At 36.8% G+C, this 72,089-nt stretch overlaps 1 protein-coding gene and 2 long non-coding RNA genes across 6 annotated transcripts; all 3 read left to right on the forward strand.

Moving 5' to 3' along the window:
- The first annotated feature begins 24,076 nt into the window (after nt 1-24,076).
- Nucleotides 24,077-37,871, forward strand: LOC132291379 (uncharacterized). Of its 4 annotated transcripts, none has more exons than XR_009476228.1 (3): nt 24,077-24,912; nt 25,157-25,220; nt 37,628-37,871. It is a non-coding gene; the product is annotated as an uncharacterized LOC132291379 (long non-coding RNA). The 4 variants fall into 4 exon arrangements; XR_009476330.1 differs by having other exon boundaries at nt 25,168-25,220; XR_009476279.1 differs by lacking the exon at nt 37,628-37,871 and adding an exon at nt 29,371-29,609.
- A 10,882-nt stretch (nt 37,872-48,753) lies between these two features.
- LOC132304880 (uncharacterized) lies at nt 48,754-49,406 on the forward strand. Its single transcript, XR_009481615.1, has 3 exons — nt 48,754-48,902; nt 48,979-49,182; nt 49,311-49,406. It is a non-coding gene; the product is annotated as an uncharacterized LOC132304880 (long non-coding RNA).
- Nucleotides 49,407-50,442: 1,036 nt separating this feature from the next.
- LOC132269383 (uncharacterized) lies at nt 50,443-52,283 on the forward strand. The gene is made up of 4 exons (XM_059770566.1): nt 50,443-50,494; nt 51,438-51,799; nt 51,885-51,959; nt 52,039-52,283. Exons 1-4 carry the CDS (start codon nt 50,443-50,445, stop codon nt 52,072-52,074), a joined length of 525 nt encoding a protein of 174 aa, XP_059626549.1. The 3' UTR covers nt 52,075-52,283.
- The last annotated feature ends 19,806 nt before the right edge of the window (nt 52,284-72,089 follow it).

Below are 72,089 nucleotides of genomic sequence, written 5' to 3' on the forward strand. Positions count from 1 at the left end.
CAAATAGCATACATTGTTGCATTTAAGTTTGTTTAAAATTTATTTAAACTCGTCCTTAGTCCTTATTTAATGTTTAGGACCCTTCAAAATTAATTAAGATTAATTTAAACACTTTTACATAAATTCTCCAGGTAAGGCTCAAGCTTTTGGTCCTAATTGTTTGAGCTTTCTGTCCAAGGCTCGAGCTTCCTATTCATTGCTCGAGCTTTACATCCAAGGCTCGAGCTTTTCACCTATGGCTCAAGTTTTTCATTTCAGGCTCGAGCTTTACATCCATGGCTCAAGCTTTGCCTCCAAGGCTCGAGCATTGTAACAGCGGATCGAGCACTGTAACAACGGATCGAGCACTATTATGTGAATCTGCCCAGAATTTCTATGGTGATCCCAATCTTTATTGTTTAAGGATTTCTAGGCATGTTTCTAAGTTCCATCAATCCACAGATATGAAAATACATCATTTAAACATGTAAAAAATTCATAAAGAAAACCTAATTAAATCCATGAATTTAACAATTCCTACAACAAGAACAAATATGAACCAAATTCATAAAACCTATGTTCTACTCCAATTAAACATGAATAATTATTTAATTTTTAATGTTTAAGCATTCTGGAATTTCCTAGGCATGTATAGAAACATGAATCAAAGGGAAAAAGATAGAAGAAAAACTTGCCTTAAACTTTTGGATCGAAAGTTAAACTTCTTCTTCTTTGATCTTCTTCTCTAAAGGGGTTTCTCCTTCTTCCTTCCTCTTCCTCCTTCTCTCTCTAACTCTCTCTTTAGAATATATTACGTGATATATTTTAACCCCATTTTACCACCTATAGTTATATATTTATAGGCTAAATACTAACCCTATTCCTTTTCCCAATCCAAGTCAACTTAATAAAGAAAAAAAAATAAAAATATTGAAAAGGTAACTTAAAATATGTTACGTTTATAATCTATGTATATTCTTACTAAATAAATAAAATATATACATCAGATTATTTATTAACAGATTTGTTGACACTACGGATTTCTCCTAAGGGCAATTCGGTACTTTTGATGATAACAAACCATTAATGATGTTCAATGGACTAATGTTTTCATTAAAGTTCAATTCCAGATCAAAAAGAACATTATAAGGACAGGAAGGAAGTATCCAACTCACTGAAGCTAAAATCACACTGGAACATTCATCAAGATACAACCGGCTCAAGGAAGTGTATGTAACTTCAAAGATCATAAAAGCCTATCTATGGGGTAGACAAGTTGATGAGTGACTTATGAACTAAATGTAAAGAATCTATGAGATCATTTGAAGCTCCTTGTAAGATCATTCATCTCTCACACACTTCAGATCATCACACTCATGCATATCAAAGTTCCAATTATTAACACTAAGTATCTAAACCTTGAGGCATCACACAACAACAATTAAATAGGTTAGAATTGAACTCAGCCGACTCAGTCAGCAATTCAGCCGACTGGATTAAGCCGAGACTCAACAAATTCAGGAAGGTAACTCAGTTGGCTCAATTAACAAATCAGCCGGCTCAGTTCACAACTGAGTCGCCTCAGTTTGAAAATTCAGTCGACTTAGTTAGGCCGAGGCTATGCATTTTGAAAATCTTGAATCTATCCAACTTAGCCGACTTGGTTATTGACCAAGTCGACTTGTTCTTGAACCTAGCCGACTCAATTCACAATTGAGTCGACTTAGTTGATGGTCAACCAGATCTGCATTGAAATCCTCCATATTTTAACCCGTACTTCTCTTTATGCTTTTACAGTCTGACTCACATGGGTTCATTGACATATTATGTGTCTTCTAGCTCTTGTCTTGATGTCATACACATGATTTCAAATCTTATCTGCCCTATACACTGAACACTTCTGTCAAACAAGGAATCTCTATCATGGGAAGCTTTTCTACCAAATGTGCCATGACAAGTCTTAATCAAGAAAAGGACTTTCAATGGCTAAGTCAAGGGCTTACAATGGTTATTGTCTATGAAAGAGCTCTATAAATGTTATGAGAAGCAAGCTGCAAAAGATAAGTCTTTGAGCCTCATTTTCAACAAGTGATTCATATCATCTTACTGAGAAAGAAAGTTTGGCTACCCTCCACTCTTTAATCCTCAAAGCTAAACTTCAGATTCTTCTTTCACACATACTTCATTTAGAGAGAGTGAGCTTCATTTGTATCATTGGATTCTCTAGAAAGAGTGAATTGTAAACTGTGAGAGAAAGATTATTGTAACACACTTATTCATTTCATTGTAAGATTAGGAGAAGAAATTCTCTTAGTCCAATTACTATAAGGGCTGGTTTGGCCCCTAAGACTTTGAGAGAGAGTCTCTCAGCAGGAAAAAACTGTTTCTTTCAAGGTTTGCTCTCCCCCGTAAGGAGGATCCATATTGGATTGGGAAGTCTTAAGAGGGGTCTTAAGCTGAGGAGTAGGAGCTTCTGAACCTCACTAAAATCGTTGTGTCTATGTTTGCAATATCTCTATCTCTCCCCTTTACATTACTGCTTACATTTATATGCTAATTTATCTGACTTGATTCTATTATCTCACTATTGCATATCAGCTTAAGTAGTTATTCTAAGAATACTTTTTCAAATCTTTAAACTTGCTTTAGTTGGACAAGGACTCTATTCACCCCCCCTCTAAAGTCCATTCTTGGGCAACAAGATTATTTAATAATACTTAAGTTATCATAATATTAAAAGGTTACTAAAAACATGATACGTATAAAATCTATGTATATCCTTATTATATAAATATAAAATACATACAACAGATTAAATAATAATACTCAAGTTACCATAAAAGTAATTAGTAAATTACTTTCCCTTTTATATGTATATACTTATATATCTCTAAATACACATATACAACTATCCATGGGTAATTATCCATACCCATCAAAGCTCCTATCCAAGTAGTCCATGGGACCTAATTGGTTGGCCCATTACAACTAACCATGACCATAAAATAAAATAAAATAAAACAAAACAAAATATTTAATCATTTAATCTACAATTAATTACAATTAATCAAACACATCATTTAAGCACACCATCAAATAAACAAAAAATACAAATAACCCCTAGACAAAAAGTCAATTAATCAAGGAACACTTAATTCAATTAAACACATAAACAATTAGTCAAATAATCAATTAAACAATTAAAAAAGTAATTAAAACAAATAAATAAATACCGAGTGTAACGACCCTAGATTTTTCAACCTAGTGTGTCATGTGAAGAACCGAAAGTTAACCTGGTAACGGATCCGAAATGCAAAAATGAAACCAAAAACAAGGTCTATAGGGACATCAATCATCCCTAAGACACCCAAGTGACTTTCCATGAAGTCATGAAACTCAAAGAGGACGAAAGCGGAAGCAAAGGTCAAAACGGGCAAATCCCATTAACCAAGGGCAAAATGGTCAATTTACAAATGAGAAGAGAGATTTGACTCCAAGCAAGCCAAATGAGGTCTATAATCTAAAATAATCATTTCTCAACATTCCAAGAGGTTCTAAGAACTTTAGACAAGAATCCCACAAAACTCTCATTCTCGGTTCAAGCGAAATCTGACACTGTCTCACTAAAATATGAATAACTCCCACTCTAATTTGAATCTTAGAATGGCATAGCTGCCATTGGAAATCTGACTCAAAATTCTTGAATTTAGGCTCAAGAATCACCCCATTTAGATTAGAAATTAAGGAGTTATGACCGTTTGAAGTTGGAATAACAGTCCTGAAGCAAGACTAAAGACGCAGCTGAGTGTGAACAATTTAGGCCGACCGAAATGAGCCATCGGTCGACCGAAATGAACCCAAAATGGCCCAAAAACTAATTTTTGAGGGAAGGTCACTTCGGTAGGTTGAAATAAAGTATTGGTTGACCGAAATAAACCTGAACAGTGAAAATGACTACTGTGAGATTTTAATGTTCAAATGAATTCCAGGGGCCATCGGTCGATGGAAATGACCTTTCAGTCGGCCAAAATGACTCAAAATGATGCCGAAGGACCTGTTATGAACAAGAAATGTTGAGGCTTCACCCAGGCCTCAAACCCCAACATGAATATGGTCCAAAAAAAAAGATTTTAAGCTATACAAGCATGCCAACAAATGTACTTTACATATTGAAGTGTGTTACAATGGCCTATGGCCTCATTACATTTCATTTACAAGATTTTACATGCCAAACCTCCAAAGTTGATAAAAATACATTTTTAAACAAAATATGGCACCCAAGGAATACAAGTGCAAATATAAACATGCTTGACCCTTGGCCTTATGTCATACACATAAAATGGAAGTCAAAAGGTGTGTTTAGGCACACATTACATATTTAAAATCAAATACACAAGTTTTGACATAAGGCTACAAAATGACATTTCATGCTAACATTCGCATGAAATGGAAACTTAAAAGCTACAAGTCATCCAAGGAATGATGAGCACCACGAACCAAGTCTTCATAACTTTGGAGTGAGTAACATAAAGCTACTCGTAGGAGATGAGCATGCATAGACCAAACATTTTACAAATTTATTACCTTAAGGTGAAACATGTTAAAGGGGCTCATGCCATCTAACGTTTATGTCAAAGTGAGATTCAGGAAACATCCTAAGCTACCAAAGAGTATTTATAGCATAAACCACCTCATTCATGCAATTTAAACGACATAGGAGCACATTATGTAACGCAACAAGACATAGGTTTCCAAAGTTATCAACTTTTAACCTAGAATGCAATAACTACTGAAACGGTTCATGCCACCTAGTATCTAAGTTAAGATGCTTATATAGGATCTTTCCTAAGTCATATCAACATGAAGCAACATGAATCATGATGTCTATGAAATTGAACAAGGTTGGGATAATTCAAAGAACACGACAAGTTATAATTTAGCATTAATCGCATTATCAATGAAATTGAACAAGGTTTTGAATAATCCATACAACACGACAAGAAGGGTACTTGAATACAAGGATCACATTATCAATGCAATTAACATGATTGGAACATTCTAATTAACTCGACAAAAATAATACATAAAATCAAGGATAAGGTATATTATCTATGCAATTAACAAGATTGGAGCATTTCACATAACACGACAAGTTTTAAATCTTCAAGGAATAACAACTTAAAATTTAAAAAGTGAATCAATCAATGTGGATACTCGGATATTGCCCGGATTAAAACCGTACTATTGGGATCACTTTAGGGCTACTAACCCATGGGTACCTTCCCCTAGTTCGCACTATAGTATAGCGGGCTTTCTATCTCCCGTACTAGAACCAAGTCCTAGCCATGTCTATTCTTGATTGATATTCTAAGTTCCAAAATCAACAAGCTGTGCAAATCAAGATACAAGTAATGCATTAACCACGTTTCATGCACAACCAAGATTTTGGAAACACACAAGTCATGTCCTAAATTCTCAACTATGATGGCATGTGAACTGTCAAGAGATCATGGTATACATCTACATAGACTACAAACTAGGATTTAAACCATAAGGAATCCATTGATGTAAATATACCACAAGTATAAGATAATGATTTAATTATTTACTAAGCAACACATGGATAATTAAATCATTCCAAGACAATTGTGCTAGCTCATTAAACACACTAATGAAGTCAAGTTAGAAGAAGTCTAGATACATGATAAAAAGCTAAAAGCCCTAGGAAATACAAGTTACAACTATGTGAATTAAGTTCCATAGAAAGAAAATAATTAAAAAATAAGTTTCAAAACTTATCCGATTATTTTTAATTTGATACACGTGAAGGAACTTGTCAAGGAAATCATGAATACCAAGTTAGAAACTTAATCAAGCTCATGGAACCATTGAATAAGTTTTAATTAATTCTTTTAATTAAAATCTTTAGATTTTTAAACTCATCCAAATGCTCTCAAATTAAAGTATGTTATATAACATGCCAATACTTGATTTAATAGCCTAATATAAGTGATTTCCATGTAAGCTACAACCATAATAATTAAACCTTCATACAAAAAAAATAATAAATGAAAGGTTTGAAAACCTAATCAAATATTTCCGATTTAATATATGTGAAAGTATATGGAATGCACATCAATAATATCAAATCGGAAATTCAATGGAGTGAATGGTACACTTAGAATAAATTAATTAATCAAATAAATTAATTATCTCTAGATTTTAAAACACTTCTGATTACTCTCAAATTCACATATGTTGAAGAGTATGCTAGGGCCTAATATAATATGATATCACATATTGATTTCAAGTTAGATAAGGCCACATGAATTAAATTTTCATTCAAGAAAAAAAATTAAATAAAACCTTCAATACTTGTCCAAATGCTCTCAATTTAATATATGTCAATGACCATATCAAAATGTAATATAATATCATGCCACATGTTTAAACCAAGCTATAACTAACCGGGAAAATCAAATCTCACACAAGAAAAATAAATAAATAAATAAAGTTTCTAGATTTAATACATAAACATGTAAATGAGTTGTATAAGTAACAATAGTATGCAATACATAAAGAATATAAACTATAACACCCCATACCTCCATTTGAGATGAAATTTCAAATCCCCACCGAAAGAAAAGTGCTCTGAATCCGACGATACTCTTAGGTTATGTCGGGGACAACGAGAGGAACATCTTTAACCTTTGAGGTACCATAAAAATCCAAAGCCAAACTTGAAACCTGAACTCAAAAGTGGTCGGAAATGGATTCTAATAAGGGGGAAAGGTAGAGCACGACTAGACCTACGATAAACGTTAAGGCGAAAGACTTTTTACAAAGGAAATCAAGTGGAGGAGAAGAAGAAAAGGTGGCATCCCAATGGGTTGCCATGGCTACCGGCCAAAGAGGGAGGAAGATGATGGAAAAAGTGATTTTTCAGTTTAAGACATTCAATTTATAGTAAAACCCTAAAAGTGCCCTTAACAGGCCCCGCCGAGTTCTGAAAAGTGGAATTTGAGCAAATGCACTCAAACAGCAAAACTCCGTGAACAAAAAAGAATCAAAATGATAAAATATAAACAAAGGAGGAAACAGAGTCAAAAACCTAGTCCCAAGCAGAGAGATATGCCCTAAACAAGTTCGGCCGTAACCGGGGTCAGAAACCCTGAAATTGGGAAAAAATGACTATAAGGAAATTCTAAGAGTTCACGAGTCGACGAAAAGTGAAAATGAATCCCGTATGAGGATCCAGGCTCAAAATGAGGTATTTTTGTAATAATTTTCGTTAATTGCACAATGGCCCCTACAAAAATGGTTAACTACACTAATGACCCAGAATGAAAATATCTTTCAAAAATATTCTCTTAAAAACTCCTAAAATAAAATATCTTCAAATGATATTTATGAAAAACACCCCAAGAAAAGAAAATGTTTCTGAAGAACTATGCATCCATGCCCCTATGAACACCGGGAGCAACCAGAGTACTTTTCTACAAAAGTAAAGATACGTATTTCGTGGAAACCACTTAGGATGAAGGTACGTGAAGTTGGAAACCAACTCTGAGCAAGGAAAGTGAGGTTGTACCAAAAAGTGACAAACGGGGAAAAGACAAAATATGAAAAAGGACGAAAAGTGAATAGTGTCGAGAAAAATACAAATATGGAAATGACTCGGTCCTTAAAAAAAGTTATCAATCCAAACGAAAGAGTCTTGAAAACCAATTCCAAGCACTTGAGATGACACTAAGTGACAAGAAACAGAACTCGAAAAAAAAAAAAATTAATCGGAAAAAATTTATCCGTAAAATTTGAAAAAGGAAAGTGAGGAAAATGACTGGGTCATTACAACCTACCCACCTTATAGGAATTTCATCCCCGAAATTAGGAACATATCGTAAAAGAACAGAGCAAGGATTGAACAAAAGGTCAAACCAAAGGATAGCTCATAAAGCACTGAAGGACAACTCCAGATGTCTCAAGATCAACTGAAGGAACGCGAAACCACGAACCAAGGCAACACCTCATACGAATCGGCCTGTCAACTCAACGTCGACTACCGAGAGAATCCCAAGACAGCAAAACGTTGAAACAAGACGATATGCTGTATATAATCATGTCAGTGTATGCAGGAGAAGAACGTAAAATAAGACGATATGCTGTATATAATCATGTCAAGACAAATAAGCGTATACAATATACTCAGGCAGACAAACATATACCACATGCTAAAATAATAAGCAGGTACCATGTGCTAAGGTAAACGAGCATATATCATATGCTATAACAGTCAAGATAAGCTTCTAAACAAGTTGTCACATAAGCAAACAAACATGTTATCAAATTAAAACATGCTATCAAGAAGCACGTGAGTACATGGTACGACAATACTCGTGAATGAAAAGTGTAAGGTATGCCAACATACGTCACATACGGTCATGCTAATATAAGCACGCAGACATGATATCATACCAAAACATGATAGCAACCCAGACCATGTTATCAGGAAGCATATATACACATAAAGCATGCTTAACAAATAATAAATGTCTCAAAATACCTGAGTATGTGAACATGTTATCATATAAGACATGTTATCAAACAAGACATGTTATCAAGATACAAATGACATATCAAAGCAAAACAACGTGAGCATGATATGCACCCAAAACCCGTCGTCCAAGGTATTCGAACCCGGACGCTCTAATACCACTTGTAACGACCCTGGATTTTTTAACCCAGTGTGTCCTGAGATGAACCAAAAGTTGACCCGGTAACGGGTCCAAAATGCGGAAACAAAACTAGGAACAAGGTCTATAGGGTTATCAATCATCCCCAAGACACCCAAGTGACTTTCCATGAAGTCAGGAAACTCAAAGAGGACGAAAGCGAAAACAAAGGTCAAAACGAGCAAATTCTATTAACGAGGGGTAAAATGGTCAATTTACAAATGAGAAGGGAGATCTGACCCTAAGAAAGTCAAATGAGTTCTATACAACCTAAAATAATCATTTCACAACACTCCAAGTGGTTCTAAGAACTTTAGGCAAGAATCCCACAAAACTCCCATTCCCGGTTCAAGCGAAATCTGACACTGTCTCACTAAAATATGAATAAATCCCACTAAGATTTGAATCTGAGAATGGCATAGCTACCATTGAAAAGTTGACTCAAAATTCTTGAATTAGGCTTAAGAATCACCCCATTTGGATTAGAAATGAAGGAGTTATGGCCGTTTGAAGTTGGGACAACAGTGCTGAAACAAGACTGAAGAGGCAGGTGAGTGTGAACTGTTCAGATCGACAGAAATGAGCCATCGGTCAACTAAAATGAACCCAAAATAGCCCAAAAACTGATTTTTGAAGGAAGGTCACTTTGGTAGGCCGAAATAAAGCATCGGTCGACCGAAATGAACTTGAACAGTGAAAATGGCTACTGGAAAGGGAGATTTTAATGTTCAAATGAATTCCAAGGGCCATCGGTTGACCGAAATGACCTTTCGGTAGGCCGAAATGACTCAAAATGATGGCGAAGGACCTGTTATGAACAAGAAATGTCGAGGCTTCACCCAAGCCTCAAACCCCAACACGAATGTGGTCAAAAAATAAGATTTTAAGCTATACAAGCATGCCAACAAATGTACTTTACATATTAAAGTGTGTTACAATGGCCTATGGCCTCATTACATTTCATTTACAAGATTTTATATGCTAAACCTCCAAAGTTGATAAAAATACATTTTTAAACAAAATATAGCACCCAAGGAGTACAAGTACAAATATAAACATGCTTGGCCCTTGGCCTTATGCCATACATGTAAAATGGAAGTCAAAACGTGTGCTTTGGCACACATTACATATTTAAAATCAAATATACAAGTTTTGACATAAGGTTACAAAATGACATTTCATGCTAACATTTGCATGAAATGGAAACTTAAAAATTACAAGTCATCCAAGGAATGATGAGCACCACCAACCAAGTCTTCGTACCTCAAAAATGACCCCGGTAACTTTGGGGTGAGTAACATAAAGCTACTCGTAGGAGATGAGCATATATAGACCTAGAATTTTACAAATTTATCACCTTAAGGTGAAACACGTTAAAGGGGCTCATGCTACCTAACGTCTATGTCAAAGTGAGATCAGGGAGCATCCTAAGCTACCTTAGAGTATTTATAGCATAAACCACCTCATTCATGCAATTTAAACGACATAGGAGCACTTTGCGTAACGCAACAAGACATAGGTATCCAAAGTTATCAACTTTTAACCTAGAATGTGATAACTACTGAAACGGTTCATGCCACCTAGTATCTAAGTCAAGATGCTTATATAGGATCATTTCTAAGTCATATCAACATGAAGCAACATGAATCACAATGTCTATAAAATTGAACAAGGTTGGGATAATCCAAAGAACACGACAAGTTATAATTTAGCATGAATTGCATTATCAATGAAATTAAACAAGGTTAGGAATAGTCTATACAACACGACAAGAAGGGTACTTGAATACAAGGATCACATTATCAATGCAATTAACATGATTGAAACATTCCAATTAACACGACAAGAATAATACATGAAATCATGGATAAGACATATTATCTATGCAATTAACAAGATTGGAGCATTTCACATAACACGATAAGTTTTAAATCTTCAAGGAATAACAAATTGAAATTTAAAGAGTGAAATCAACCAATGTGGGATCACTTTAGGGTTACTAACCCATGTGTAACTTCCCCTAGTGCGCACTATAGTATAGAGTTCTCTATCTCCCATACTAGAACTAAGTCCTAGCCATTTCAATTCTTGATTGATATCCCAAGTTCCAAAATCAACAAGTTGTGCAAATCAAGATAGTATCAAGATACAAGTAATGCATTAACCACATTTCATGCACAACCAAGATTTTGGAAACACACAAGTCATGTCCTAAATTCTCAACTATGATGGCATGTGAACCGTCAAGAAATTATGGTATGCATCTGCATAGACTACAAACTAGGATTTAAACCACAAGGAATCCATTGATGTAAATATGCCACAAGTATAAGATTAATGATTTAATTATTTACTAAGCAACTCATTGATAATTAAATCATTCCAAGATAATTGTGCTAGTTCATTAAACACACTAATGAAGTCAAGTTAGAAGAAGTCTAGATACATGATAAAAAGCTAAAAGCCCCAGGAAATAAAAGTTACAACCATGTGAATTAAGTTCCATACAAATAAAATAATTAAATATAAGTTTCAAAACTTATCCGATTAATCTCAATTTGATACACGTGAAGGAACTTGTCAAGGAAATCATGAATATCAAGTTAGAAACTTAATTAAGCTCATGGAACCATTGAATAGGTTTTAATTAATTCTTTTAATTAAAATCTGTAGATTTTAAAACTCATCCAAATGCTTTCAAATCAAAGTATGTTATATGACACGTCAAGACTTGATTTAATAGCCTAATACAAGTGATTTTCATGCAAGCTACAACCATAATAATTAAACCTTCATACAAGAAAAATAATAAATGAAGGGTTTCAAAACCTAATCAAATATTCCCAATTTAATATATGTGAAAGTATATGGCATGCACATCAATAATATCAAGTCGGAATCCAATAGAGTGAATAGTACACTTGGAATAAATTAATTAATCAAATTAATTAATTATCTCTAGATTTTAAAACACCTCCGATTACTCTCAAATTCACATATGTTGAAGAATATGCTATGGCCCAATATAATATGATATCACACATCAATAATATCAAGTCGGAATCCAATAGAGTGAATAGTACACTTGAAATAAATTAATTAATCAAATTAATTAATTATCTCTAGATTTTAAAGTACCTCCGATTACTCTCAAATTCACATATGTTGAAGAATATGTGATGGCCTAATATAATATGATATCACATATTGATTTCAAGCTAGATAAGGCCACATGAATTAAATTTTCCTTCAAGAAAAAAAAATTAAATAAAAACTTCAATATTTGTCCAAATGCTCTCAATTTAATATATGTCAATGACCATATCAAGGTGTAATATAATATCATGCCACATGTTTAAACAAAGGTATAACCAACCAGGAAAATCAAATCTCACAGAAGAAAAATAAATAAATAAAGTTTCTAAATTAATACATAGACATGTAAATGAGTTGTATAAGCATCAATAGCATGCATACATCGAAAATATAAACTATAACACCTCTACCTCCATTTGAGATGAAATCTCAAATCCCCACCGAAAGAAAAGTGCTCTGAATCCGACGATACTCCTAGGTTATGTCGGGGACAACGAGAGGAACATTTTTAACCTTTGAGGTACCATGAAAATCCAAAGCCGAACTTGAAACGCGAACTCAAAAGTGGTTGGAAATGGATTCTAATAAGGGGGAAAGGTAGAGCACGACGAGGCCTACGATAAACGTTAAAGCGGAAGACATTTTACAAAGGAAATCAAGTGGAGGAGAAGAAGAAAAGGTGGCAGCCCAAGGGGCTACGTTGGCTGCTGCCAAAGAGGGAAGAAGATGATGGAAAAGTGATTTTTCACTTTAAGACATTCTATTTATAGTAAAACCCTAAAAGTGCCCCGCGAGGGCCCCGCCGAGTCCGGAAAAATGGAATTTGAGTAAACGCGCTCAAACGGCAAAACTCCATGAACAAAAAAGAACTGAAATAATAAAATATGAATACAGGAAGAAACGACGTTGAAAATTGAGTCCCGAACAAAGAGATATACCCAAACAAGTTCAGCGATAACAGAGTTAGAAACCCTGAAACTGGGGAAAAACGACCAGAAGGAGATTCTAAGAGTTCACAAGTTGACGAAAAGTGAAAATGAATCCCGTATGAGGATCTAGGCTCAAAATAAGGTATTTTTGTAATAACTTTTGTTAATTGCACAATGGCCCCTACAAAAAGGGTTAACTACACTAATAACCCAAAATAAAAATATCTTCCAAAAATATTTTCTTAAAAACCCTTGAAATAAAATATCTTCAAAAGATATTTATGAAAAACACCCCAAGAAGAGAAAATGTTTCTGAATAACTATGCATCCATGCCCCTATCAACACCGGGAGCAACGAGAGTATTTTTCTACAAAAGTAAAGATACGTATTTCATGGAAACCACTTAGGATGAAGGTACGTGAAATCGGAAACCAACTCCGAGCAAGAAAAGTGAGGTTGTGCCAAAAAGTACCAAATGGGGAAAAGACAAAATAGGGAAAAGGACGAAAAGTGAATAGTATGGAAAAAATGTAAATATGGAAATGACTCGGTCCTTAAAGGATGTTGTCAATCCAAACGAAAGAGTCTCAAAAACTAATTCCAAGCACTCGAGATGACACTAAGTGACAAGAAACAGAACTTGGAAAAGAAAACTAAACGGAAAAAATTTATCCGTAAAATTTTGAGAAAAAAGGAAAGTGAGAAAAATGACCGGGTCATTACAACCTACCTTCCTTAAAGGAATTTTGTCCCCGAAATTAGGAACATACCGGAAAAGAACAGAGCAAGGACGGAACAAAAGGTCAAACCAAAGGATAGCTCATAAAGCACTGAAGGACAACTCTGTCTCAAGATCAACTAAAGGAATGCAAAACCAAGAACCGAGACAACACCTCATATGAATCGGCCTGTCAACTCAATGTCGACTACCAAGAGAATCCCAATACCGCGAAATATTGAAACACGATAAAAGAAGAGAGTGACAAGGCAGTACGAACAGTGACTAAAACCTGCCCACACTTACTCGTCAGTAAGATAGCATGACAACATAAGGCACTAGTTCATAACATGCCCCAATAGGTAAACCCAGAAGGAAACTTTTGGACACAATGACATCAATGTCAAAAATGATCATTACCAAAAGCATTACGGAAACTAGGCATCTGCGAGGGTTGGGGTAGCTAATTCCAAAACTCTAATAATAATGTCATAGGCACCATCACGCTTAAGGCCTTCAATCCTCAGTGCAACTAGAGCCAGTAGCTCCTACATTGAAAAACACCCATGACACTCCCCGACCACGTTGTGAAGCCACGAAGGAAAAGGAAATGAAACTGGGCCTCCCTGGCCCGCGTCTCACTCCTTCAGTCAAGGACTGCGATTTTACACTCACATGAGCCTTACTCGCATCAATCGTCAGACTAAGGTCTCAAAACACCCAACCAAGAAAATAAACAAGAAGGTTCCCGACATGGGTCTTTACGGAATGAATTTCTCCTATCTAAGAAAGAAACTCGTAAAACAAGAATGCATCCAAGGGATACGATAGACCTAAAGAGACAATGTCAAAACCAGATATAAAAGTAAACAACTAGTATGTAACATACCAATGGACTATCTACTCACACAAGTAGTAAGATCACATAAAGCATGTCAGTGTATGCAGGAGAAGAACGTAAAACAAGATGATATACTATATATAATCATGTCAAGACAAACAAGCGTATAAAATATACTCAGGCAGACAAGCACATACCAGATGCTAAAATAACAAAATAAGCATGTATCATATGCTAAGACAGTCAAGATAAGCTTCTAAACAAGTTGCCACATAAGCAAACAAACATGTTATCAAATCAAAACATGTTATCAAGAAGCACATAAGTCCATGGTACGACAATACTCGTGAATGAAAAGCGTAACGTGTGCGGACATACGTCGCATACGGTCATGCTAACATACGCATGCAGACATGATATCACACCAGAACATGATAGCAACCCAGACCATGTTATCAGGAAGCATATATATACATAAAGCATGCTTAACAAATAATAGATGTCTCAAAACACCTAAGCATGTGAACATGTTATCATACAAGATATGTTATCAAGATACAAATGATATATCAAAGCAAAAAAAATATGAGCATGATATGCACCCAAAACCTGTCGTCCAAGGTATTCGAACCCGGACGCTCTGATACCACTTGTAATGACCCTGGATTTTTCAACCCAGTGTGTCCTGTGATGAACCGAAAGTTGACCTGGTAACAGGTCCGAAATGCGGAAACGAAACCAAGAACAAGGTCTATAGGGACATCAATCATCCCTAAGACACCCAAGTGACTTTCCATGAAGTCATGAAACTCAAAGAGGATGAAAGCGGAAACAAAGGTCAAAATGGGCAAATTCCATTAACCAAGGGCAAAATGGTTAATTTACAAATAAGAAGGGAGATTTGACTCTAAGTAAGTCAAATGAGGTCTATACAACCTAAAATAATCATTTCACAACATTCCAATAGGTATTTTTGTAATAACTTTCGTTAATTGCACAATGGCCCTTACAAAAAGGGTTAACTGCACTAATGACCCAGAATGAAAATATCTTCCAAAAATATTTTCTTAAAAAGATATTTATGAAAAATACCCCAAGAAAAGAAAATATTTCTAAAAAACTATGCATCCATGCCCCTACGGACATCGGGAGCAATCAGAGTACTTTTCTACAAAAGTAAAGATATGTAGTTCGTGGAAACCACTTAGGATAAAGGTACGTGAAATCAAAAACCAACTCCGAGCAAGAAAAGTGAGGTTATGCCAAAAAGTGACAAACAAGGAAAAGACAAAATAGAGAAAAGGATGAAAAGTGAATAGTGTCGAAAAAATGCAAATGTGGAAATGACTCGGTCCTTAAAGGAAGTTGTCAATCCAAGCGAATGAGTCTCAGAAACCAATTCCAAGCACTTGAGACAACACTAAGTGACAAGAAACAGAATTTGGAAAAGAAAACTAAACGGAAAAAATTTATCCGTAAAATTTGAGTAAAAGGAAAAGGAGAAAAATGACTTGGTCATTACACCAAGACTATTCTTTTAAAATTAGGGCTATTACACCAAACAACTAGGATGAGTAAACAAGTTACTCGTAGGAAAAAGTGCATTCATATACTATACAATATTGAAACCTCAAGCACCAAATCACAAGTTGTAAGTAATCAATGGTTAACAACTTGAAATTGAATGCGAAATCAAGTACTGGAATGCTCGGACATGGAACCTCGAAATTTAACCAAGACGTTTAGTGATTTCGGATTACTAGCTTGCAAGAAACAACCTAGTACGCACTATATGGGGGAGAACTTGTACCTCCCGCACTAAAGCCAAACTATAGCTGTCAATTTAACAATGTCCCCATAGCTTTCCAAAATCAACAATAAGCACAAAACTTATACTCAAATAAATAATGCATAAAATCACATTCCATGCGCAAGTAGAGTTGAAACCACACAAACCATGTCCTAGGGTTTCATGTCTACAATGGCATTTAAAATGTCAAATTTTCAATGTGCGATTTGCTAAACATAAATTGTAATACCCCTATATTTTAAAGGAATTATTTATAGGGATTAATTATTTTTATTTTATTTAAAAATAATTTGTTTAATTTAATTGGAATTAATTGCGTTTATTTTATTCTTAAATGATTTGTTTTATTTAGTTATTGCTAGATTAATTGTCTTATTTTAATTAAGTTATATTCCATGATTATGTATGATGATTGATTATTTATAAATGATGTGCTTAATTATTGATAGAATTGTTAGCGTATTGATTTTATTGGTATGGTGTGACTTAGTTATAAATTCTTATTTGTTTATGTGATTCATGTAATTAGTTATTTTAATTTAAGTGTTTATTTAATTATTTTATTTATTTAAATTAATTTGGTTGGGCTTAAGGACAATTGGACCAAACAATGTGGTATTGGGCTTGAATGAAGCCTTGTTGAGTTAATTAATAAAGGCTTATGGTTATGTGATTATTTAAATGATCATTTTTGTATAATTATAAATATATATATAATTATATATAAATATAATTAATTAATAAGTATTATGGAATGATAGGTATATATGATTTAATTAACTAATGATTAATATATATATATATATATATATTATTTTAAGATAAATATTTTTTCTTTTATATGGTGGTTATATATACACATATGATTAATTTATTAAAAAGGTTTTTCACGTTAGAAAAATAAGTGAGACAAAGAGAGAGAGAAGAAGAGGAGACCGACAAAGAAGAGGCCGGATCAAATAAAGATGATGCCGGAATTAAAAGAGACAATGAAAGATTGAAGCGTCGGTTTCGTTTCGAAACCTTTAGGCGAGTTCTTCACTAACTTTCCTTTTAGAACTCATAAGGATTTCACCTTGAATATAAAAAGCTTTAGGTTAAATTTATTTGATTAAATCATGTTTAGATCGGATTATTTAAAAGTATGAATTATTATATATTTTTAGTTTTGGATTATTGGATTATTGGATTTGAATTGTATATAGAATTTGTATATATATATTTTAAAATCAATTTATAGGTCAATCTATGACCCAAGAGAGTTAATTAGGGTTTTTGGAATTACTGGTATTTTTTTAAAATTTTCTGATATTTTTATATATTTTTCTGGAATTTATTATATTTATTTTCCTATTATTTGTTTCAAAAATTATATATATATATATATATATATATATATATATATATATTGTTAATATTGTTTATATATATAGGCGTTTTATTAGGTATAGAAATACGTTGAATAGGAGGGATGTCTTCTTCTTCAGTCTGTTCGCTTTCATCGTCCTGATAAACTAGCTTGGCAACTTCTTTGTTTTTTACTCCAATGAGGTTTGGATTTCTTGTAAGTGGTCCTGGAAATGATTTTCTAGAAGGGACTTTTGAATAGTTTGTTTGAGAAAAAGAGGCTTGAGAATAAGATGATCTAGGTAGTTCTAGTTCTCTGATAGAAAGTCTATTGAGCATGTAAAATTAAATCTAACTTTTACCATTCCATCAGAAAATTGAGAGATTTGTTCCAACCTTTTATTCTCAATTTTTGAAGGAGGAACTGCATGCTCGAGAGTACATTCTTCTGGGAAGTTGACTTCACTCCATGTTATTGTTCTTCGGATGTAGGTATGAGAATTTTCATCACTGGTATGGAGTAGGAGGGTTTTTCCTTTGGGGGACTCACAAAGAGCTTGGGGTGTGACCTGAGTAGTCATGACATTGTAATGAACTCTATAAACTACATTGAAGGGTATAGCTCCTTCCATCATATCATAACCACTGCTTGAGACATTTAGTGTTAGGGTATGAAGGATATAGTTGGATCATCAAGAGCAACTGAGTAGTTTGGAAAGCAATTGAAGAATTGAAGTACTGGGGACCATAAAAAAGACTAGTTTGACAAACTCCTAATAAGGAAGTTGTGAAATTATTATGCCTACAGTCTCTGAGACTAACCATAATAGTAGTGTTGAGTCCTCTAAATATGAAAGGTTTGATTACAACTTGGACAAGTCCTATGTGTAAGAATTTATACTTCTTTTGGTGTTCGACTATTGCTCTTTTTTGTAATAGCTGGATGACTTCAAAAAGGTTTTTGAGAGAAATGGTTTGTTCAACGGTTTTGATGGAGTATCCTGTTTGGAATGTGAATGTAGATGATTTGTAAATGTCCCTAATTGGAACCTTGGATATATTCTAAGAATCCCATTGATCATTTTGACCACTATCAATATGCTGTTCTTCTTGGTTTACTATCATTTTACCTCCTAAAGGAGCTGATGATCTCGAAGACATGTTTCTGTTGAATAAACTCATTAAGAATCCTAATTGTCCTTTCATCTGACCAAGCCTAAGTGGCACACCTAGCCTAAACGGGATCCAGGTCCAGAAGCAGAAAATTAGAAAACCTAGACTTGCTCATTCATCATCAAGTGGCTCTGATACCATAAAAAACCAGGATAAAAGCTTGATAATAAACTTATAAAAATAGAATATTAAAAACAGAAAGATAATCAATAAAATACAAAAATATGCAAGACAGAATATAAATAACAAACTTTGAAGAACTTTGGATTAAAACTTGAAACTTACAACTTTGTTCTCTGAATACAACCTTTTTCTGAGCTAACCTCTTTGGAGAAACTAAAACTAGAATTTAAAAATTACAATTTGGACTGAGAATTTGAAATAAAACAAAGAACTAAACTTTGTTCTAGCTTATTCAGAATATTAATGAGCGCTGAAAAGTGCTCATTTAAACCCCTTAAACTTGAGCATTCTAGGACCTTTATCTATCTTATTTTTTCGTTTTAAACTAATTTTGTGTTATTGCCCTTTTTAGGTACTTATCCCAAAAATAAGTCAATTCAGCCAAATAGGAGCATAAATGAAGCAATCTCAAGTTGAATGGAAGAAATGAGCAAAGTGGAAGCAAAATGAAGCAAAGTGTGGAAATTCAGCATGTTCAATCGATCTCAGAATTACTTCGATCGATCTGGAGTTCATCGATCTAGACATTTCAAGATGGATCCAAGCCTTTGTCCTTATCCAAAAGAATCCAACAAGTTCGATCGATCCACCATTTCTTCGATCGATCGAAATAATTCGATCTTATCCTATCTTATCCACACTTACCACCCCACCTACCACTTTTGTCTTCTTCCCAAAAATATCCCAAAATATCTCAGAGATTTGTCTTTATTCAAAAAAGCGCCACCAAGGATGATCGATCTCTGCAATATTCGATGGTTCTCTGCCAAGTTCGATCGATCTCACCACAGTTCGATCGATCGAACCCCCTCAAGTCTGAAAAAAAAAAAAAAAGATTCCAGCTCATTAAAAGTTAGCTCATGTGCAATCATTAGAAGGACCTTGGTGTACGAGCCCAGACTATTGGGTGTGACACTTGACCTACCTATAGAAGGATTTTGAGCCATTTTTACATCATAACTAGTATCATGCTTGAGAATTCACAAAAACTTGTATTTTTTCTTATCTTGGAGAGGAGGCTAGAGACTAGAGAGTTTTTCATACACCTTTGGGAGTTCTTCCATTCTTCTAGGGTTTCCATCAAGAAGGAGATCATGCCTACCATGAAGATAGCCCTTGAGGGTTGGATGACTACTTCAATGAGTGGCTAGACATCTACTTGGGGCTAGAGTAGCCCTTAAGTTTGCTTTCTAGACTTAGTTCTTTGCGTATTTTTGGGGATTTATTTGTAACAAATGTTTTGATCTTAGATTTATATATATATATATCTTGTGGTTTCTACTTGATGTGTATGGATTAATGCTTTTAATTGATTATCTACTTCTACCCATATGTCTATGTATGCTAGAATGGATGATTCATGTGTTTTTATCTAGATTTAGTGGAATTTATGCATGTCTATGTGTATGGATGAAGTTAATCTAGAGATGGTCAAAACATAGAGCTTAATTGAACACTCTTGCAATTTTTTTGATGGTTCACACTTGATTCTTGATGGATTATGCCACACCTTTAGCTTACTTAGTTTAATTTCCATGTCTTTAGTGTAGATGTAGTATAGTTGTTTTAGATTCATTGATAGGTGGACAATCTACTCTTGTTCCTTGGTGTTCTATACTTATGAATCCAAGTGGTGTATGTTTCTCGATAGTAGTGTGTGCATAAATTGTGGTTTCATTGAATGGATTTTGGTCTCATTTGATAGGTTGTGCTTTCCATATGAATTGGCTAGACAATCTATGCTTATTTGCCATCCATGCCTAGTTTCAATTAATGTACACACATACACAAGTTACAAATCAATTTCCCCATTAATATACAATTGCTAATGTCTAGTGAAGTTAAGCTTAGTGGTGAGCTCTAGTACCCTAAGTCCTCCCCTCTATATTTCTTTTCTCCTATTCCCTAAAATCATTTGTTTTGTTTGCTTTAATTAATTTGCATAATAGCTTAATCAGTCAATTAAACCATCTTTTGATCACTTGACCTACTAACCCTATACATTGTCACGCCCACAATCCCTTGGGACGATCCCTACTCACCCTAGCTATATTTTTAGTTAGAGGTAGTAGTGGCATTCATAAATTTAAAACTTGGCCACTTTGCACACTCACACTCAATAGTGCACATCTTTTAAGCGTTGGTGCAGTGGCACACCAAGTTTTTGGCGCTGTTGCCGGGGATTTAATACGCAATGCCGTGTTTTGGAAACAAATAGGAATTAGTACTCTTTTGAGCGTGTCTTTTCTTTATTTTATCTTTGGTTACTTATTATGTTTGTTCTTGATTGACTTGGAACATTGGATAAGGAAATTAAGCAAAGGAACAATCAAAGCAAAGAAAGCCAAGTGAAGCTAAGCAAAAGCATAAAAGCTAAAATCTAAAAAATTGCAAAGCATAACAAGGCTTAAAAATTGAAATTGAATTGAAGTGCTTAAGGACCCTTTGTGAGATCTTTCTAACTCGATCTCTAGTTAAATCGTCGGCCCGCGTGGTAGCAAGTTTTTAAATTCTTTGATAAATCGTGAGCCTGCGTGGAGGCAATTTTACTTTTCTTTGCATAGGAGTATGGGATCATTGTATGTGAAGATTTGTTGATTGATTTGTTGTGGGGGCGAAGTGTTTGTTACTTGCTCATTTCATGTTATTTTTTTTGCTAGTGCATGCATGGTCGTAGGTCATTGAAACCTACTCTTGTCCCTCTTAATTTTCATCTTGAATCGGTAGTTCGTAATCCTAGGGGAAGAAGTAGTTCTAATCGCTCCATTTCATCAATGGAAGAGCAAAACAATGACCATGTGGAGGACCTTGGTTACATAGACCAACAAGGCATCCTCCCCCCTAATGTGCATCATGAAAATATCCAAATACCATTAGGCATTCTTAGACCATTCATACCACAACAACAATGCCAAATTCCATTGGGAATGCCTCAACCAATCTTTGCTCCACAACCTCCCATGGTTCAAGTTAACTAAGGTGTTCGAGTAGCATTTGGATGAGTTTCTTGAAGTGTGTTCCACCGTGAAATACACGGACATGCCAGAAGAATTTTTAAGACTCAAACTTTATCCTTTTACCCTTAAAGACAAGGCAAAATATTGGTTCAACAATCTTAGGCATTTTTCGATAATCTTGGGCAGAAATACAACAAGAGTTTTTAAAGAAGTACTACCCGGTATCAAAGACCAATGCCATGAGAACTTCCATTCGTGAATTTTCTCAAGGGGATGGGGAAATGTTTCATAAGGCATGGGAAAGGTTCAATGACTTGCTTAGAAAGTTCCCACATCATGACATACCTAAGTGGCAATTAGTTCAATATTTCTTTGAAAGTTTACCGGATAATCACAAAGGTATGGTTAATGCATCTATAGGTGGTTCTTATCTTGACAAGCATGAAAATGATGTGTGGCAATTGTATGAAAGTATGAGTGAAAATTCAATGCATAGATCTTTGTCATCAAAAAATTGTAGAAATCTAGGTGGAAAAAATAATGTTGGCTTGTATCAAGTTGACAACTCCAATGATATAGCCACTGAGATGAAATCCTTATCTCAAAGGTTTGATCAATTTTTGATCAACCAAACTTCGGCGAATCAAATGTCTTCCTCCCCTAATCATGTTCATCATCATGCAACTAATGAATCATGCATGACTTGTTCAAGTGTCTTGCATTCTACTTCCAATTGTCCCCATGGACATGTGCAAAATGACAACCATGAGCAAGCCAATGCCATTTTTGCTAACCAAGGGAATAATCCCTATGGCACTCATTACAATCCTAGTTGGAGGAACCATCCGAACTTTTCTTGGAAAAGCCAAGGGGAAGGCTCAAACCCTTCTCAATGTGGTTTTCAAGGAAAGTATGTTCCACCTCCAATGCAAGGCCAAGGTTCCCAAGGTTTTAGATCATCATCATTTCAATCACATGGTAATCAATTCTCAAATTCTCATTTTCCTAATCAACCATCTTATTCTCAAGGAAACTCTAGGATTCTTGCATTTAAAGAGATAGTTTTGACCGCTCTAGGCACCCTAGAGGCGAACACTTAATTGCTTCATTGTCATTCTCAATCTATTGCTAAGCTATAAACCCAAGTAGGGCAAATAGCTAGTACTTTAAATGCTAGAGAGAAAGGGAAAATGCCTTTAAATGCCTCACCAAAGCAACAATGTATTGTAGAGACTCATTCCTCATCGGAAGGTCCCACAATTGAACATGTCAATGCGGTAACAACCTTGAGGAGTAGCAAGATTGTGGACAACAAAGTAGGTATGTCCAATGAAGAGAGTGAACCGGTGCAACCAAAAGTTGACACCCTTCCCGTTTCACATTTTATTCCTCCTTCATTGCATGTGCATGACCATCATGTTAAGAAAGTGTTAAAAAATTATTTAAAAGATAAATTAAAGCATGATTTGAAAAATGATCTTACAAATTCTTATGTTGATGATGTTTCAAAGAATGATTTTGAAAAAGATTTTGAACCAAGAGCTCCATTTCCGGATGCCTTGTAAGGATCCATTTATCTTGACAAACAAAAGACCAAAACCAATTAAATCATTGAAATGTTTAGGCAAGTGAAGATCAATCTTCCGCTTTTGGATGCAATTAAGCAAATTCAGGCTTATGCCTAGTTTTTAAAAGATCTTTGCACCCAAAAGAGGAAGACAAAAGCCAAGCACCAAAGAAAGTAGTCTTGACCGAGCAAGTGAGCTCTATTTTGCAATATAGCAATCTCCCAAAGTTTAAAGACCCCGGTTCACCTACTACTTCTTGCATCATTGGTGACCATGTCATAAATCGGGCTCTTCTTGACTTAGGAGCTAGTGTCAATCTTCTTCCATATTTAATGTATGTCAAATTGGGCTTAGGAGACTTGAAACCGACGTCGGTAGTTTTACAACTTGCCGACCGATTAATTAAAAAGCCCCGGGGTATCATTGAGGATGTTTTGATCAAGATTAATAAGTTTTTCTTTCCCGTCGATTTTGTTATCATAGATAAGGAACCGGTTCTAAACCCAAGAGCCAAATTCCCATTATCCTTGGCCATCCCTTCTTGGCAACTTCAAATGCCAACATCAATTGTAGGACATGGATAATGAAAATCTCATTTGGGCATATGAAAGTGAAGTTGAACATTTTTAATCTGACCCCGAATTCAATGGACAAACATAAAAAGGTATGTGTTGTAAAAAAGTGCATTGATAATGAATTTGATAGAATTGAGTCTTTGCTTGAAAGTGGAAGTTCTAAGAGTTTGTTTACCAAAGAGAATTCAAAGAAAGCTGCGTTAAAACCAAGTGTTCTAAGGGCATGGAAGCCTAAGAGTTATTTTAACCAAGAACCATCAATGTCATTTGAATCTTTAACAAAAATCGCAGGTAATGGCCCTTCCATTCCCTCCGATTTTTCCCTTTCCCTCCAATTTTTGTCGTCCCTCCACTTTTTCCCTCCGCTTATTTATATATATAGAATATTTGGTGTCTAAACTGCATCATTTTTCTGGGTCCATTAACACTATATTCCACTTTCCCATTTCAATTTCAATTAGCCCTACTTCATCCGTCTCCCCTTACTGCTCTATCTCTATCTCTTAGCTGCAAGACTCCTGTACTCTGTCTCAATCTCTACTGCTGAATCTCCATTTCTCAGCTGAAGCCTTTGATTGATGTTTGCTAACCCGCTCTATCTCGATCTCTCACTGCTCGATCTCCATCTCAGCTGCAAGACTCCTCTACCCTGTCTCGATATCTCACTGCTCAATCTCCATTTCTTAGCTGAAGCCCTTGATTGATGTTTGCTAACCCATCTCTCTTTCGGCATTATCTTATCTGAGATTATAAAGTTGAAGCCCTAGGCTTCTCTTCAGGCTGTCTCTCCTCTGTCTCGATCTCTAACTAGCTACTCAATCTCCAAGAGCTGTTAATTTATGTCATTTCGAGATCTTACTCACTAGATTTTCCTCCCAAAACGTTCTCACTAAAGCCTCTCTTAGGTACCGCTTTGCTTCATTTTAATTTCTTCGTGGTTCGTTGTTTTATTTCTCACTGATCATTCATTTTACACAATTTAGTTTCTCTCTGCAATTTCTAAGTAAGTTCCAATCGATAAGCAAATTTCTTTTTTAATGTTTTTTTTTTCTTTTATGAAATGAATTTTTGGTTTGAATTTTTTTTCTTTTATTTCCAAACGAATTATTCGTACTTAGTATATATATATATCTATATAAGATCTTTTACTGTACATAAGATTTTTTATAATACGTTTCTTCAGACTTTGGTTAGGAATGTTTTAGTTTCTCTTTACAAGATAATTGATGTTTGGTTATCTTACGTAGAGTTTCTTCAGACTTCCAACGATATAATTTTTGTGGATGTGAAGTGCCAGGGTTGCTTCAACATGTAAGTTGTTCATTTTAGTTATTTATTTATTTTTATTATGATCCTTATATGAGGTTATTATTATTATTATTTTTTAAGTATATGAATTTAAATATGAGTGTTGTTAGATACATTGAATCACAAAAATCTTGAACTTAAATATTAGATAAATTAGTAGCATGGACTTCTTTTTTATCACCATAAAGCGTAAACCTCCATATCTTCCAAGTTAAAAAACGAAAGTTTGGAGTTCCTACTTGCTGGTCAACAGTCCAAGCCTTCCCAGTTAATCATTACACAATATCTTAGAGAAATTCATTTGCTATTATTTTTTTTTTATTTTACATTTTTTTTAGAATACTTTGACGTCACAAGATTAGGATCCATTGTTGGATAAGTGCACATTTATATTTATAATAGAAGTCTCACATTTTCAGGACTATGACATAAGATTAGGATCCATGGTTGGATAAGTGCCATTTATATATATAGGGTTTGATTTGATGGGTTTAAGTCATTTTTTTATTAAAGTATGATTAAATTATCAATGAAGCTGACTTAAGTGATGGCAATATGTTATTTGACAAACACAGGTATAAGAAGTTAAGACCAGTGCTAAAACAAAAAATTAGTTTACATAAAGTATGAATGAAAATTGGCACACATGTTATGTAACGACCCGGTCATTTGCCTTCCTTCCTTTCTTTTTTCTTAAAATTTTACGAATGATTTTTTTTTCGTTTAATTTTCTTTTCTGAGCTTTGTTTCGTGTCGCTTAGTGTCATCTCGAGTGCTTAGAATTGGTTTCTGAGACTCTTTCATGTGAATTGACAACTTCCTTTGAGGACCGATTCATTTTTGCATTTTTCGTTTTTTCGAACATAATGCGCTATTTCGTCTTTTCCCTATTTTATCATCTTCCCTATTTTGTCTTATTTCCGTTTGTCAGTTTTTGGCACAACCTCACTTCTCATGCTCGGAGTTGGTTTTTGACTTCACGTGCCTTCATCTTGAGTGGTTTTCTCGAAATACGTATCTTCACTTTTGCAAGAAAGTACTCTGGTTGCTTTCGGTGTCCATAGGGACATGGATGTACAATTCTTCAAAATCTTTTTCATTTCTTGGAGTGTTTTTCATAAATATCTTTTAGAGATATTTTATTTCAGGGGCATCTAAGAAATATCTTTTGGAAGATATTTTCATTCTGGGGCAATTTCACAGTTAACCCTTTTTGTAGGGGCCATTGTGCAATTAACGAAAGTTATTGCAAAATACCTCGTCTGGTGCCTGGATCCTCGTGTGGGATTCATTTTCACATTTTGTTGAGTCATGTACTCTTAGAATTCCGTTCTGGTCGTTTTTCTTCAATTTCAGAGTTTCTGGACCCTGTTGCCGCCGAACTTGTTCGGGACATATCTCTATGATCGGGACTCAGTTTTCGACGCCGTTTCTTCCGTTGTTCATATCTTTTCATTTTGAATCTTTTTTGTTCACAGAGTTTTGCTGTTTGAGCGCGTTTGCTCAAAATTCACTTTTTCGAACCCGGCGGGGCCCTTTTAGGACACTTTTTGAGACTTACTATAAATATGGGACTTAAGAACAAAAAAATCAGATTTCTTCTTCTTCTTCCTCTCCCATGGCCGGCCAAGCTCCCTCCCATGGCTGCCACATTCTCTCTCCTCCTTTGGACCACTTTTCCTTGGTGAAAAGTCTTCGGACTTAACGTTTAATGCTTGTCTTAACGCCATGCATCTTATGCCCTTATTAGAATCCATTTTTGACGATTTTTTGAGTTCGGGTTTGGAGTCAAGTTGAGATTTTCATGGGGCTTCTTACGGATTCTTGTTCCCGGGGTAGTCCCCGACAAAACCTCTCAATATTGTCGGATTCGGAGCACTTTCGTTTCGGTGGGGATTTTGGATTTTCATCTCAAATTGAGGTAGGGGATGTTCTTGGTTTAATGCTTGTTATATAGCATGATATTGATGCTTATACAACATGATAAATATAAAATCTAGAGATTTTATTATTTATTTTTCTTGTACGGGATTTATTTTTTCCGGTTGCTCATGACTTGGTTTAAACATGTAGCATGATATTATATTGCCCCTTGATATACTCATTGTTGTGTATTAAATTTGGAACATTTGAATAAGTATTAAAGATTTTATTTAATATTTATCTTAAGTGAAAGATTAATTCACATGGCCTTAATTAACTTGAAATCAATATGTGGTAGCATATTATATTAGGCCCTAGCATGCTCATCAACATAGATTAAATTGGGAGTAATCGGAGTTGTTTAAAAATCTAGAGAATTTTTAATTAATTGATTAATTAATTTGCCCCGAGTGTACTATTCACTACATTTGATTTTCGACTTGATATTCATGATGTACATGTCATCTAGTTTCATATACATTAAATCTAGAATATTTGATTAGGTTTTGAAATCTATTATTTATTATTTTTCTAGTATTAAAGTTTAATACTCATGGTCGTATCTTGCATGTAATTCACTTGTATCGTGTTTTTAAAACAAGTCTTGACATGTTGTATAACATACATTAAATTGAGGTCACTTGGACGACTTTTAAAATCCATTCAATCGTTCCATGAGCTAGATTAAGTTTCTAACCCTGTATTCATGATTTCCTTGACAAGTTCTTTCACGTGTATCAAATTAAGAATAATCGGATTAGTTTTGAAACTTATATTTAATTAATTCCTTTGTATGGAACTTAATTCACATGGTTGCATCTTGTATGAAATGAACTTGTAACTTGACATTGAACTTGGCCTTGACATGATCCTTGACATGCCTTGTTGTAGAACACTTGAACTTACCTTGAAATCTTGATAACTTGATCCCTTTAGTAGATTAAGTTCCCTTTTTATGCTCCCATCGATATAATCATGACCCCTTGTATCTAGGTTTCATTAACGTATTTAATGAACATGTACTTATCTTGAAATGGTTTAATTACACATGTGTTGCTTAGAAGGTAATTGGATCATGTATCGTATACTTGTGGTATATTTTCTTCAATGAACTCCAAGCACTATATATCATGGTTGTTGTCTATATAGTTGCACACTATGATTTCTTAACATTTCACATGCCATCATAGTTGAGTACTTAGGGCATGACTTGTATGTTCCAAAATCTTGGTTGTGCATGAAACGTGGTTAATGCATTTCTTGTATTTGATATAATCTTGACTTGCAAAACTTGCTGATTTTGGGACTTGAGATATTAATCAAGAATTGACATGGCTAGGACTTGGTTCTAGTACGGGGGAATGTCCTCCTACAACTATAGTGCTCACTAGGGGAAAGGTACCCATGGGTTAGTAGCCCTAAAGTGATCTCAAGAGTATGGTTTTAATCCGGGCGATATCCGAGTTTCCACATTGGTTGATTTCACACCTTGTCTTTGTCCTGCTATGTGAAATGCACCAACCTTGTTAATTGCATAGATACTATGCCTTGATCTTGATTTCTTGTATTACTTCTATCGTGTTAATTGGAATGTTCCAATCTGGTTAATTGCATAGATATTATGCCTTGTTCTTGACTTCACGTATAACTCTTTTCGTGTTTCATGGAATGTTCCATCCTTGTGAACTTGCATAGATATTATGCCTTGTCATTGATTTCTTGTATTACTCTTATCGTGTTACTTGAAATGCTCTAACATTGTTATTTTCATAGACATTATGCCTTGTACTTGGTTTCATGTATAATCCTTGTCATGTTCATTGGAATGCCCCAATCTTGTTTACTTGCATAGATATTATGCGTTGTCCTAGACTTCATGTGTTTTTCTTATCGCGTTAATTGGAATGCTCCAAACCTTGTTTAATTGTATTGATAATGCAATTCATGTAAATCTATGTTCAAGCATCTTTCTTGTCTTGTTCTTGGATTATCCCAACCTTGATTCATTTCATATATGTATAGATATATATCATGATTCTTGTTGCTTAGACTCTTAGGTAGGTTAGGATGCTCCTCGAGTCTTACTTTGACATAGACGTTAGGTGACATGACCTCCTTTGACATGTTTCACATTAAGGTTATAAAATTGTAAAATGCTAGGTCGATGCATCCTCATCTCCTACGAGTAGCTTTATGTTGCTCACCCCTACGTTACTGGGGCATATTTCAGGTACAAAGACTTGGTTCGTGACGCCTAGCATTCCTTGGATGTCGTGTAGCTTTCAAGTTTCCATTTCATGCAAATGTTAGCATGAAATGTCATTTTGTAGACTTATATGTCAAAATACGTATATTTGATTCCATGTATGTAATGTGTACTTAAGTACACTCCTTTCAATATATTTGACATATATGAGATGAGGTAGGAGGCCAATGGCATGTAATTTGTATCTTATGTAATTTTTGACTTCATGGATTATTATGAAAATATTAAAAAATTTTGAGTTTTTGTTTCACTATGTTTGCATTGGGTGAGGGAATTCCATTTTTAGCCTTCCGTAGGATGTCATTGTATGAAGTGTGGCCAAGGGCCAAACGGTAAATTGAAACCATTTGTTGATTTTAGTTTTCAAAATTTTCATTTTAAGTACATTTTCGCCTTTTTGGTCGTTGGGGGGTCGGATTTTGACTCGGCCATTTTCGGGGGCCGTGGACCATTCCCGCGCGCTCAAAATCATTTTTTGTTGAAAATTCTAGCTTAAGGTAATTTTTAGTATTTCATTTGGGAAAATAAATTCCATTCTCAACTGTGCCTCGTAGAAAATGTGATTTTAGGGGGAGTTTCTTTTTCGTGTTTTTCCAAAAAATTTCATCTTGGTCTCGGAAACTGCGTCGCAAACTCAAATTTCTGCTAAAACACTGTTCCTGCTGTCTAGGGTTGCTTCTGCCCATTTGGGCAGGCGCCCGAGGGTCTTGGGCTGGCCCCCGCCATGTACAGGGCTGCTCCGCACCATTTCCCATGGTTCTACCCATTTGGGCAGGCGTCCGCGGGTTTTGGGCGGGCGCCTGCGGTTACTATTCCTGCACTGGACACTTTTCTTCAACAGGCCATATCTCACTCATTTTAACTCCGAATTGGTCCGTTCTTAAGTCTAAAATGACCGTATCGAAATAAGCTTTCCAATAGTACCAATTATAGCTTCAGATTCCAATTGTATATTAAGTTATTCATGTTTTAGTAAGGTAGTGTCAGAATTTGGTTCAAACCGGGATAGGGTTTCCCTTCCTTCGACTTCAGGAATTGATATCTTTGCAGTCCGGACTCCGAATCAAGTGATTCTTGAGTCCATCTTGGTTAATTTTTCATTTTCTATCTAGTGGCACACACGGGGGTATCCATTTCAGTTTGAAATTACCATTTTACCCTTTGAGCCTTTAGTGCTCATCTTCTTCATCTTGCCATTTCTCTTTCATCCGGACTCCGAATCATGCGATTCTTGAATCCATCTTGATTAGTTTTTCATTGTCTTTCTAATGGTGTGTTCGGTAGCACCTAAATCCATATTTCTAGAAATGACCATTTTGCCCTTGAGGGCTTAATTGTTATTTTTCTAATCTTTTTTTCCCGCGTCAATTCTCATTGAGTTCCATGACCTCATGGCAGGTCATCCTAAGGTCTTAGAGGTGTTTTTTGCCTTGGGAGACCATTGTCTTGTTTCTCTTTAGCTTTCACATTTTGGATCCGTTTCGAGTCATCATAGGACACACTGGGTTGAAAAATCCAGGGTCGTCACAGGTGGTATCAGAGCGTCCGGGTTCGAATACCTTGGACGACGGGTTTTGGGTGCATATCATGCTCATGTTGTTTTTGGTTTAATATGTCATTTGTATCTTGATAACATGCCTTGTTTGATAACATGTCTTTTATGATAATATGTTCACATGCTTAAATGTTGTGAGGCGCCTATTATTATTGTTACGCATGCTTTAGGTGTATATGTGCTTTCTGATAACATGGTCTAGGTTAGTATCATATCTTGGTGTGATATCATGTTTGTGTGCTTGTGGTAGCTTGACTGTGTGCGACGTATGTCGGCATACCTTACGTTTTTCATTCACGTGCATTGTCGTACCATGTACTACATGCTTCTTGATAACATGTTTTGAGTTGACAACATGTCTGTTAGCTTATGTGGTAACTTGTTTAGAAGCATGCTTTGACTGTCTTAGTATATGATCTATGCTTGTTTACCTTAGCACATAGTACCTGTTTGTCATCTTAACATATGGTATATGCTTATCTACCTGAGTATATTGTATATGCTTGTTCATCTTGACATGATTATATGCAGCATATCATCATGCCTTACGTCCTCCTGTATACTCTGACATATTCTACGTGATTTTTACGACTTGTGTAAGTAGGTAGACTGTTGCTAGGTTGCATGCTAGCTGTTTCCTTTTATGTCTGGTTTTGGCATTGTCTCTTAGGATCTGTTATATCCCTTAGATGTATTCTTGTTTCACAAGTTTCTTCCTTAGATATGAGAAATTCATTCTGTAAGGACCTATGTCGGGAACCTTCTTGTCTGTTCTGTCGATTGATGCGAGTAAGGCTCATGTGAGCGTAGAGGACTGCGATTCACTTTTTTTTCCTTGTCTAGTGGATTAAGACGTGGGCCAGGGAGGCACCGTTTCATTTCCCTTTTCCTTCGTGCCTTCTAGATCTAAGGCATTAAGCGTAATGGTGCCAGTGTCATTGTTGTCAGAGTTTTGGGATTAGCTACCCCAACTCTCACAGATGCCTAGTTTCCCTAGTGCCTTTGGTAATGATCATTTTCGACATTGATGTCATTTGTATCAAAAAGTTCACTCCTGGAGCATGTTAAGAACTAGTGTTTTATACTGTTATGCTACCTTACTGACGAGTAAGTGTGGGTGGGTTCTGGTTGCTGTTCGTACTGCCTTGTCACTCTCTTATTTCACCGCGTTTGATGTTTCGTTTTCTTGGGATTCTCTTGGTGGTTGACGTTGAGTTAACGTGCCGACTCGTATGGGGTGTTTCTCAGTTCATGGTTTCGCGTTCCTTCAGTTGATCTTTAGACTTCAGGATTTGTCCTTCAGTGCATTGTGAGCTGTCCTTTGATTTGACCTTTTGTTCGGTCATTATTTGTTCTCTCTGGTAAGTTCCTAATTTCGGGGACGAAATTCCTTTAAAGAGGGTAGGTTGTAACGACTCGGTCATTTGCCTTCCTTTTCTTTTTCCTGAAATTTTACGAATGAATTTTTTTCGTTTAATTTTCTTTTCTGAGCTCTGTTTCATGTCGCTTAGTGTCATCTCAAGTGCTCATAATTGGTTTCTGAGACTCTTTCATGTGAATTGACAACTTCCTTTGAGGACCGAGTCATTTTCGCATTTTTTGTTTTTTCGGACACTATGCGCTATTTCGTCTTTTCCCTATTCTGTCATCTTCCCTATTTCGTCTTATCTCCGTTTGTCAAATTTTTGGCACAACCTCACTTCTCATGCTCGGAGTTGGTTTTTGACTTCACGTGTCTCCATCTTGAGTGGTTTTCTCGAAATACGTATCTTCACTTTTGCAAGAAAGTACTCTGGTTGCTCTCGGTGTCCATAGGGGCATGGATGTACAATTCTTCAGAATCTTTTTCATTTCTTGGGGTGTTTTTCATAAATATCTTTTGAAGATATTTTATTTCAGGGGCATCGAAGAAAATATCTTTTGGAATATATTTTCATTCTGGGGCAATTTCGCAGTTAACCCTTTTTGTATGAGCCATTGTGCAATTAACGAAAGTTATTGCAAAATACCTCGTCTGGTGCCTGCATCCTCGTGTGGGATTCATTTTCACATTTTGTTGAGTCGTGTACTCTTAGAATTCCGTTCCGGTCGTTTTACTCCAGCTTCAGAGTTTCTGGACCTGGTTGCCGCCGAACTTGTTCGGGGCATATCTCTCTGCTCGGGACTCAGTTTTCGACGCTGTTTCTTCCATTGTTCATATTTTCTCATTTTAAATCTTTTTTGTTCACGGAGTTTTGCCTTTCGAGCGCATTTGCTCAAAATCCACTTTTCCGGACCCGGTAGGGCACTTTTTGAGACATACTATAAATATGGGACTTAAGAACAAAAAAATTAGATTTCTTCTTCTTCTTCCTCTCCCATGGCCGGCCAAGCTCCCTCCCATGGCTGCCACATTCTCTTTCCTCCTTTGGACCAGTTTTCCTTGGTTAAAAGTCTTCGAACTTAACGTTTAATGCTTGTCTTGACACCATGCATCTTATGCCTTTCTTAGAATCCATTTTCGACGATTTTTCGAGTTCGGGTTTGGAGTCAAGTTGAGATTTTCATGGGGCTTCTTGCGGATTCTTGTTCCCGGGGTAGTCCTTAACAAAACCTCTCGGTATTGTCGGATTCGGAGCACTTTCGTTTCGGTGGGGATTTGGAATTTTCATCTCAAATTGAGGTAGGGGATGTTCTAGGTTTAATTCTTGTTATATAACATGATATTGATGCTTATACAACATGATTAGATGCTTAAATATAAAATCTAGAGATTTATTATTTATTTTTCTTGTACGGGATCTGTTTTTTTCCGGTTGCTCATGACTTGGTTTAAATATGTAGCATGATATTATATTGCCCCTTAATATGCTCATTGTCGTGTATTAAATTTGGAACATTTGAATAAGTATTAAAGATTTTATTTAATATTTATCTTAAGTGAAAGATTAATTCACATGGCCTTAATTAGCTTGAAATCAATATGTGTTAGCATATTATATTAGGCCCTAGCATGCTCATCAACATAGATTAAATTGGGAGTAATCGGAGTTGTTTAAAAATCTAGGGAATATTTAATAAATTGATTAATTAATTTGCCCCGAGTGTACTATTCACTCCATTTGATTTTCGACTTGATATTCATGATGTACATGTCATCTAGTTTCATATACATTAAATCTAGAATATTTGATTAGGTTTTGAAATCTATCATTTATTATTTTTCTAGTATTAAAGTTTAATACTCATGGTCGTATCTTGCATGTAATTCACTTGTATCGTGTTTTTAAAACAAGTCTTGACATGTTGTATAACATACATTAAATTGAGGTCACTTGGATGACTTTTAAAATCCATTCAATGGTTCCATGAGCTAGATTAAGTTTCTAACCTTGTATTCATGATTTCCTTGACAAGTTCTTTCACGTGTATCAAATCAAGAATAATTGGATAAGTTTTGAAACTTATATTTAATTAATTCCTTTGTATGGAACTTAATTCACATGGTTGCATCTTGTATGAAATGAACTTGTAACTTGACATTGAACTTAGCCTTGACATGATCCTTGACATGCCTTGTTGTAGAACACTTGAACTTACCTTGAAATCTTGATAAATTGATCCCTTTAGTAGATTAAGTTCCCTTTTTATGCTCCCATCGATATAATCATGACCCCTTGTATCTAGGTTTCATTAACGTATTTAATGAACACGTACTTATCTTGAAATGGTTTAATTACACATGTGTTGCTTAGAAGGTAATTGAATCATGTATCGTACACTTGTGGTATATTTTCTTCAATGAATTCCAAGCACTATATATCATGGTTGTTGTCTATATAGTTGCACACTATGATTTCTTAACATTTCACATGCCATCATAGTTGAGTACTTAGGGCATGACTTGTATGTTCTAAAATCTTGGTTGTGCATGAAACGTGGTTAATGCATTTCTTGTACTTGATACAATCTTGACTTGCACAACTTGTTGATTTTGGGACTCGGGATATTAATCAAGAATTGACATGGCTAGGACTTGGTTCTAGTACGAGGGAATGTCCTCCTACAACTATAGTGCGCACTAGGGGAAAGGTACCTATGGGTTAGTAGCCCTAAAGTGATCTCAATAGTACGGTTTTAATCCGGGCGATATCCGAGTTTTCACATTGGTTGATTTCACACCTTGTCTTTGTCCTGCTATGTGAAATGCACTAACCTTGTTAATTGAATAGATACTATGTGTAATACCCCGTATTTTATTAAAGAGCTTAGTTTATTTAAATTAATTTATGTGTAGATTTCTTTACCTATTATTGTGCATGCTACATTATTATATTAAATTCATTTAATGGTGCATAATTTATTAATAATTTTATTTGTTGGTTATGTTTATATTAAGCAATATTAGTTAATTAAAGTTTTATATTTGTGTAATAAAGTATTATTATGATTATAATGTATTCTTATGTAATAATAATAATAATATAATAATAATAATTTAATAATAATAATAATATAATAATGATAATAGTGATAAATTAATCATAATAGTAATAATAAGAATAGTATTATTAAAACAAGTTATGATGCCAACTTAGTCTTAAGATAGAATTTCCACTATCTTGGTTGAATGAGATGATTTCAAAGAGGACTTAGGGGCATGGCATTAAAGGAATGTGGTTAGGGAAGTTTAGGAATATTAATAATAATAATACTAATAATGATAGTAATAATCATAATAATAATCAAATGATCAAATGTCATGATGGGAACTTGACAAAATGGTAGCATTTTGGTTAAGTCAATGTACTTGACTTGGATTGCATGCTTTAAGTAAATATAGGTGGGAAGTTAGATGGTTAGTAAAAAGATATTTGTAATATTTAAATTATATAAGTTATTTATATATAGAAGTTAGCCCTTTGGTTGAGGATTAACGTAGGTTGAAGAAGGAAATAATAAAAGTGAGTTCTTGTATAAGACTGAAAGGAAGAGAGAGAAAGAAAGGAGCTTGGATCGGTGTAGGGAATTTACCCGACTACGCGCAACCGGCGAATTTATTTTAAATCCATAAGGCAAGTTATTATCTATTTTTCCCCTTTGAATCCATAAATTAATTGTTTAAATTATTTAAATTATTATGGAGCCTTGAGAGCATGTTAGGAGTTAATAAATTATTATTTTTAGTTTATTTAATTAATAAAATTTTAATTATTTAGGATGGTAGATATTTAATTATTATCCTTTACAATTAAATCTAGCTAAAAATAATTATTTAAGGCTTCAGGGATTTTTCTAGAATTTTCTAGAATTTTTCGGTAATTTTATGCATTTTCCGGCGAGGCTCCGGCGAGATTTCCGGTCGCCGGCAGTGGGGAAGAAGACCAGAGCAATCCGGTGTGTTGCGGCGCAAGGTAACCTGTGTGCGCATGGATCCATGACCAGTGGATGGGAAATTGATTAAAAGATGGATTCGGTGTAGCGCGGGACACCATATGATGGTGCGCGCTAATCATCAGTCGCAGGATGAAAGGAGCATAGGTGGATGGATTCGGTGTGGCGCGCATGTAGGAAAGATGATGCAGCCAACCAACCGGAGGACGCTGCGTCAGCAAGAAGCCATCAACGCGCGCGTGGGAGCGCGTGCGCGCGCGTGGAAATCTCCAGACGCGCGTGCAAGCGCGTGGGAGAGTGGGGAAGGTTGGGCTGCACGTGGGGAAGCTTAGGGCGGCGCGTGGGGGCGCGTGAGGGACCCTGTCAGCTGCTGGAAATTACCAGAATACCCCTAGGGCCTGTTTTGTAAATTCCAGAACCTTAAACTTGGATTTTTAGGTACCGTGTTGGTATTTTCTGGTTTAACGGGCCACGAAATTATTATTTTAATACCCGTTAAGTATTATTATGGCCAATTAATATTTCTAAACCTTAATTGGCCCGTTTACCGTACGGATATGAATGTGATTCATTTAACAACATTACTATAGATGGTGTTATTATTTTATTAAATGGTATTCATTATTACTGTTCAAATATAATAATGTCACGGTTATCGTCATATAAATTATCCATTATATATTATGGGATATTTATACTATTAATCATATATCAACCATGATTATTATGCTGTGTGCATTTCAGAGAATAAATGGACTGTTTAAATTATGTCGCATTTATATTATATGGATGTGTTACCATGTAGAACCATGTGAGCTGGCTAATAAGTTTAGACTCATTTATACTTTATGCATTCGTTGCGATAGACAGATGTGTGGCTGTCGGGGTATGTGGTTTAATATTATTGGCATGTGTTGCCTAATTGACATACTCGGTATATTTATTAATATTGTTGGCATGTGTTGCCTAATTGATATGCTCAGTATATTCATTTGTACATGGAGATGCGTTACTACTATGTAGTCTTTACAGTCGGTGTTGTTAGTACCGTGCACCGTGTATAATAGCTGATTTCCCGGGTAGGGAAAGGAGACACTTAACCACCTAGTGTGAGTCTAAGTGATCCCCGTGTATTCTGGTTGAGGTCATATTATACATTGGGTAGTTCCATTTGGATGTATACAGATATAGTACTCATCCGATTCATAATGATTAATTTATTTGATTCTCTGATTTGGGTCATAGTAGAGAGGACTTGCTCGTGGGGTTGACCCACCATTGTTGTTATTTCAGGATACGGTCAGTACCCGTTCCAAGGTTGAAGTTAGCAATGTGGGACCACCATCCGAACTCATCTACTCTTACGATCCAGTTCAGGGTAGAAGTTTTATGTATTACTTCAGTTTCAGTTTTTATTTACTTTTGACGTTGAACTCTCATGTTTATATTTAGGGATCCTTGACATAGGATTTCCAAGTTGTACTGGAGTACTGTATTAAATAAAGGATGGATGGATGTTGTATTATTTAGTGTTCCTTTCCTGTCTAAATTCTTTCATTATCATCATTTTGTATTCCATGCTTGTATATTGCCAATTGTTTTTTTGATATCCCTCATTTTTCGTGTATAAGCCTGATCAACTTATGCGTGGAAAATGTTGAGGGTGTCACAGTTGGTATCAGAGCATTCCAGGTTCGAGTGTCTTCGGGATCTGTGATTACTATACTTTCGCGTTGTGTATTCTGATAATTAGAGCCTAAGTATTAGGGTTCTTTGTATTCTTTTAGTCGGTCCATTATAATGTACTGGCGTTAGATTTTTCTGAATTCAAAAGAAGGATGTCTCGGCGTGGGATAAGGAATGCGAACCAGCATCGTAGTATGTCCCCAAATCAAAATGAGAATCAGGAATTTTCCCCTCAAGTTGCTGATATTATTGCACGAGCTGTAGCAGCAGGAGTAACATCTGCTCTACGAAACCAGCAACCTCCTCCGATAGTACCTGTTCCTGAACTAGTGGCACAGCCAATGTCATGGGACAAAACTCGTCACTCGTTTATCAGAGGGAATCCACCATCATTTGCGGGGTCCACAGATGTCTTGTTAGCATATCAGTGGAAACAGGAGAGCGAGCGTCATCTTTGGATGGTAATCTGTACCGAAGTGCAGAAATAGATGCTAGCTACGTTTATGCTGATAGGCAATGCATTGCAGTGGTGGGAGTCTATTACTACTGTCGATGAGAGGACCAGATTGACTTATGCTGAATTTCAGACTCGCTTTGATGACAAGTATTTTCCTGTGTCAGTAAGATCAGCGATGAAGACTGAATTTCTGGATCTGCAACAGGAGGATATGACTGTGGCTGAGTATGAACAGAAGTTCATTAATTTGTCATTATTTGCACCAGAGGAGGTCAATACGGAAGAAAAGAAGAGAGACCGCTTTATTAAGGGGTTGATATGGCCGATTAAAGTGGTGATCATAGGGAGTCCTGCATATACTACTTATATCCAAGTGGTTAATGCCGCTTTACAGCACTGCCAGATGAGGAGTGATTACCGGAAGTCCAAGGGAGATAAGCGGACTAACTGAGACTACCAGACAGTGGAGAAAGGAAGCAGCAGTGGTACCAAGTTCAATGATCGGGGTAGATTTCAAGGACATCAACCTTGGAAGAAAAATAAAGGAAACCCAGATGTGCAAAGGGATGGAGTTCCTAATCAGGGTAGACAAGGTGGGGTAACTCAGACCGGACAGGAACAGTGGTCGGGAAATCAACAGAGAAGGCAGGCAGGTCCTTTTACGGGACGTTGTTATCACTGTAGAGAGATTGGGCATCCGGCCAAGATGTGTCCCAAAGCTAAGCAGGGACAGTATGGGCAGCCGAGACCTAATCAGCCATTACCTCTACCGGCCCCACCGATGCCACGTGGGCAAGTTTAAAATTTTCCGGCACTTCCAGCACCACCATTTCCTCCGGGACAACCTCCACAGCAGTTGCATCATGGCAGAGTTTATAACTTCATGCCACATAATGCGCAGGCTCCTCAGGCTATTGAGGGTATGTTTTCTATACATAGTAGAACTGCTCGTATACTGTTTGACACTGGTGCATCACATTCTTTTGTGTCTAGATCTTTTATTATCTTATCTGGTATGACGACTCAGTTATGTGACCAACCTCTTAATATTTATACACCATTGGGAGTTGGCGCAATTTTACGAGAGTGTAGCGGTGATATCCTTATAGATATGGGCCGGCTTCGATTTCTTGCAAATTTGTTAGTGTTAGATATGCATTCGTATGATGTTATACTTGGGATGGACTGGTTATCTCAGTACCATGCTCAGGTTAACTGTTACGAAAAGTCTATTGTATTTGCTATACCAGGACAAGAGATGTATCTTCTTGTTGTACCACAACCTGATAGAGGGCCTAGCACTTATTTATTCGTTCTTAAGGAGGACTCACAGGAAGCGACTGCGGTATCTCTTGACAGTATTCCGGTAGTACAGGAATTCCAGGATGTATTCCAGGAAATTCCAGGCTTGCCACCGAGTCGAGAGATAGACTTCGTCATTGATTTAGCTCCAGGCACTACGCCTATTGCTAAGGCGCCGTACAGAATGGCACCAGTGGAGATGCGAGAGTTGAAAGATCAAATTCAGCAGTTGCTCAGCCAGGGATTTATTCGCAGGAGTACTTCACCATGGGGAGCACCAGTACTGTTTGTCAAGAAGAAGGATGGATCTCTTCGTCTTTGTATTGATTACAGAGAACTGAACAAGGTCACTATTCGCAACAAGTACCCGTTGCCCAGAATTGATGACCTGTTTGATCAGTTGAAGGGAGCTACTTACTTCTCAAAGATTGATTTGAGGGCTGGTTATCATCAGCTACGAGTCAGAGAACAAGATGTTCCAAAAACAGCATTTCTCACAAGGTACGGATCTTATGAGTTTCGTGTTATGCCTTTCGGTTTAACGAACGCTCCAGCTGTCTTTATGGACTTGATGAATAGAGTATTCAGAGAGTACTTAGATCAGTTTGTCATTGTTTTCATTGATGATATTCTGGTTTACTCTAAGTCGGAGAAGGACCATGCCAGACATTTACGCACAGTGTTGCAGACACTTCGAGAACATTAGTTATTTGCGAAGTTTGAGAAGTGTGAATTTTGGCAGAAAGAGGTCAAATTTCTGGGTCATGTAGTGTCAAAAGAAGGGTTAGCAGTAGATCCAGCCAAGGTTGCGGCCGTTATGGAGTGGGGACAGCCTACCTCACCGACAGAGATTCGCAGTTTTCTGGGATTGGCGGGGTATTATCGCAGGTTCATCCAGGGATTTTCCAAAATTGCGGGTCCACTTACTCATCTGACTAAGAAGAATGTACCATTTGTATGGGATGATTCTTGTCAGACTGCTTTTGCTGAATTGAAGAGTAAGTTAACTTCTGCACCTGTCTTAGCCACACCTCAGAGTGGAATCGAGTATTTAGTATTTACCGACGCTTCTCTAAAGGGTTTGGGTTGTGTGTTGATGCAAGAAGAGCGACCAGTTTCTTATGGGTCTAGGAAGCTTAAGCCTCATGAGCTTAATTACCCGACTCACGATCTAGAGCTCGCAGCAGTGGTTTTTGCCTTGCGTATTTGGAGGCATTATCTTTTGGGGGAGACTTTTCGATTGTTTAGCGATCATAAGAGTCTACAGTATTTGTTCACACAGAGGGAACTGAATATGAGACAGCGCAGATGGTTGGAGTTCGTGAAAGACTATCACTTCTCTATTCAGTATCATCCAGGAAAAGCAAATGTTGTAGCAGACGCACTCAGCCGCCGACCCTATGTCAACCTTTCAGCTTTGTTTGCAACAGAGTGGGATGCTTTGAAGACTGTTGATGAGTTAGTAGACGCTTTTATGGCATGTGTGGTAGTAACTCCTTCTATCATTCATCAGGTCATTCAAGCGCAACTCTCAGACCAACAGTGTATTGATCGGGTTTCGGAGTTAGCCTCCGGAGATGTTCCTTTTTATTCTATAGGGACTGATGGAGGATTGAGGTACAAGGGACGTTTAATTGTGCCTTCAGCTGACAATTTGAGAAATGTTGTGATGAGAGAGACACACACTTCTCAGTTCTCTGTACATCCAGGGGGAGACAAGATGTATCAGGACATGAAACGCCAGTTTTGGTGGGCCGGCATGAAGAGAGACATAGCTATCTTTGTCTCTAAATGTAGCACATGTCAGATGATTAAGATTGATCATCAGAGACTGCCAGGATCGTTACAGCCACTTGCCATACCAGAGTGGAAATGGGAGAGTATTTCCATGGACTTCATAGAGGGATTACCTACTTCACAGCATAATCACAACTCTATTTAGGTCATTGTTGATAGATTGACCAAGTCCACTCATTTTCTGCCTGTTCGTTCAAACTTTACGTCAGAACAGTATGCTAAGCTGTATATTGCAGAAATGGTGAAACTTCATGGCGTACCATTGTCCATCGTATCAGATAGAGATCCGAAGTTTGTATCAGGATTTTGGAGGAGCTTTCAGCAGGATTTGGGTACAGAACTTTATCTTAGCACTGCCTATCATCCTCAGACAGATGGACAGACTGAGCGAGTTAATCAGATTTTAGAAGACATGTTGCGGGCATGTGTTCTTGATTTTAAGGGCAATTGGGAGGAATATTTGCCGCTGTCAGAGTTCGCTTATAACAATAGTTATCAGAAAACTATTGGCATGGCACCATTTGAGGCTTTGTACGGTAGACCGTGTAGGTCTCCTGTCTGTTGGCTTGGAGTTGGTGAGAACAGCTTTCTGGGTCCTGAATTTATTAAGGACACGTCAGAAAAGATCGCTATCATTAGGGATCGGATGCGTACAGCTCAAAGCAGACAGAAAAGTTATGCTGACCGTCGAACTCGTGTTTTGGAGTTTAAGGTTGGTGATCAGGTTCTGCTTAAGGTTTCTCCCATGAAGGGAGTAATGCGGTTTGGGTCAAAAGGTAAGTTATCGCCTCGTTTTATGGGTCCTTTTATGATTACAGATCGGATTGGGGCAGTAGCTTATCGTCTGGCTCTACCAGATAATCTTCATAGGGTACATAATGTTTTTCATGTATCTATGCTGCGAAAATTTCTACGGGAAGAAGATCGATATCAACACATTGATGTGGGTGAAATTGAGTTGCAACCCGATGCAACCTATTTGGAACAACCTTACTGTATTCTCGATCGTAGGAATCAGATACTGCGCACAAAGACTATTCCATTAGTACGTGTACAGTGGAGTCATCATAGTGAGACAGAGTCGACTTGGGAACGGGAAGATATTATCCGTGCCAAGTATCCAGAGCTCTTTACTACAGGTATGTAGTGAATTTCGGGGACGAAATTCCTTTATTAGGGGGGGAGAATGTAATACCCCGTATTTTATTAAAGAGCTTAGTTTATTTAAATTCATTTATGCGTAGATTTCTTTACCTATTATTGTGCATGCTACATTATTATATTAAATTCATTTAATGGTGCATGTAAATTTATTAATAATTTTATTTGTTGGTTATGTTTATATTAAGCAATATTAGTTAATTAAAGTTTTATATTTGTGTAATAAAATATTATTATGATTATAATGTATTTTTATGTAATAATAATAATAATTTAATAATAATAATAATAATATAATAATAATAATAATTTATTATTAATAATATAATAATGATAATAGTGATAAATTAATCATAATAGTAATAATAAGAATAATATTATTAAAACAAGTTATGATGCCAACTTAGTCTTAAGATAGAATTTCCACTATCTTGGTTGAATGAGATGATTTCAAAGAGGACTTAGGGGCATGGCATTAAAGGAATGTGGTTAGGGAAGTTTAGGAATATTAATAATAATAATACTAATAATGATAGTAATAATCATAATAATAATCAAATGATCAAATGTCATGATGGGAACTTGACAAAATGGTAGCATTTTGGTTAAGTCAATGTACTTGACTTGGATTGCATGCTTTAAGTAAATATAGGTGGGAAGTTAGATGGTTAGTAAAAAGATATTTGTAATATTTAAATTATATAAGTTATTTATATATAGAAGTTAGCCCTTTGGTTGAGGATTAACGTAGGTTGAAGAAGGAAATAATAAAAGTGAGTTCTTGTATAAGACTGAAAGGAAAAGAGAGAAAGAAAGGAGCTTGGACCGGTGTATGGAATTTACCCGACTACGCGCAACCGGCGGATTTATTTTAAATCCATAAGGCAAGTTATTATCTATTTTTCCCCTTTGAATCCATAAATTAATTGTTTAAATTATTTAAATTATTATGGAGCCTTGAGAGCATGTTAGGAGTTAATAAATTATTATTTTTAGTTTATTTAATTAATAAAATTTTAATTATTTAGGATGGTAGATATTTAATTATTATCCTTTACAATTAAATCTAGCTAAAAATAATTATTTAAGGCTTCAGGGATTTTTCTAGAATTTTTTAGAATTTTCCGGTAATTTTATGCATTTTCCGGCGAGGCTCCGGCGAGATTTCCGGTCGCCGGCAGCGGGGAAGAAGACCAGAGCAATCCAGTGTGTTGCGGTGCAAGGTAACCTGTGTGCGTATGGATCCATGACCGGTGGATGGGAAATTGATTAAAAGATGGATTTGGTGTAGCGCGGGACACCATATGATGGTGCGCGCTAATCATCAGCCGCAGGATGAAAGGAGCATAGGTGGATTGATCCGGTGTGGCGCGCATGTAGGAAAGATGATGCAGCCAACCAACCGGAGGATGCCGCGTCAGCAAGAAGCCTTCAACGCGCGCGTGGGAGCCCGTGCGCGCCGTGGAACTCTCTAGACGCGCGTGCAAGCGCGTGGGAGAGTGGGGAAGGTTGGGCTGCGCGTGGGGAAGCTTAGGGCGGCGCGTGGGGGCGCGTAAGGGGCCCTGTCAGCTGCTGAAAATTACCAGAATACCCCTAGGGCCTGTTTTGTAAATTCCAGAACCTTAAACTTGGATTTTTAGGTACCGTGTTGGTATTTACGGGTTTAACGGGCCACGAAATTATTATTTTAATACCCGTTAAGTATTATTATGGCCGATTAATATTTCTAAACCTTAATTGGCCCGTTTACCGTACGGATATGAATGTGATTCATTTAACAACATTACTATAGATGGTGTTATTATTTTATTAAATGGTATTCATTATTACTGTTCAAATATAATAATGTCACGGTTATCGTCATATAAATTATCCATTATATATTATGGGATATTTACACTGTTAATCATATATCAACCATGATTATTATGCTGTGTGCATTTCAGAGAATAAATGGATTGTTTAAATTATGTCGCATTTATATTATATGGATGCGTTGCCATATAGAACCATGTGAGCTGGCTAATAAGTTTAGACTCATTTATACCTTATGCATTCGTTGCGATAGACAGATATGTGGCTGTCGGGGTATTTGGTTTAATATTATTGGAATGTGTTGCCTAATTGACATACACGGTATATTTATTAATATTGTTGGCATGTGTTGCCTAATTGATATGCTCAGTATATTCATTTGTACATGGAGATGCGTTACTACTATGTAGTCTTTACAGTCGGTGTTGTTAGTACCGTGCACCGTGTATAATAGCTGATTTCCCGGGTAGGGAAAGGAGACACTTAACCACCTAGTGTGAGTCTAAGTGAACCCGTCTATTCTGGTTGAGGTCATATTATACATTGGGTAGTTCCATTTGGATGTATACAGATATAGTACTCATCCGATTCATAATGATTAATTTATTTGATTCTCTGATTTGGGTCATAGTAGAGAGGACTTGCTCGTGGGGTTGACCCACCATTGTTGTTATTTCAGGATACGGTCAGTACCCGTTCCAAGGTTGAAGTTAGCAGTGTGGGACCACCATCCGAACTCATCTACTCTTACGATCCAGTTCAGGGTAGAAGTTTTATGTATTACTTCAGTTTCAGTTTTTATTTACTTTTGACGTTGAACTCTCATGTTTATATTTAGGGATCGTTGACATAGGATTTCCAAGTTGTACTGGAGTACTGTATTAAATAAAGGATGGATGGATGTTGTATTATTTAGTGTTCCTTTCCTGTCTAAATTCTTTCATTATCATTATTTTGTATTCCATGCTTGTATATTGCCAATTGTTTTTTTGATATCCCTCGTTTTTCGTGTATAAACCTGATCAACTTATGCGTGGAAAATGTTGGGGGTGTCACACTATGCCTTGATCTTGATTTCTTGTATTACTTCTATCGTGTTAATTGGAATGTTCCAATCCGGTTAATTGCATAGATATTATGCCTTGTTCTTGACTTCACGTATGACTCTTTTTGTGTTTCATGGAATGTTCCATCCTTGTGAACTTGTATAGATATGATGCCTTGTCATTGATTTCTTGTATTACTCTTATCGTGTTACTTGAAATGCTCCAACATTGTTAATTTTATAGACATTATGCCTTGTACTTGGTTTCATGTATAATCCTTGTCACGTTCATTGGAATGCCCCAATCTTGTTTACTTGCATAGATATTATGCATTGTCCTAGACTTCATGTGTTTTTCTTATCGTGTTAATTGGAATGCTCCAAACCTTGTTTAATTGTATTGATAATACAATTCATGTAAATCTATGTTCAAACATCTTTCTTGTCTTGTTCTTGGATTATCCCAACCTTGATTCATTTCATATATGTATATATATATCATGATTCTTGTTGCTTAGACTCTTAGGTAGCTTAGGATGCTCCCCGAGTCTCACTTTGACATAGACGTTAGGTGGCATGAGCCCCTTTGACATATTTTACCTTAAGGTGATAAAATTGTAAAATGCTAGGTCGATGCATGCTCATCTTCTACGAGTAGCTTTATTTTGCTCACCCCTACGTTACTGGGGCATATTTCAGGTACGAATACTTGGTTCGTGACGCCTAGCATTCCTTAGATGTCGTGTAGCTTTCATGTTTCCATTTCATGCAAATTTTAGCACGAAATGTCATTTTGTAGACTTATATGTCAAAATACGTATATTTGATTCCATGCATGAAATGTGTACTTCAGTACACTCCTTTCAATGTACTTGACATGTTTGAGATGAGGCCGGAGGCCAATGGCATGTAATTTGTATCTTATGTAATTTCTGACTTTATGGATTATTATGAAAATATTGAAAAATATTGAGTTTTTGTTTCACCATGTTTGCATTGGGTAAGGGAATTCCATTTTTAGCCTTTTGTAGGACGTCATTAGTTATGTATGAAGTGTGGCCATGAGCCAAACGGTAAATTGAAACCAGTTGTTGATTTTAGTTTTCAAAATTTTCATTTTAAGTACATTTTCGCCTTTTTGGCCGTTGGGGGGTCGGATTTTGACTCCGCCATTTTCGGGGGCCGCAGACCATTCCCACGCGCTCAAAATCACTATTTACATTTGCGTGCATGACCGTTTTCATGAAAAACCCTTTCATTTACGTTTTGAGCCTCCTATGGATTCATTTCACCTTTTTTGTTGAAAATTCTAGCTTAAGGTAATTTTTCGTATTTCCTTTGGAAAAATAAATTCCGTTCTCAACTGTGCCTCATAGAAAATGTGATTTTAGGGGGAGTTTCTTTTTTGTGTTTTTGCAAAAAATGTCATCTTGGTCTCGGAAACTGCGTCGCAAACTCAAATTTCTGCTAAAACACTGTTCCTGCTGTCTAGGGTTACTTCTGCCCATGTGGGTGGGCGCCCGAGGGTCTTGGGTGGGCCCCCGCCATGCATAGGGCCACTCTGCACCATTTCCCACTGTTCTGCCCATTTGGACGGGCACCCGCGGGTTTTGGGCGGGCGCCCGCGGTTACTGTTCTTGCACTAGACACTTTTCTTCAACAGGCTATATCTCATTCGTTTTAACTCCGAATTGGTCCGTTCTTGAGTCTAAAATGACCGTGTCGAAATAAGATTTCCAATGGTACCAATTAGAGCTTTAGATTCCAATTGTAGCTGAAGTTATTCATGTTTTAGTAAGGTATTGTCAGAATTTAGTTTGAACCGAGATAGGGTTTCCCTTCCTTTAACTTCAGGAATTGATATCTTTGCCGTCCGGACTCCGAATCAAGTGATTCTTGAGTCCATCTTGGTTAATTTTTTGTTTTCTATCCAGTGGCATACATGGGGGTATCCATTTTAGTTTGAAATTACCATTTTACCCTTTGAGCCTTTAGTGCTCATCTTCTTCATCTTGTCATTTCTCTTTCATCCGGACTCCGAATCATGCGATTCTTGAATCCATCTTAATTAGTTTTTCATTGTATTTCTAGTGGTGTGCTTGGTAGCACCTGAATCCATATTTTTACAAATGACCATTTTGCCCCTGAGGGCTTAATTGTTATTTTTCTGATCTTCTGCTCCCACGTCAGTTCTTATTGAGTTCCATGACCTCGTGGCAGGTCATCTTAAGGTCTTAGAGGTGTTTTATTTCTTGGGTGACCATTGTCTTGTTTCTCTTTAGCTTTCTCATTTTGGATCCGTTTCGGGTCATCATAGGACACACTAGGTTAAAAAATCCACGGTCGTCACATGTTATGCAATTATACCGCCGATACAGTATGCTGTCTTTGTATGCTACAAGACACTGGGCTTCCTATGTTCTTACTATTGTTAACAGTGTGACCACTATAATTCAGCCTTTGTCCCGGTTTCCTTTGCATTAGCAATCAAGAAGGGGATAACTTGTATTTGATTGGCTAATATTCTTTGAAGGTATTGATGATTGCTTTTCTTGCTTTTTAATTTTTTATCTGTTCATTTAAAATTATTCCTTAGCAGTTTCATTAGTTCACCAATATATTCTACTTGTTGCATGATAGGTAAATCAACTTTGGCATATCATCTTGCTAAATTGTCAGCTCTTACAAATAATCGTGTTGCAATATGTTTTTATTTTGATTAATGCAAATAATTTTTTTATGTTCATGTGGAACTTTGGAGATTGAACTATTACCTGTTACTTTCTTACTGTACACAATGGAATTGTCAGCTCTTAAATGAATTCTCACTTTTTTGTTTTCTTTTCTAGGAAGGATAAATAATAAGCTGACAATGAAATGAACGATTAGTGAAGTGAAAAAAGTGAGTGAACAAAATACCGAAGCTTCAACTTCAAAATCATCCCAACCACCTCCGAAGAAGAGATGGGGCCCGACACGATGCAAGAATGTCGTCAACGCGACAACCTTATTACCATTAAGGTATATATATATAGAGAGATCATCTTATATATTTTACATAATTAGACTATATTCAATATGAAGGGTAAAAAAGGATTTCTATCTTTATTTTTGTACTAAACATCTACAATTGTTAATTTTTGTTTAGGATTAATAAGTATGGACAGCCGATCGGCCTTGGAAGTGGTACATATACTAATTATTTGGGAACACTTGCCCGGAATGGTAAATTAGCTCCTTTGTGCTACAAAACTTGGTGGGAGATGCCAAAACGGCTTAAAGAGGATATGTGGAACATTGTAAAGGTAAAACCCTTCAATGACATTAAAATAATTTTTATGGAAAAAGTGGATTAACATGCAGCAATTATCACATTTTCAGGGAAAGTATGATGTGGGAATCATGTCAAAATAGTGGACATTATCCTTTATCAGAAAAATATGGAGGGGGTACAAGTGTGAATGAAAAAGTGAATACTACTCGGTTAGGGATATCGATGCAGAAAGATTGGCAAACCCACCACCTGATGTTGAAAAGGAGCATTGGGAATTTTTGGTTAGGCATTGGGGTACGCCTATGGCGAAGGTAATCCTCCATCTACCAATTTTGTTTAAAGTCAATGAGTTGAATTTATAGTTTACCTGCTTTCAGTCATTATTTTAGGTGCAATGTTCTTTACTCAAAGAACGTTTACTTTTTCTCACTTTTTGTAGGAGGTCAGCAAAAAAAAAACAAAGAACGTCGTGGGAAGTAGACAATGATGCATACTACAGGGACAAAAAGCTTTGTACATGTTTCTGCTGAGGTTAGTTGAAGTTTTGGCAATATAAATTATTTTAATTCTTATGTTGTTGAATGATTATAAATGTTAGTGGTAAATAATATATATCACAATGTCTATGTTTTTTTTTCTAGATTGAGGAAAAAGAAGGTATTCAGCTTTCTCATGCAGATTTATTCATTCGCACACATATAAATAAGGATGGCAATGCTACTGATGTTGCTGCTTCGGAGATGATTGTAAGTTTTCATGCTTCCATTTTCCAAAAAGGGGGTCACGTGCCTTGAAGTGACTAATTTTTAAACTCTTTACGGTGTATTAGGGGGTCACATGCCTTGAAGTGACCAATTTTTAAATCATCGGCCCGTGTGGAGGCATTTTAATTTCATTGCTTCTCATCGGCCTATGTGGAGGCAATTTACTTTCTTGTATTTGTTGAAAAGCATGGGAGTATGGGATCATTGTATGTGGAGGCTTCTAGTTGATTGATTTGTGTTATGGAGGAGAAGTGTTTGCTATTTGTTGTTTATTGTTTGTGTTAATTTCTTACTCATACCAGTGCAATGGTCTTTTGAATGTAGGCAACTTCAAATAGTAGGAATAAGGCTTTGTTGAGTTAAGCTGAATAAGAGTTTTTGGTTATGCAACATATTTTTTGAATCAATCACACTTTGTCTTGGAACCTATTCTAGCCCTTGTTATTCCATTAATTAATCTTGAAACCCTTTTCTTTCTCTCTTCAATTATGAAATTTCATCTCAAGGATCTAAATCAGCTCTTTATTTAAGAATTTACTTGAACTTTAGGAACGGCAGTGAGATTGAAAAAACAAAACAAGTTGAAAAACGAACTTAGTAAAACTGACCAGAACTAAAGATTTAACAGATTTGAGAGGTGACTTGCCCAGAGAATACTTGTATCACTTTACAAGCTTTGTTCTCTCAGTTGTGAGGAAACAGGTAGTACAATTTTGTGTGACACACAACTATATCATGTTCAATGTGAATTGAGAAATATGTAATTAAAAAAAAATTCTCTATTAAAAACTAATATAACCTTGCTATATGGAACAAGAGCTCAGTATTAGGTGTCTTCAGGCCTTAAAGTCATTGAATGGTAGAAATCATATACAGGAACACATTCAAATTAAAATGTTCAGAGACTTAGAATCTTAGTAACTTTCATTCATATGACCCCTTCATATTTAAGTACAGGGTGGTAGAACATCATTGTTTATAATAACTTGGACCATAGTCAGCACATTATGTTGTACTTTATGCTTGCATTTCCTCATTCTCCTTCTATCATTATGTTGTTTCATTCCATTATGCCTATGTTTTGAAACTCTTTCATAAGTCTAGTTTGATTTTTTTCACCTTTTCTACTGCTTAGTTCCCCACACAAGATAAATGATCTACTAGTTGTTGGTTCAAAATGTCTCTGATTGCTCCCTCTGCTACTTGAAATGTTGCTAACAATTCTTTAATCCTCTTTAGGTTCCTTATGTGAACTAGTACTGAAAACATAGCAAAGGAAATGTTTTTCTACTATAATGAATCTTCTATTGAGGAATGATGCACAGAAGATATAGATGTTGAGTCCATTTTTCACCGCTGCTCTTTCACATTACTCCAGAATCTCCCTCCATTCTAAAAGTCAGATATACCACCCAAATTTGAAACAAGGACTAAGGTGTATGTAATTATATTGGTTACATTTATGGAAACTTGATACAGCTGAACAATTTGATATAATCTTTGATCTACTTAGTTACCTGGAGCTAAAACTAGATTAAAAAGCAAAGAGCCAAAAAAAAGAAGAAGAAGGAAATCAATGTTTTTGGATTGTTGCAGTTTTGTTGTTAATACGTATTTCAGCAATTTTATGTTGTATGAGCCTACCTGTGTAACTAAATTAATAAAATATCTGAAATATCTCCATTCTCTAGCTGATATAGTTAATTTATTTTACAATTACAAATGTTGGACACGAAGCATTCTATTTAATTTATTTTCTATACATTTATTATTATTATTATTATTTTTATTTTTGTTTGCAGGAAAGCATAAAAGATCTTCAAAAAGTTACTCTGACTCGCCTATTGGCAGTTCCAATGATTTGTTCTCCATTGTGAGGGGAGAAGAGAGAACTGGTCTTGTCCAGATGCTTGGCTTAGGGCCTACACCAAGCGATGTTTGGGGGCCCTCTCCTAGTAAAGCTGAACTGATTAATAATGCCAAAAAATCTGATGAGGAGGCACATGCTGCACGTGTAGAGTTACAGGAGACCATTTCAAAAATGCAAGTCGACTATGACAACAAGTTGGAAAATTTACGAGCCAACTATGACGACAAGTTGGAAAATTTACAACAACAGGTGGTTATGCTAATGCAGATGCAACAACAAAATTGTAGTGGACAGGTATATTTATTATTAGTTTTATTCTTTTCTAAATATATGTTTACTTATGCCAAGATTTCATGTACTTTGTTTTGTTATTTTGAAGGGTTCTGATTCTTTAAATGCTTCTCCTAGAGTATCCCCAAATTCATTTTCTAGTCATGATGCCAATTCAATTAAGGTTATGAACTTTTAATTTCTCTTTTATGTTAAATTTTCATTTATTATAATGTTCGCTTAATGAATTTATAAAAATGTAGGGTAATTCAAATCAAATGGGCAAGAAGACTTGTTGAAGTTGAAGTTAAAGCTGAAGATGGGGTCGTGGTTATGCATTTTGAATTTCCTTTGCCTTGGAAGGGTTTTTTTTGAAAAACTTGTACTACATTTGTCAAAAATTCTTAATTCTTTTTGTGTGACATTTAGTAGCTTTATCTAGACAATTTGGATGGTATTTTCATATTAGCAGGTTATCTTGTGGTTGTATTAACATACATTTTGGCTTTTTGGTTGACATTTACCAACTTTATCTATTAGTAGCCAATTTCAGTGGTATTTTTCATATTGGCAGTAGGTTGACTTGTGGTTGTATTATGTAAAAGCAATTTGGATGGTATTTTTATATTGACTTGTGTTATATTGGATGACATTTAGTAGTGGTAAAGATATTTTTTTCCAAAAACAATAAAAGGGGAAAAAGGAAAAAAAAAAAAAAATGACCCTTTTACTAACGCTCTTTTAAGAAGCGCTGGCATTGGGGGAAAAAATATGACGACCCTGGATTTACAAACCCAGTGTGTTCTGTGATGACCCGAAACGGATCCAAAATGCGGAAGCTAACCAAGAACAAGTCTATAAAGATGTTTTTCATCCCTAAGACACAAGAATGACCTTCCGAGGAGTCCCATGACTCAGCGGAAGAAAAACCGAAACTAAGGTTTCAAAACCCTTTAAGGAATGAACCAAGGGTAAAATGGTCATTTCAAACTAAAATGGGTGCCACTGTGCACACTGTTAGAAAGAAAACAAAAAATTAATAAAGATAAACTCAAGAATCACTTGATTCAGAGTCCGGATGATAAAGATATGAGGATAGGACAAGCGGCGTCCTCCGATTTAGAGATACCATGACCCTATCTCACTAAAACCATCATAACTCTCACTATGGTTGGAGTTTCAGTGTGTGGTTGGCACCATTGGAAAGCTGACTTCGAGTTCTTAAGATTAGGCTCAAGAATAGCCTAATTTGGATCTAAAATAAGTAAGTTATGACCATTTGAAGATAGGTCATCATTGTAGCCTAACTTAGTCGGTTGAGTTATGAAATAAGTCGGCTGAGTTAGGCCGAGAGCACCAAAACTAAAAAAAATGAGGTGCGAATGAACTCAGTCGGCTCTTTTAGCAACTGAGTCGGCTGAGTTGGGCCGAGAGCATGCAAAATGATGAAAATGATGCCCAGGTGAACTAAGTCGACTCTTTTGGGAACATAGTCGGCTGAGTTGGGGAGAGAGTTGGCTCCTTTGGCAATTAAGCCAGCTCGATCCTGGGAACAAGGCAAAAAAAATTACAGCAAATGCTGCTATCTACTGCAGGTTTATTTTTAACCCTATACAAGCACTCTAATTGTTCAAGAATGATTCCCTTAACACCCAAAAATGAAATACAAGTCTCCAAAACATAGATAAACATAAATGATCGTTTACAAATGTGTAAAACATAATTAAAGGTGCAATTTAATCAACAAAAGGAAATAAGTAAAAGATGGCTTTAAGGCCTCATTACATATGATCCATGGTTATACAAAAGATAAAACTAAGGTGAAAATGACATTGTGACTCTACCAATAAGATTACAAGTCCTAATTCCATTTTCCCCTTCAAAAAGGATCCATATATAACATATTACACATTTCCAAGGAAATTAAACAAGCTTCAATATACCATACATCCATGGTTTACAAAGAGAATAAAACAAGGGATGCTAAACAAGTGCATGCATACAAAGTTACACAAAAGGTAATCCAACGCGACCAAGCCATGTCTAGGGATGTTGTGCAGCCCAAAATAAGGTTTCTTTACTTGAAAAATAACCCAAACAACTAGGGTGAATAATCAAGTTACTCGTAGGATGTGGTACATGCGCATATCCTATAGTTTCAAGTATAATATGAACCAAACATAAACCATTACAAGAGTGCATTCCACCTAACGTCTATATTTCCATGGTACTCTAAGGGATCATCTCAAGCTATATAATTATTTGAAATGATAAATACATAGCATCCAAGTATACATAAACAAGTACACTAACCGCATTTAAACTAAGATTACCAAATCACAAGCTACAAGAAATCCATAATTTACAACTTGGAAAGAAATGCGAAATCAAATAATGGAAAGACTAGGATATGTGGCCATGAGACCATACAAGTTATTTCGGGTAATTACGACCCACAAGGTACAACCTAGTACGCACTATGACTTAGGAGAATTCTTACCCTCCGTACTAGAGCCAAACCCTAGCCATCAAACATTTCATATCCTTTTAAGCTTCCAAAAATTAGCAAGTCCATGACATTTATATAATCTCAATGCATGTAACTACCTACCAAGCACAAGTAGGGTGAAACCATACAAACCATGCCCCTATGGTTACATGTCTAAAGTGACAAGTTAATGATACTACACATTATGTTACATCAACTTACTATCAATGTAGGCCACTATGGCTAATCATGCAATATAGTAATCTACCTACAAATAATTACAAGTACCACATACAAGGTTTTTCATACTAATTCTCAATGAAATCTATATTACTTAACAACTTAAGTGCAATTCCAAGATATTCATTAAAAGCCCTCAATGAAACCACAAGTATTAGGCATATCATTAAACAACAATCTACCTATATAACTTAATACTCATATACATGCTTTAAATCTAGAAATCCTAAGTCAAGCATATCAAATCTCTCTTTATATGCAAATACAAGAATTAAAGAAACATGTAATCAATATATATATAGCCCCAATATATATAAAACCCAAAGAGGATAAACATACAACCACCCCTACCTCAATAGAGAATTGAATCTCTATAATCCAAAGCAACCAAGCTTAAAATAGTAAACCAATCTAGGGTTTTGTAGAGGAGAGTGAGAGAAAGATAAAGTATTCCAAGTTTTTGGTTCTAAGGTGAGTGGAAGGGCACCAAAATGAAGCATAAAGCCTTAAACCAAGCTTTTCCTTCAATGGTGGCTAGGTTAGGGTTTGAGAGGAAAGAGATGAAATGAAAATGAAATGCAACCCTAAGTTAAATGTGGTGGGATTCTCCACTCACTATGTGCTCTTGCACTACCTCTCACACACACACAATTGCAAGACCAATTGTGAAGCCTACACTTGTCACCATCTTATGTAAACTTTCAAGACTTAACATTGAGCCTAGACTTGTCAACCATCCATGCCAACAAGTGCTCTTATCCTAGGCCAACAAATGGGTGAATCTCCACCCTCTATGTGTCAAGAGATCATGTTTCCAAGTCCTTCCACCCCAATGCCAACAAGTGGCACCATGGGAGTGTGACACTTGTCACACTTTCCAAAAATTGCTAAAAGGTCTTTTTCCAAAATATCTCCCAAATTAAATTATAAAATGGTCCCTAAGATGAAAAATAATTACTTTACTTAATTACACAAAAACCCTCAAGTTGCGAATATTCACCAAAAAGTCATGCATCCATGCCCTTTATAAGGAAAGTAAATAATTAACATGTTTTTCTACAAAAGTAAAAATGTAGATATCATGGAATTTAAATATCATGGATGTATGCAAGGCCGGAGTCAAATCCGAGCACAAAAAGTGAGGTTAGGCAAGGAAAAATGAAAAATAAGAAAATGAAGAAATAGGGAAAAAACGAAAAAAGAAAATTATCAAAAAAAAGAAAGGAAGTAAAATGACCTGGTCATTACAACCTACCCTCCTTAAAGGGATTTCGTCCCCGAAATCGAATCATACCTGAAAGAGAGAACAAATGGGGATACCAAGAGTGAACCTCCTGTTCAAGCTCCCAGGTAGCCTCTTCAATGCCGTGGTGTCTCCATAAGACCTTAACCAATGGAATGTCTTGGTCCGCAAGACCTGCTCCCGTGAATCAAGAATCTGGACCGGACGTTCCTCGTAGGTCACGTCCTCATCAACAACTACATCCATCCACCGCAAAACATGCGATGGGTCCGGCTCGTACTTCCTCAGCATAGAGACATGAAAGACGTCGTGAACCCTATCCAGGTCTTGCGGTAATGCCAAATAATAAGCAACCTCACCGACGTGCTCCAAAATCTCAAATGGTCCAATGAATCTAGGAGACAACTTGCCAGTCTGTCGAAATCTCAGAAGCCCCTTGCGCAGAGAAATCTTAAGAAAGACATGGTCCCCTGCCTCAAAAGATAAGGATCATCTCCTCCTGTTAGCTTAACTCTTCTGTCTACTCTGTGCGGTAGCCAATCGCTACCGAATCAACTTGATTTTCTCTGTAGTCTCAATGACAATGTCAGGATCCAAGGCAATGGTATCACCGACCTCGGTCCAACAAACTAGAGATCTGCAAGGTCTGCGATACAATGCCTCAAAAGGTGCCATTCCAATACTGGTCTGGTAATTGTTATTGTAGGCAAACTCAACCAAAGGTAAATAGTCCTCCCAACTACCCCCAAAATCCAAGATACAAGCCCGTAACATATCCTCCAATATCTGAATGGTGCGTTCTGACTAACCATCAGTCTGAGGATGGAATGCCGTGCTAAAATGAAGCCCTGTATCAAGAGCCTCCTGAAAACTCTACCAAAAGTAAGACGTGAACCGCGGATCCGTATCCGAAACGTTGGATACAGGAACTCCGTGAAACCTGACAATCTGCCTCACATACAGTCCACTCAGTCTTTATGCACTGTCTGTCACTACCATGGGTAAGAAGTGTGCGGTCTTAGTCAACCTGTCAACTATGACCCAAACGGCATCATTCCCTGCCTGAGACCTCGGAAGTCCCGTTATGAAATCCATAGTGATATGCTCCCATTTCCACTTAGCTACTGGTAATGGTTGTAATAATCTTGCCGGTCTCTGATGCTCTGCCTTTACTTGCTTACAAGTAAGGCATTGAGCCACAAACTGTGAAACGTCCCGTTTCATGCCTTGCCACCAAAACTGTCGCCGTAAATTGTGATACATCTTCGTACCACCAGGATAAACTGCGAGCCGAGAGTGCTGAAAATTCCAAAGAACATCTTCACGACAAGACAAAGGAACAAACATCATTCCCTTGTACCTGAGACCACCGTCTGAATGTAAGGTCTAACCCTCTACATCCTCACCGCCTAAAATTCAATCATGGATGGCCTTCATCTCCCCATCCTCCAATTGTGCCTCAATAACTCTACTAACAAGTGCCGGTTGAGCCACAAGGCTAAATAAAATAGCCGGTGAAACATCCTCATACCACTGTAAACCAAGATCTGCAAGCTCTTCTAGCATCTTCCATCTGTGAATGGAAATGCTAGCAAGTGTTCCCCGCCACTTCCTACTCAATGCATCGGCTAATACGTTGGCCTTACCCGGATGGTACTGTAACTCAAAGTCATAGTCCTCCATGAACTCGACCTATCTATGCTATCTCAAGTTCAAATCCTTTTGAGAGAAAAGATACTCGAGACTCTTGTGATCGGAGAAAACCACAAACTTCTCCCTATATAAATAGTGTCTCCACCCCTTCAGTGCAAGGATAACTGCTGCCAACTCTAAATCATGTGTCGGATAGTTCAACTCGTGAGTCTTCAACTATCGAGACCCATAAGCAACTACCCGCTCTGTCTGTATCAAGACACAACCCAAACCTTCTCGCAAAGCATCACAAAAGATCACATAACCTAGACCATATTCAGGAATGATCAAAACTGGAGCCGATGTCAACCTGACCTTCAACTCCTGAAAAGCAAACTCACATGCCTCGTTCTATATGAACTTGACCCCCTTGCAGGTAAGTCGAGTCATAGGTGCCACTAGATGAGAGAAATCCTGAACAAATCTCCAGTAATAGCCAGCTAGGCCAAGAAAACTCCGAATCCCAAACACTGTCTTCGGACGCTCCCAATCCATCACTGACTCAATCTTCATCAGATCCACTGCAACACCGCCCCTTGACATAACATGTCTAAGGAACTTCACTTCCGGTAGCCAAAATTCGCATTTCTCGAACTTGGCATACAACTGATTATCCTTAAGGATCTGTAACATTTTCCTCAAATGGTACTCATGCTCCTCTACCATAGCTGAGTATACGAGAATGTCATCAACAAAAACCACAATGAACTGATCAAGATGGTCACTGAATACATAGTTTATCAAGTCCATGAAAGCTGTTAGAGCGTTGGTCAAACCAAATGGCATCACCAGAAAATCGTAATGGCCATACCGTGTACGAAAAGCGGTCTCAGATATATCCTTATCTTTAACCCTCAACTGATAGTAACCCGATCTCAAATCAATCTTCGAAAAACAAGTGGCTCCCTTCAACTGATCAAACAAGTCATCAATCCTAGGCAAAGGATACCTGTTATTGATCATAGCGTGGTTCAGCTTGCGATAATCGATGCAAAGTCTTAAAAACCCATCCTTCTTCTTCGCAAAAAGAATCGGTGCTCCCTAAGGCGAAGCACTAAGACGAATAAAGCCCTTAGCTTTCAAATCATCCAGTTAAGCTTTCAGCTCATCCAACTCTGCCGGTGCCATGCAGTACAGTGCCACAGAGATAGGTGCAGTACCGGGAATGACATCAATGGCAATGACAACCTCCCCAAAAAGAGGAAGTTCCGTCAACTCCTTTGGAAAGACATCCTGAAACTCATCTACAACTGCCGAAAAAACACGGCCCAAGCTGTTATCCTCCTTAGCTAACAGGCTAGCCAAGTAAGACCTGTGGCAACTCCAGTCACCAATACTGAAAATCATCGTCAAGTGGGAATCGCTCCGATCTCCCACGAAGTGAAAACTGTCTCCCTCGGGAGTGCATACAGTCACCCTCCCACGGAAGCAATCGATCGTAGCATGAAAGAAAGATAACCAATCCATCCCAAGAATGACGTCAAAGCCCGTCATGTCAAAGACAACAAAATCAAACTCTAAGGTCCGCCCAACTATCTCAATAGCACAACCCTGACAAACATGGTTCAAAGACACTGGACCCTCTACTGGTGTGTCAACACAAAGGAAACTATCCCGCAGTGTGATTTCCAACCCCAAGGAATGTGCAAATGATACAGAAATGAATGAATGTGACGCACCCGTGTCAACAAGAACTCTAGCCCAAGAACTAAAAAGTCGAAAGATACCTCGAACTGTAGAAGTCCTTGCGGAGGTATTAGCCTGTGGTAGCGCGTAAGCTCATCCTTGAGCCCTTGACTGCTGAGAACTGCCCTAGTAACCCAACTGATGTCCGGAAGCAGCAGGCGTAGAGCCTTTGACCGGATATGAACCAACTGGCGGTGCTGCTGACTATGGTGCCTGGGGCACCCTGACTACACAATTGCTGACTGTGCCGGTGCGACCTGTGAACCTATGCCATTCTGTGTCCCACCTTGCAATTTCAGACACTCTCTCCTAAAGTGACTTGGTTGCTTGCAATAATGACAAGCTCCGTGAACCCCCTTCGTCGAAGCTGTAGGCTTACTAGCCTGTGACTGACTGGCTTGTGGTTGAAGCTGTGGGCAGCGAGGCTTGATATGCCCCGGCTACTGACAATGGTGACAAATCACTCCCCGGGCTGACCCCGAATATACTGGAATTGTAGGTACAGACCGAGCCTGTTGTGACTGTCCCTGAGTACGCGAACTGTCCCCCGTCTTAGCCTTCTTCCACTGGCCCCCAACAGATACTAGCACTGGTAATTGAATTTCTAGTATTTTTTAAGACTTTCACTAGCTTTTAAGTGCTAGTGAAAGCCATAACTGTTGTAGTGCACGTGTCGCTTCATGATTGCATCCTTAACTGCATATCACCCTTCCAATTAGAAAAACGTTCACCCTTCCATTGGAATCGGTCACAACAAATATTCCAACTAGAAATTTCCAATAATTATGGTGTAAATAGTATGTATCACACATGGAATAACGAAGTGAGGGCATCGCTAACATTGCAAGGAAAATTGATCGATCCCTCACAAATGATCAATGGTACGTCCATAGGGACGGAGCTAGATTTTTTTTTTTTAAGGGGGACATTGTATACTAAATACATATAAATTAGTGTTTATGTGGAGTATATGAAATTGATAGGTAAATTAATAAATTACTTATATAGAATATAATTAAACAATTTGAGAAAAAAAAAAAATTTAAGGAAACATATATAGTATACAATACAAGGGAATGAGAACTTTCTTGGGGGCATTTTTACACACTTTCAAAAAATATATACATATTATAGAAAAATATATATATAAAATAAGGGAAGGAAAAAAATCCAAGGGGGGCACGTGCCCCCCGGTCCTATACTCACTTCGTCCCTTATGGTCCATGTAATGACCCGGTCTTTTTCCTTCTTTTTCCTTTTTCAGTGATTTTCTTTTTTCGTCTTTTCCCTATTTCATCTTTTCCCGTTTATCATTTTTCCTTGCATGACCTCACTTTTTGTGCTCAGATTCGATTCTGGTTTTGCATGCATTCATGATATTTGATTTCCATGACATTTGTATTTTTACTTTTGTAGAAAATACATTCTAGTTGCTTACTTTTTCATAAAGGGCATGGATGCATACTTTATTGTAATTATTCTTTAATTTTTGGGATTTTTGTGTAATTACATAAAATAATTATTTTTCGTCGTAGGGACCTTTTTGCAATTTCATTTGTAAGATATTTTGAAAAACGACTTTTTTGCAATTTTTAAAAAATGTGACAAGTGTCATATTCTCATGGAGCCACTTGTTGGCAATGGGGTGGAATGACTTGGATGTGTAATCTCTTGACATTTGGAGGGTGGAGATTCACCCACTTGTTAGCCTAGGATTGGAGCACTTGTTGGCTTGGATGGTTGATAAGTGTAGGCTTAGGATTAAGCCTATGAAGGAGCCTTGGATTTGTGACAAGTGTAGGATCATAATTAAGTCTTGCATTGTGTGTGTGTGAGAGGTAGTGTAAGAGCACATAGTGAGTGGAGGATTACTAGATCCCCCACTCACCATTTTCACTTGATCCCTTTCATTTTCACTTGTTTTCTAAGAACCCTAACCTAGCCACTATTGGAGAAAAGCTTGGTTAATAGCTTTGACTTCATTTTTGGCCTCCTTCCATTCACCCTAGACTAAGAACCTTAGAACACAAAAGTTTCCCCTCACTCTCCTCTTCATTAACCCTAAACTTTTTTTTCCATTTTTGAGCTTGGTTGCTTGGATCATAGAGATTCAATTCTCTATTGAGGTAGGGGTGGTAGTATGTTTATATTTTAAGTGTTTTAAAATCCTTTGGGGTTTAATAAATATTGTATATGTGCTTTTCGAATTATAGTATTGCATACTATAGGAAATCCTTATGGTGACTTAGGATTTTATTGATTAAGCATGTATATTGTGTATGTATCTTGAGTAGGATTATTAATGTTGTATAGAACTCTTATTGATTTGAATTACTATACTATTGTGATGTTAATCCTACATTCTAGTAGATTAATATTGGTAATTATGATTATTTTAGAAGCTTAATACTATAATGTTGAAATCTAGTATATATAGCTTATTGTTGAGGCATGCTTTAAATTGATAGATTGGTGGTATTATATTGTACAAAATATCATGATGAGGACTTGTCATTTGGTATGCCATTATAGACTTGGAACCCTAAGACATGGTTTGTGTGGTTTCAAAATACTTGTGCATGGAAGGTGGTTTATATGCCTTAATTATAATGTTTGAGTTTTGAACTTGATTGTGATTTTGGATTATCTTGGGACATTGTTACAAGTGATATGGCTAGAGTTTGGCTCTAGTATGGAAGGTATGAGTTCTCCCCAATTGAGATAGTGCGCACTAGGGTGGTGTTCCCAGCGGGTTAATGCCCGAAATAACCATTTTGATCTTGGTTTAGTCCTAGACGTGATGTCTAAGTATTCCACTAATTGATTTCGCATTAAATTCCAAGTTGATAACTAATGCTTAATTGTAACTTGTGATTTTTGTTATTAGCGAATTGATGTTGTTGAGTACATTGATATTGATATGTGTTGCTAAGAAATATTTAAGTTAGCTTAAGATGATCCCTTAGAACACCTTGAACATAGACGTTAAGTGGAATGCTCCCTTGTATTCGTCTATATTGATCTTTCAATGATATTGAAACTTTAGGGTATACGCATATGCTTCTTCCTACGAGTAACTTGATTACTCATCCTAGTGGTTTAGGTTGTTTTTTAGGTAAGGAGACTATATTCTTGGATGTTCATCATCCTTAGAGGCTAATGAGTAATTTGGAACATTTTTGTATATTGACATGCAAGTGTTTAGCATGCTTTACTTTTAGATGTTATATTTTTTTCATATCATGGATGTATGGTATTTTCGAAGCTAATGTAGCTACTTTGATATGTAATGATACTTAAGTCTTTAATTTTGACATTACAAGCATGGATGTAATGAGGCCAATGGCCAAGCATGTACATTTTAGTACTTGTATTCATTTTGTGTCAACTTTTGCTTTAAAAAGACATTTTAGCCAACTTTGGTGGTTTGACATATGAATTTCTCATAATTAGCATGTATAAGGCTATGAGCCATTGTTTAACATTCAATATTGCATATAAAGCTTGTTGACATGTTCACATACTCAACCTCATTCAAAAATCAATTTTAAACTTTCATTTGGAACCAAATCATCGTGGGATTCAAAGTATGGGTTGAACCTTAACACCTTAGGCTTATAGTAGGCCTTATAGTAGCATTTTGAGGTGTTTTAGTTGACCAAAACTCTATTTCGGTCGACCGATGGCAATTGGAATCATCAATGCACAGTAAAAACTCATTTCCAGTAGCCATTTCTACTGTTCAGGGCCATTTCGGTCGATCGATGGCCTATTTCGGTCGACCGATACTTCAATTCGGTCTACCAAACCAACCAACACTTAAAAACATGTTTTTAGAAAACATTCTATCCAGTTTAGTTGATCGAAACTCTATTTTGGTCGACTGAAATAGCTTGAACTCGCACACAGCTTCCAGTTAGGTTTCAACACTGATGGTCCAACTTCAAAAGGCCATAACTTCTTCGTTTCTAACCCAAATTAGGTGATTGTTGAGCCTAAACTCAAGGATTTTGAGTAAGATTTACAATGGTAGCTATGTCATTCTCAGATTCCAATCACAGTGGGAGTTATTCATGTTTTAGTGAGGTAGTGTCAGTTTTCGCTTAAACCGGGAAAGGGCATTTTGTGGGATTCTTATCCAAAGTTCTTAGAACCTCTTGGAATGTTATAAAATGATTAGATTAGGTTGTATTCACCTTATTTGACTTGTTTAGAGTCAATTTTCTTTTCTCATTTGTGAATTGACCATTTTACCCTTCATTGACGGTTTTAGGCCGTTTTGATTCTAGTTTCCTCTTTTGCTCTCCTTAACTTCCGTGACTTCATGGAATGTCACATTGGTGTCTTAAAGATGATTTATATCTCAAAGGACTAAGGTTTCATCATTTGCTCCTGCATTTTGGATCCGTTATCGGGTCAACTCACGGGTCATTACTGACGCACCGGGTTGAAAAACTTAGGCCGTCACAAGTGGTATTAAAGCTCCTAGGTTTGAATACCTTAGGACGATGGGTTTTGGGTGCATATCATGCTTTTGTTGATTTACTTTGATATGTTCACATGCTCTTGATAACATGTTTTGGCTTTATAACATGTTTATGTGTTTTCTTGATTACAAGTTTGGTAATATGACATGTCTTTATGCTTATATGCCTATGTAGTTAAGAGCATCTTGTTTGACATGTATGCTTATTTTCTTAAGTGATTAACTATTTCCATAGCTTTCTTTGATTGCTTTAGCATGACTGTATGTTGCATACCATGTCTTGCTTCGTGTTTCGTGCATTCATAGTGTGAGTTGCACTCGGTCATAATAACTTGTGTTATTGTTGGCCTCTTTCCTTATGTACATTTAGCACCATGGTTGTCACACGTGGAGAGTCCTCACGTCAGGGTACTGAGGAGCAGGTGGCTGACACCGAGTTCACGAGGGGTCTGGGGAGGCATAGGATTCCAGTTCATAGCGTGGATGCTAATCCACCACGGGCACCGACTTACAAAGAATGGGTTGCTCAGGGAATAAATCAAGGGATCGCTGAATCCTTACAAGAGTTGATGCGCAGGCAGGTGGCAGGGATACAGTTTCCTGCACCGGCACTGGCACCGATAGTCAATGAGGCACTAAAGTACTTTATGCGACTACAGAGGGTCAAGATTGATGCATTTGCAGGGAGTTCAGATCTGATAGTCTCAAAAGATTGGTTGGACCTTATGGTTCGCAAGTTGGATAGTATGGCGGTACCTATAGACAGGTTGAGGATTTCTTTGACAGCCTCTATGTTCATGGGGGATGCTGATATTTGGTGGAGGTCTATGACCAATGTCCATAATGTTGAGTTGATGACTTGGAAAGAGTTCAGAGATTTGTTCTTCGAGTGCTTATTTCCTAGGGCTTGAGGCGGGAGATGAGGACACAGTTCGCAGGTCAGTATTAGGGCACTGTGAGTGTCATTGAGTATGAGACACGATTTACATCTCTCTTTTGTTATGCAGAGGATATGGTAGCGAGAGATGAGGCCAGGGCAATGAAATTTCAGGATGGACTACATCTTAACATCAGGCCACGGGTCTCAATTCTTGATTTGAGGGCTTACAAAGAAGTGGTCCAGAGGGCTATGCTAGCTGAGGCATAGGAACGGGATCAGTTACGGATCAGGGGTTCACACAAGCAGCCTCGTGGAGATAATCCATCATCTTTCGGGAGTCAGTGGAAGAAGGCCAGGGCAGGGAACAATACTCACTCATAGGGGGCACCGCAGTAGACTCGTCTTGCACCCACAGTTCCTGTATCTATGGGATCAGCCCAGGGAATGGTTTGTTACCATTATCAGCAGCTAGGGCACATCAAGCCTCGCCGCCCACAGCCTTGGGCACAGGCCAGTCAGACTTCAGTTTCTACAAAAACATGGTAGGGAGCTTGCTTTTATTGCAAGCGACCAGGTCATCTCAAGAAGGATTTTCTAAGGTTGTTGAATAGGTCATGTAATGGCACAGATTTACAGATGGTACTGGCACAGTCTGTAGTAGTTCAGTCTGGTTTCAGAGTTCCTCAGGCACCACAGCCAGTGGCACCAGTTGGCACTTATCCAGCCAGGGGTTCTACACCTACTGCTTCTACACATCAGTCAGGCTATCAGGGCAGTTCACAGCAGAGCTCAGGGACTTAGGGACGAGACTATGCTCTTCCATAGGTGGATGCTTCCACAGGAACCTCTTCAGTTCGAGGTATCTTTCCAGTTTTTAGTTCTTGGGCACGAGTTCTTGTTGACACGGGTGCATCACATTCTTTCATTTCTGCATCATTTAAACATTCATTAGGTCTGGAGGTCATACTTCGGGATAGTCTTCTCTGTGTTGACACACCAGTTGGGGGTCGAGTGTCCTTGGATCGTGTTTACCAGGGTTGTGCTATTAAGATAGTTGGACGGAACTTAGACTTTGATTTGTTGTTCTCGACATGACGGGCTTTGACGCTATTCTCAGGATGGACTGGTTGTCATTCTTTTGGGCTACACTTGATTGCTTCCGTGGGAGGATGTCCGTTTGCACTCCCAAAGGAGATTGTTTCGATTTTATGGGAGATCGGAGCGATTCTCACCCGGCGATGGTTTTCAGCATTGGTGACTGGAGTCGCCACAGATCCTACTTGGCTAGTTTGCTAGTTGACGAGGATAGCAGTTTGGGCCGTGTTCTTCCGGCAGTTGTTAAGGATTTTGTTTATGTCTTTCCAGAGGAATTGACAAAGTTACCTCTTTTAAAGGAAGTTATTTTTGCCATTGATGTCATTCCCGATACAACACCCATCTCTATGTCATCGTACCGTATGGCACCAGCAGAACTTGATGAGCTAAAAAATCAGTTGGATGATTTGAAAGCTAAGGGCTTTATTCGTCCTAATGCTTCACCATGGGGAGCACCGGTTCTTTTTGCGAAGAAGAAGGATGGTTCTTTGAGACTTTACATCGATTATCGCAAGTTGAATCACGCTACGATTAAGAATAGGTATCCTTTGCCTAGGATTGATGACTTGTTTGATCAGTTGAAAGGAGCGACATGTTTTTCGAAGATTAATTTAAGATCAGGTTACTATCAGTTAAGCGTTAAGGATGAGGATATATCCAAGATCGCTTTTCGTACACGGTATGGCCATTATGAGTTTCTGGTGATGCCATTTGGTTTGACCAATGCTCCAGCAGCTTTTATGGATTTGATGAACCGTGTATTCAGTGACTATCTTGACAGAGTTGTGGTGGTGTTCGTTGATGACATTCTGGTATACTCGGCTTCGATAGTGGAACATGAGTATCATTTGAGGACAGTGTTGCAAATCCTTAGGGATAATCAGTTGTATGCCAAGTTCGAGAAATACGAATTTTGGCTACTGGAAGTGAAGTTCCTTGGACATGTCGTATCAAGGAGCGGTGTTGCAGTGGATCCGTCGAAGATTGAGTGTGTGATGGATTGGGAGCGTCTGAAGACAGTGTTTGAGGTTCGGAGCTTTCTTGGCCTAGCCGGCTATTACAGGAGGTTTGTTCGGGATTTCTCTCGTTTAGCGGCACCTATGACTCGACTTACTCACAAGGGAGTCAAGTTCATATGGAATGAGGCTTATGATTTTGCTTTTCAAGAGTTGAAGGTCAGATTGACATCAGCTCTAGTTTGATCATACCTGAACGTGGTTTGGGTTATGTAGTCTATTGTGATGCTTCGTGAGAAGGATTGGGTTGCGTCTTGATACAGATAGAGAGGGTGGTTGCTTATAGGTCTCAATAGTTAAAGACTCACGAGTTGAACTATCTGACACATGATTTAGAATTGGCAGCAGTTATGAAAGGGTTGAGACATTATTTGTACAGGGAGAAGTTTGAGGTTTTCTCCGATCACAAGAGTCTCAAATATCTCTTCTCTCAGAAGAATTTGAATTTGAGACAGCGCAGATGGGTTGAGTTCATGGAGGACTATGACTTTGAGTTGCAGTATCATCCGGGGAAGGCCAATGTAGTGGCTGATGCATTGAGTAAAAAGTCACAGGGTACTATTGCTAGCATTTCCATTCACAGATGGAAGATGCTAAAAGAGCTTGCAGATCTTGGGTTGTAGTTGTATGAGGATGTTTCACCAGCTCTTTTGTTTAGCCTTGTGGCTCAACTGGCTCTTGTTAGCAGAGTTATTGAGTCAAAGCAAGAGGATGGGGAGATGAAGTCCATCCATGATCGAATTACAAGTGCCACTCGCAGTTCATCCAGGTAGTACAAAGATGTATCATAATCTGCGACGACAGTTTTGGTAGAAAGGCATGAAACGGGATGTTTCTCAGTTCATGGCTAAATGTCTTACATGTCAGCAAGTGAAGGCAGAGCATCAAAGACCGGCAGGGTTGTTACAACCACTACCAGTGGCAGAGTGGAAGTGAGAGCACATCACTATGGATTTCGTGACGGGACTTCCGAGGTCTCAGCCAGGGAATGATACCGTTTGGGTCAGAGTTGACAGGTTGACTAAGACGGCTCACTTCTTGCCCAGGGTGGTGATAGACATTGCAGAGAGACTTAGTGAGCTGTTTGTAAGGCAGATTGTCAGGCTTCACGGGTTTCCAATATTGTAATGACCCGGTCTTTTTCCTCTTTTTCCTTTTCGGCGATTTTCTTTTTTTTGTCTTTTCCATATTTCGTCTTTTTCCCGTTTATCATTTTTCCTTACATAACCTCACTTTTTGTGCTCGAATTTGATTTCAGTTTTGCATTCATTCATGATATTTGATTTCCATGACATTTGTATTTTGCTTTTGTAGAAAATACATTCTAGTTGTTTACTTTTTCATAAAGGGTATGGATGCATACTTCATTGTAATTATTCCTTATTTTTGGGGTTTTTGTGTAATTACATAAAGTAATTATTTTTCGTCTTGGGGACCATTTTACAATTTATTTTGGAAGATATTATCAAAAATGACCTTTTTACAATTTTTGAAAAATGTGACAAGTGTCACATTCCCGTGGTGCCACTTGTTGGCAATGGGGTGGAGTGACTTGGATGTGTAATCTCTTAACATTTGGAGGGTGGAGATTCACCCACTTGCTGGCCTAGGATTGGAGCACTTGTTGGCTTAGATGGTTAACAAGTGTAGGCTTAAGATTAAGCCTAGGAAAGAGCCTTGGATTTGTAACAAGTGTAAGATCATGATTTAGTCTTGCATTGTGTATGTGTGAGAGGTAGTGTAAGAGCACATAGTGAGTGGGGGATTGCTAGACCCTCCACTCACCATTTTCACCTTCACCTTCTTCATTTACACTTGTTCTTCAAAACTCTAACCAATCCACCATTAGAGGAAAGCTTAGTTTAGAGCTTCTTGGTTCATTTTGACTTCTTTCCACTCACTTTAGACTTAAAACCTTGGGAGAGAAAAGATACCTCTCACTCTTTTCTTCATTAACCCTAAACTTGTTTTCCATTTAGAGCTTGGTTGCTTAGATTATAAAGATTCAATTCTCTATTGAGGTAGGGGTGGTAGTATGTTTATATTTTAAGTGATTTATAATCCTTGGGGTTTAATATATATTATACATGCTTTTAATATGATAGTTTTGTAAATTATAGGAAACCCTCACTTCTTGACTTAGGGTTTATTGATTTAAGCATGTATGATATGTATAAACCATGTGTAGAAGGATTATATAATTTAGTAGTATGCTAAATTCTAGTAAATACACGTGTTGTGATATAGAACTCTTGTAGAATTATTAATGTTATATGCAAATTCTATTAACTTGAATTGCTATATTATTGTGATAATAATTCTATGTTCTTGTGGATTACTAATTGTAATTATCATAGAAGCTTATTGCTTTAAATGTTGATATTTAGTGTATAAAGCTTATTATTGAGGCATGATTGAAATTAATAAGTTGGTGGTATTATATTGTGCATAATATCATGATGATGACTTGTTATTTAGCATGCCATTCTAGACTTGGAACCCTAAGACATGGTTTGTGTGGTTTCAAAGTACTTATGCTTGTAAGGTGGTTGATATGCCTTATTATCTATGTATAAGTTTTGAACTTGATATATTTTAGATTCTCTTGGGACATTGTTAAAGTGACATAGCTAAAGTTTGGCTTTAGTGCAGGAGGTATGAGTTCTTCCCAATTAAGATAGTGCACACTAGGGTGGTCTTCCCAGCGGGTTAATGCCCGGAATAACCATTTTGATCTTGGTTTAGTCTGAAACGTGATGTCCAAGTATTCCACTATTTGATTTCATATTAAATTTCAAGTTGACAACCAATGCTTAATTGTAACTTGAAATTCTTGTTATTGGCGAATTGATATTGTTAAGTACATTGATATTCATGATCCCTTAGAGCACCTTGAACATAGATGTTAAGTGGAATGATCCCTTGTATTCGTCTATATTTATCTTGCAAAGATATTGAAACTTTAGGGTATATGCATATGCTTTTTCCTATGAGTAACTTGATTTCTCACCCTAGTGGTTTGGGTTGTTTTTCAAGTAAAAAGACTATGTTCTTGGATACTCATCATCCTTAGAGTCCTATGAGCTATTTGAAGCATTTTTGTATATTGACATGCAAGTGTTTAGCTTGCTTAACTTTGATGTTATATTTTGTATACCATGGGTGTATGGTATTTTAGAAGCTTATGTAGCTTTCTTGACATGTAATGATACTTAAGTATTTACATTTGACATTATAAGTATGTATGTAAAGAGGCTAAGGGCCAAGCATGTTCACCTGTGTAGTTGTACTCTCTTGACATCAAATCTTTGTTTCAAAATGCCTTTTACCAAATTTTGGAGGTTTGACATATGAAAATCTTGTAATTGATATGTATGAGGCCATAGGCCATTGTTTTACATTCAAGTATTCATATCAAAGTTGTTGGCATATCCACACATTTGAATTTCAATAAAAAATCAGTTTTACACATTCATTTTGAACCAAATTGTCATGGGATTCAAAGTATAGGTTGAACCTTAGCACCTTGGACTCATAACAGGTTTTCCAGTAGCATTTCAAGGTGTTTTGATCGACCAAAACTCCATTTCGGTCGACCAATGGCAATTGGATTTGTCTACGCACAGTAACTCATCATTCCAGTAGCCAATTCTACTATTTAAAGCCTATTTCGGTCGACCGAAACTCTATTTTGTTCTACCAAAACAACCAACACTTAAATTCATGATTTTAGCAAGTTTTTTTTGTTCATTTCGGTCATCTAAAGCTCTATTTCGGTCAACCAAAATAGGTTTCATATGCACAGCTTCCAGGTTTCATTTCAGCATTGATTATCTAACTTCAAAGGGTCATAACTTCTTCGTTTCTAATCCAAATGGGGTGAATCTTGAGCCTAAACTCAAGGATTTTGAGTCAGCTTTATAATGGTATCAATTACATTCTCAGATTCTAATCACAGTAGGAGGTATTCATGTTTTAGTAAAGTAGTGTTAGTTTTCACTTTAACCGGGAAAGGGCATTTTTTGGGATTCTTAGCCATTGTTCTTTAAAGCCCTTGGAATGTTGGAAAATGATTAGATTAGGTTGCATTCACCTTGTTTCACTTGTTTAGAGTCAAGTTTCTTTCTTTAATTATGAATTGACCATTTTGCCCCTCGAATAACGAATTTTGTCCCTTTTGACCATTGTTTTCGTTTTTGCTCCCTCCAAGTTTCGTGACCTCATAGAAGGTCACATTAGTGTCTTAAGGGTGAATCCTATCTCTTGAGACTTTGGTTTACCTTTTGCTTCCGTATTTTGGATCCGTTATCGGATTAACTTCTGGTTCATCACTGACGCATCGGGTTGAAAAACTTGGGCCGTCACAGGTATCCATTGTTTCGGATAGGGATCCCAGGTTCACGTCCCACTTTTGGCAGAGTTTTTATGAGGCTCTTGACATAGGGCTTTTATACACATTCATAGGAACTATGATTGAGAATGCATGCACTTTCATTTTGAAAATAGGCATTTTGTTCCTGTTCGATCGATCTCAAAATAGGTTCGATCGATCGAACACCCATCTCTGCATCCAATCATCTCTCTGTCCCATCGATCGAAAATTCTCTGCATAAATCAGCTCTTTGTGTATCGATCGAAAATTTCCTTGGATCGATTTGAAAGTTCCTAGATCGGTCCAACTTTTTCTTGGATCGATCTTCACTCCACACTTAGAAAAAATTTTGACATCCATGAAAAAGGTCTTTCTGTGCATCGTTTGAACTTGTCTGCAGGTTTTCACCTATTTAATCGATCGAATTATCTTCTAGATCGATCTTGGATTGATTGATCTATACCCCTTTGTTGACTTTGATTTGACCACTCTTTTGAATTTTAATTTTAATTTAGTAAAAATCCAAAATTATTTTGAATTTTTATTTCATTTTATTCTCAAAAATTTCAAAAATATTTTTAATTTTAGGAAATTTTTCAAAAATATAAAAATATTTTCATTTTATCTTATTTTATTGTATTTTTTTTTTTTTAAAAAAAAATACTTCCAAAAATTACAAAAAGATTTTTATTTAATTTTTACCTTTATATTATTCTCCAAAATCCAAAAATATTTTCTTTTTTTTTAAAAAAAAAAATCCATTTTATTTTTATTATTTTAATTTTCTTAAAATCCCAAAATATAGTTTTAATTTTCTAAAAATCCAAAAAATATATTTTTGTTTTCAAAAAATCCAAAAATTTCAAAAATACTTTGTCATTTTGAAGTATAGATCGATCTATGTTCCTTCAAGATCGATTTATGTTTGATCGATCTGAGATTTTTCCAGATCGATCGAACTCGTCGGGACCAGTTTTTAAAATAAAACCCTAGGGTCATTTTGATCGATTTGTACATCGATCTCAAACCCTCATCTCTCTCCCATCGCTGAATACCATCTTCCCAACCTCCGGCGAAGCCTTTGGCGAGTTTTCCGAGCCTCGAATCTCTCTCCCT

The sequence above is a fragment of the Cornus florida genome, unplaced genomic scaffold, assembly GCF_030987335.1.
Source record: "Cornus florida cultivar Cherokee Brave unplaced genomic scaffold, ASM3098733v1 CherokeeBrave_3.0.0_Hap2_Chr01, whole genome shotgun sequence".
In the NCBI taxonomy this organism is placed as follows: domain Eukaryota; kingdom Viridiplantae; phylum Streptophyta; class Magnoliopsida; order Cornales; family Cornaceae; genus Cornus; species Cornus florida.

Bases quoted from the DNA above. Each gene is read 5' to 3' on its own strand.
- LOC132269383 (XM_059770566.1), top strand. From the start codon at position 50,443: ATGGAACAAGAGCTCAGTATTAGGTGTCTTCAGGCCTTAAAGTCATTG. The intron at 51,800-51,884 runs GTATATTTATTA...GTTATTTTGAAG, and splicing joins AACAAAATTGTAGTGGACAG to GGTTCTGATTCTTTAAATGC. The intron at 51,960-52,038 runs GTTATGAACTTT...ATAAAAATGTAG, and splicing joins ATGATGCCAATTCAATTAAG to GGTAATTCAAATCAAATGGG.